The sequence below is a fragment of the Lygodium microphyllum genome, chromosome 2, assembly GCF_053477565.2.
Source record: "Lygodium microphyllum isolate KBCC chromosome 2, Lygodium_microphyllum_v1.1.10, whole genome shotgun sequence".
Taxonomy (NCBI): domain Eukaryota; kingdom Viridiplantae; phylum Streptophyta; class Polypodiopsida; order Schizaeales; family Lygodiaceae; genus Lygodium; species Lygodium microphyllum.
In genome coordinates, this window is record NC_141136.1 from 183,301,085 (window position 1) to 183,373,173 (window position 72,089).

Genomic DNA, 72,089 nt, shown 5'->3' on the forward strand with positions numbered 1-72,089 from the left:
AGAAGAATAAAATTTTTAAAAAAATTTAAAAAAAACTGTTATGGGAGAAAATGAAGAAATTCCTTGTCATAATAGGCCTTGTTCCAAGAACAGGTGGAAACACCCTTGGGTGGAAAGCTGACTATGGAAAAGGTGGTAACACCTCGCAGTTCAGGATAGCTGACTCACCAACAAAACCTTTCCAGCAAGTCATTTGAAGCCACCTCCCTTGGCACACCATCTCTGCAATATCAGTCTATCTGTCCTTAATAGACGACCTTTTTTACAAATCATTGAAGTACGAGACTTGTTGGCTGCCTCCTTGGGTACGTCTCGTATTCAAGATCCTGATGACAATATTTGACATAATCTTCATCACCATCAACCCCTTGAGTGATGTGAGCTTTCATCCTAACAGGATGGGGACGTGAGTATGGACTGCCCTCTGTATCTTTCAACAGAGCGTGAGACAGAGTGGGGTGAGTGACCAGTTTTTCCCTTCAAATCAAATGAGAGGTGAGATGTGTGAATGGAGTGTTGTACGCACGGGATGGGCCTCTCAATGCACAACGCATGATCTGTTCCTGTGCACTGCACCATAAGGCTCCCTGGCCTTCCTTCTTGCACTGTATGCCGGCACAGGGCAGGATGCACTATTGCACCATCAAAAGCATACAAGGCATACAACCTTTGCACAAGTGACAGTGAGGATTACATCAATGGGTTTTACGAATGGGCTGCCCTCTGTATCTTTCAACAAAGCGTGAGACAGAGGGTGGGCTAAGTGTGACTGGTGTTTCTTCAATCAATTATTGAGAGGTGGGGATTGAGAGACGTTACGACCAGTAGAGTCATGTATGTTTTTGTTTCCCTATGCACCCACGGGATGGGTCTTTGCCATCAGCACATGACACATCACTCTATTCTGTACACTGCACTGCAAGGCTCCCAGGCCTTCCTACTTGCACCTATGCCAGATGGGATTTGGACGCATTGATGCACCATCAACTGTGTCCCCTGGCATACTCCCCCTACGCCACCCCCTTGTCGATTCCTAAACCAAGTGTGAGATATGGGTTTCCATCAATATCACCTCGAGTGATGTAAGTTATGGGGCGAGTGACTATTCTCTCATTCCATCTGAGTACCAATGAGCTGAGTGACTATCCTTCGTCAACGACACCTCCCCCAATGTACTTCATCAATCAATTACCTCCTTGGGTGCTACTGCATGGTCCCTGCCATGCTGGCTAAATGCTGGAGCAAGTCGTGGTACCTCCTACAGCCGACTCCAACCCTTTTGTAGCAATGCCGGTTCCTGACCATACCGCAAAACGGGCCAAGTGTTCCTAATACTATTTTTGTGTTTGCAAGTGTATGTGATGTTTTAAGTGTGTGGGAATGCCTGCGTCCAATCGGTTGACGAGTCCTAGGTTATGTTGTTGCATCTACCTCTACTCAGTAAGGTCTTAAGTGTGGAGACGTGTCCCTACGCATCAGTTCTGCATATCATCATGGAAATACATCTATCCACCTCCAAATGCGGAAATTCATTTTTTATGCTCTGATGGGGTCCCTTCCCCACTCCTCCATTCTATTTCACCCTGTCCCCGGGGTTGTTCCTTGTCCGTTTGCCTTTATCCTTTGTTTTGCCATTTTTCTACGTGAACGCACCCTACGTTCATTATGACTCACATCCAACCTTACAGCCCTATTTGTCCCTTTGAACTGCCCATTTTTTCTTTTTACCAACCCCTGTTCCGACCGCTGGTTCTTGAGTTATTAATTTTTGAAGCAATTCCCGTAAATTGGACGGTTTTCCATGTGAACGCATCTTTATTGCTTCGGAACTATGATTCAACATGCCCGTCCTAACACCCCCCTTCCCCTTGATATTTTTTGTTTTTTCTCCATGTCCTTCCGATGCACGGTTAGTACGCTATTAATTTTTGCGGTTTTTCGAGACCTTTTCGTGCGTAATTTTCATATTTTTCCAATGTGCACATGCCCTATTTGCACCAGACGTCCCGTTCAATTTGACAGCCGTGTCTCGCCAGCCTTTCCCCCACTTTTTCCTTTTTCCTCCCCCCTCTTCCAACTGCCGGATTTTTAGTTATTAATTTTTCCATGTGTTTTCGGGTGTCTTTTTTGTGTTTTTTGCATGTGAACCCCTCCTCCCTCCACCAGCTGTGAGTTTTGACATGACCACCCTGTGCATTCCCTTCCTTCGGACATTTATCCTTTTTACTGTCCTCTATTCCAAAGTACGGATCATTCCATATTAATTTTTGAATCCCTTTTCGAGTCCACTTTTTGGGTTTTTCCCATGTGAACGTGTTCTCTCTCGGTCGAAACCATGTGTTGACATGATAGGTTTGTCAGGCATATTATTTGGCACATTTTTCCTTCTTTCCGCCCTGCGTTCTAGAGAGCGGATTTTTCCATATTAATCCTCGTATGTATTTTTAGAGCTGTTTTTTGCATTTTTCCCATGTGAACACCTAATTTTGCCCCAGAACCCATGTTGTATTTTTCTATCATTTTCCCCTCATCTCCCGGCACATTTTTCCTTTTTACGATTTTTCGATCCGATATATGGTTTGGGTTTTATTAATTTTTCTTCCTTTTAACATGTGGTTGCGTCTCTCATGTCGCGTGTAAATGTGCCTGTTTTTGGTTTTCCGTGCCTTGGGCCGGCCCCGTGGCCTCTGTGCCTTGCATGTCACCATCCCTGCCCCGTCTAATCCCGTCGATGCAAATTTTTTTTACTCCCGCCCCGCACATGCATGCGGGACGGGGGTGCACTCACTTTTCCCAAACAAAACAAATTTAAACAACCAAAAAAAAAACAAAAAAACAAAAAAACAACAACAACGACAAAACACCAACAATAACCCGCACAACACAACTAACCAAACACAAATAACAAAATAATATAAAATTAAAATAACAAAAGAGAGAAACACAAAAAAAGGAAAAACAAAGAAAGAAAAAAAAAACAAGGAAAAAACAACGAGATTTTTAAAAAAAAACAAACCAAAAAAAAACCATAAAACACACACATTAAAACCCATTTTTCAAAACAAACTATCATACTTAAAAAAACACAATTTTAAAAAAACTTTTTTTAAAAAACGACCTTACTTGTTGTTCACTGGCGTATTTCCCCACATCCCCTCCTTCCTCCTCACGGTCGATGCCTCCTCTCACGCCCCACGTCCACGACACCCTTACACTCCCTCGGCTTCTCTCGCCATCGTCTCCTCCACAACGCCCTCGAGCTCCCTCGGCTTCCCTCGCCGCCGTCTCCTCCACGACCGCCTCCCTTGGCTTCCCTCGCCACCACCTCCTCCACACCTCCGCTTCTCCTCCTCCGCCGCAGTCTCCTCCTCCCACCGCTCTTCTCCTCTCCTCCTCCCGCCAACGGTCCTCCCTCCTTGGCGCCTCCCAGTACTGCCTTCCTCTACTCCTCCGCTGCGGTCTACCCTCTGCCGCCGCCCGTCGCAACCTTTCTCTCCTCCTCCTCCGCGGTCCACCCTCCTCCCCGCCAATCTTCTCCTCCTTGCCTCCTCCTCCCAGCGCCACTCCGCCACCCTTCCTCCTCCCCTTCTTTTCCGACGCCCCACCACCTCCTCCACTTCCTCTTCCTTCCCCTTGGTAATTTCCCTAACTAACCTAACCTCCCTAACTTACATAACTTCCCTAACTTACGTAACTTATCTCACTTAACTTACCTAATTAACCTAACTAACTTAATTACCTTAACTAACTTACTTCACTTAACTAACCTAATTAACCTAACTCACTTAATTAACTTAATTCATTTAATTTACTTAATTCACTTATTTTCCTTAATTCACCTAATTTACCTCCCTCACCTACGTAACTTACCTAAATAAACTTAGTTTGCCTACCTGCTTAGCGCACTAACGTAACCCCCGTTTCCCCCATTCTAGCCCCCTTTCCTACTCCTCCCCCACTCTACCCCCACCCTCCACACGCAGTGTGGGCGTCCAGGTCTGCATGTGCATACGAGAGCTCCCCGCGGGTGTTCACGTGCAAGGACGCACGTTTGGTCTTCTCCATGTGGTGGTGCGTGCCGTCCCCGAGCATACATAGCTGTTCACACGCAGCCCGGGTATCTCTTTTGATTTTCCACAAACCCGAGAAAAATACCTTTCAAAATACCTAAAAACACTTATAAATATTTAAAAACTCATAAAAATTCAATTTAAAAATAAAAAATTTATTGAAAATTTCCTTACTAAATTGGGTAATTTTTTGGTTTATTTTTCTGATTATAATATAGATAATTAATTGTTAAAAAATTAATAATATTTAATATCCTTTTAAAATTCACTAAAAATTTAAAAAAATCATTAAAATCCCTAAAAATCAGAATTAAATTCAAAAAAATCACAAAAAATTCCGTCAATGCATTTGAATGCTTTTGTAATATTTTAAAATACAAAATATACCCCCAAAAAAATTTTAAAAATAAAAAACTAAAACTAAATAACATAAAATACAAAATACAAACACAGCTAAATTACTACAAATAATCATAATAATAATAATTTCACCCAAACATTAATCAGCATTATCTAAACCAAATGTGATCCCCCTAATATTGCTTTGATATTTATTTTGTGTCATTAAAAAAAACTAAGGTGTTTTATTTTTTCCAGTCAGTGGTTTTTACTTTTTTTATTTGATTCCTTGCATTTTGGACTACTCAATGCACCCTCAGTCTCTTGCATACACACCCCTATCAGGTATCTATTTTTTGTGCTTTATTTATTTTGGTCATCCCTTAACCACAGTTAATTGTTAAAATGAATTTTATTTATCCACTTTTTCACGCGCGCTCGCGTTAAACACACGTTTTTCTAATAACTTAAAATCAACCCGTCATTCACTTTGCACGCGCTACATGCACTTCAGAGACACTTTAATTTTTAATAAAAACGAACCAGCCGTTATAAAAATGCACGCGCTGAAAAAGAATAGCGCTTCAAACACATTAAATTTTCAATCAATGAATATGCATTTAGAGACCTGAGTATGGGGATTGCAGTCCGGGTTTCATTAAAAGCACTATTTCACATTAATAAACTGTAACTAACAATTTAAAAATGAACTGTCGTTTTCTTATTAAGGTTTACAACCTAATAAAATTTCAACCATTGTTAATAATTTCTTAAAATGAACCCTTCACTAAAATCATTCCCCTCACTGCACTTTTTCTCCCTTTTTAATAAATACGCTTCGTGGGATGGACACGTATAGTCCTCTAAGCTGACATTGTTTATCAAAGTTCTAGTTATGTCCTGTTTAGGTTTTTGAGGTATTATGGTTTGATTGTGTGATACGATTATGGATGCGGTTTGTAGTTTTCTTTTTTTTTCCTAATACAGGTTCTTGGGTGACTGCTTCTTGCATAGCATGAAGCTTTTAGTCACATATGTGTAGAAGTCATGCCGAATTTTTTCTAGGATGTGGGTTGTTTGGGGTGGTCAATTGGTTAGTTACGTGTGTGTGTGTGTGTGTGCTTATTTTGATCGATTTCTTTTTTATATCTATTTTGTTGTTTTGCAAGCATTCTCTGTTATTGTCTGTGTTTGTGGTGTGTGTATATTCCATCTGAATGGTGCCTCAAGCTCCTCCTCCTGTTCAATATGTTCCATTGATCAGTAGGGATTATTCTTCCCTACTGACTTTTGAGTCTATCGCAAAAGCTAGCCTTGCAACTTTTGTGGCTGCTTCACTCCCTTTGATTCCAGAACTCCCTTTGATTCCAGACGATCCCACCCTGTGTGATGAGTTTCTTGTGTCACATAGTAAGAAATTGAGCCGTTCGTGGTACTTCCATAGTTTTGACACCTAGAGGGTTAGGGAAGGCTTTGTCTCTTCCCTACAAAGGAGAACCCTTTGTTACAGCCAGACAGTTATTCTCAAATAACGAGATTCTCAAACTGTTACAGAAGTAGACTAAAGAGCTCCTCGATGTCAAGAAGGTAATTAACACTATTTGAGGATAGATGACATGTTCTAGTGCTATTTTTCTAAAGTGGCTACTTGCCCTGACACTTCATGGCATTCAATGATTGATTCTGTATTCCTAAACCAATGCTAGAATACAACTTCTACTTATGTGCAGAGCACTAACCAACTGAGGGTGGATCTCCTAGCTTATCTTTCCAAGAACCATCCATTTGATTCATCCTTCTTTGATGCCTACTATCAACAACCTATTTTAGGTCCCTTTGTTCCTAGCTTATTGTACTATCGATAAATGGCCCATCGCTATGATGCTTATTTTTCCCTTTATCAATCCAACTCAGCAGCTATCTTACATCTCCTTTTTCAACCTCAGGGTTTTCCTCAAATTCCAATCTTTACCTATTATTCTTTCATTGAAGATCGAGTCTTTTCCCCTTCTCCGCCATGTCCTTCTCCATTTATCCATATACCTTCTACTTTTCCTGCTTATCAATCGACACCTTTCCTAACTGATTCGCTTAAATTTTCAGCCACTCCTTCTTTAGCTTATTTCTCATTTTATGATTTTGCCTACCCATCTCTTCATCCTCTTTCCACTTCCATCTCCTGCCACTTCTATTTCTCAACCCCCTCAGTTGGTTAGTGGTGGGTACGAAGGATTTGATGAGCAGATTTCGAGAAGAAGAGGATGAAGCTCAACTGATTCTCTCACAGTACCACATATTAATTGGCCATTAATTCTAGGGGACTAGACAACTGCTAGACAAGCATACCAAAATTACCTCCATTTTTCTCAACAATATTCACAATATCTAGATCCTTTAGTGAGATTGACAACCCATTTTGTTTTTGGTACTTAGCATATATGCATAGGCATTTCCATAACAATCAAAAGGCCATTCCAAAGCTTTGTATGAATGTCAGTGTGAACATTGATTCCCAACAGTTGGATGTCCTATATTTTCATGCCCTTTGTCTACCTAGTAGATACCTTGTTTTTCTAGAATGGATGTGCTGCCTTCAGTTCTTTCACAATCCTCCAAAATCTTTTGTAGATGAGTCTTTATCCCTGTATCACTTTCGAAATAATCAAGCCTTCAAGAGGGATCATCTTCATTGATACCCCTGAATGTATCTTCTATGCTTCTTAATGAGACATCTTTTGGAGGTCCCATTCAAATGGTTGTGTTTGTGTGTGTGTTGTAATAATTTGTATGTGATGAGTTCGTGCTAGTTGAATAATTTATTCGAGAGCTCTCTTTTCAACTATTGATGGTGATGGTGGATGGCAAGCCTACGATGGAAAATTGAAGAACCTCTTATATCCTTTACAAATTTGTAATGACTTTTTATTGTTTATCAAATGTGTTAATGAATAACGAAGTTTTCCTTTAGTAGTATTCTTTTCTAGAGATACAGGTGATAAGTTGGGCTCGTGGTGGAGTGATTATTGAAGATACTGAAAAAGATCAAATTGAGCTCTTTAGTAAACTTATATTCTTCTTTTCCTTAGACTGATTTTTGTTGTTTTTGAGATCTGAATGGTTGATTTTTTATGGATTTAGAGTGATGTTTGGTTGTTAATGGAAGTGTTTGAGAGTGTTTTGGATGATATTGATTATGTTTTGGAATTTCATGATGATTCTTAGTGGAAATATGAAGCTCTGTGATGTTCTGATAGGTTTTGTTGAGGTTTTGATTGGTTCTGATACCTTCTGTATAGCTTCTATTTTGTTCTAATTTTCTTCTGTATGAAGAATGGATTGATGATTGATGAAGGTTGAGGTTTTTTGAAAGCTTATTGAATAGTTTGGAATGGTTTTAGTATGATTTATGAGGATTTGATGTTCTTTGATGACCTTGTGTAACCCTCTATAAACCTTTTGTAGAGCCTTTGTCTCTGTTTTGTCTCTGCTCTATTCCTGTTCTGTTCTGTTCTGTAGATCTTCTATAAGTATTCTGTAGAATGTATGTGTGACTTTGGAAAATTTTTCTAACTTTTGAAAAGGATTAATCTAAGTTAAAAAGAGCTAAAATAAATGGAAGAAGCAGCTGTTGAAGACTGAAGAGAAGACTGAAGTGACAGTGACAGTAGTGAGCTGTGAAGAGATACTGTAGTGGCTCTTGTGCCTCTTCACATCAAACATACCTCTTGGGAGGTGCATCCACGACCTAAGAAGGATTGTTGAGAGACATTATTGAGTATTGTAGTGAGGAGATGATGTACTATTAATAGAGAGAGAGAGAGAGGGAGAGCCAAAGATAGCCAATTATATCAAAACAATGTATCTGTATATGAGAGATTAAGAGAGAAAACTATGAAGACATTGAAGATGAATACTATGTGATTGATTTCCATTCAAAAATGGTGCATTCCTTTATGTTCCTTGTTTTATTGATGGGTTCTATGAAGAAGTTGAAGATTATGGTTGATTCTATCAAATCCGTGGGAGATATCTACTATGATGTTGCATGAAGAATTTATGTTTTCTTTGTTTTGGTCATCAAAAGAATGAAATAAAAGCTTTTTGATGTTACAAGATAGATTTTCTTGTAGTAGAATCCCCTTTTCCTTGGTGTTCCTCTTGGGGCTCCACAGCATGAGTTGAACTCATTTCTACCTCCTCATTATCATGGTTCACATGGTAAATAGCTTCTTAAGAAGCTTCATGCTCTCTTTCCTACTGGTAATCCCTTAAACCTTCATTGATAGTATCCATAATGGGATCTTTCTTCTTGTTTTTTGCCATAGGTGATGATCTATCCTAATATACATCAGCAGTAAAATTCACATATCTTGAGCTTCAATGATCCAAATGGTGAACTTATTGGCTCTATTAGAAACTAAGGATGTATCCTTTCCAATGAGCTATCAAATGTTGAAAATGGTTCAATTCAAAAAACAAAATTGTAAGTAATTTTCAATGGCTATCTGCGGTTCCCTGCACCCTACAAGTAGTACTGAGAATAATCTCTCCAAATACCCAAAACAAGTTGACTAATCCCACTGTGACTATAGGAAAGTAATCCAACAATGAATTTCTATTTGCATTCGTGCTCACATTATTCAATGTTGAACTGAATTACTTCAATGCATCAATAAGCATACATATTGCTCTACATATCTCTGCCCATATTTGACGCATCATCCAACTAATGGCAATGAGTGTAGACATCAAAGATAAGTGTTGTCCTATTTTATGATCACATGTGGACTCTTATAATGGTCCAGAAAAGGCACAACGTAAAAGTTGGTTTGACAAGCATATCAAGCAATGAGACTTGGACCAAGGCAACCTAGTATTTTTATACTCAGTGAAAGGCCATAAACAAAAGATGAAGTTTAGGGGCTTAGGGCCTTTCAAAGTCAACATCATCAACCAAACCAAAAATGTAGAGCTTGAGACCCTAGACGGAGAGAGCATAGGCTTCTTCAACAGTAGCCACGTAAAGAAGTAATATCCTCCCATGCATCCACTACACAAGCCTCCGATGCTAGAGTCCCTTGTGAACATACGAGTTGCTACAATTACAGAGATTGAGGACAAAGATGAGAAAGCAATAGCACCCACTTACCTATGCATAACGATCACCGCTCAACAAATTCATACTTTTGACACTTGGTCGATGAGGGGGCTGACTTTAATATCTTAACTCATGATCATTGGACTCTCATTGGTTGACCACAACTACAACCCACAAATGTTAAGCTCAACCCATTTGGGGATCAATCATATGCGCTTTTCGGAAAGTGCAAAGTTGTAGTCTCTATCAAGTGTGAGAGCATACCCATGGTCTTTTATGTGTTGCCAAACACAAAGGATGTTGGTAAGGAATTGTTGTTAGGATGCATATTTAAGAAGAAGGCACATTGCAATGTCGATTACGAGTTGCAGCACATTCAACTTGCCATCGGCAATGTACGCATAGTGATAGCTTTAAGCAAGGGCAGTGCGGCTCTATCAAAGCCCACAAAGCCACCAATAGATGAACCTACAACCAAATCTAAGGAGGGGGGTCGTGACTTGTCACAACCCACTAAGCCTCAATGCTAGCAAACTGTCAAGAGTGTAACCAAGGCCAGTGAACCCAAGTTCACATGGGTGCCTAAGCACCAAGGATCACCACCTAGAAATAAGTAGACATGACCTCACGTTGCTAGAAACTCATACTCGATACTTAGGAGGCAAAGAAGACATTATAGGCATAGACGAACAATCAAGCCACGATGGGTCCCCACAACCCTATTGCAAGCACAAGGCTATTATGAGGGCAATACCTAGATATGGGTACCTAAAGCCAAGATTGCCAAGGGTACCACTCAAGCACCACCCTCGAACTTGTCTACACAAGACCACACAACAATTGAGGAATCAAAACCACAGGAGACTCAAGTTACGAAGCCTATAGAGCCCAAAACCACTAAGCCTATAGAGTCTCAACAAGTCTAGTAGAGTCTCAACAAGTCTACCAATAGAAATCCCAGCAACTTGCTACTTCCAAACCACTCAGCCAAGGCTACTAGTGTCCCAAGGGCATCACAAGCATCTAACAACACGACATTAGCATTGCAAACCATGCCTATTACACAAGAGGCTAAACCGCGCCCTTAGGATCAACCAAAGTCATGGACAACAGTTGCTGAGTTGTCTAGTCTAGTAAAACCCCAACCTCTTGTGGGCCTTAAACCCTCTTATGTATGGCGATCCATCCTTACCTTGGTCTCTGACCCTTAGCTGAAAATACGGGGGATGACTTGGTCACTTGCATTCGACATTTGGATGCTATATTTACCATGCTTGCTAAAAGCTAAGAGTGATTAGACTTAGGTCTTTTAGAAGAGCCTTTAGCAACAAAAGTGCATACACTACCTTGCACCTGGGAGGAATCAAAATCCGTGATTGTTAAGGCCCCCACAGCAGCTGAAGAGTTAATTGCCAATGAAATTTCTCGCAAGCAAGCACACAAACAACGACTCATCACATCTTATAACAAGAGCACGGTCTCTGCCACAAACCAAGAAACTGAAGAGTTGAAAAACCTAGTCGACAACAACTCCTCTTTCTTGTGAAATGGGAGTAAGAGGGCTGCCAAATTATGGCCAACATTGAGTAGAGACGTGCAATCAAAACCTTCAAGTATGACCCAACTTAGGTAACTTCCACATCCCATAGGGTATTGGCCATTACTCGCAACTGACCTCTAGAAGAGCATGTCATGACCCACCCCTATTTAGATTGCATCCTTACTAAGGAAGAGCTACACATTACCAACAAAATCGACTCCGATAACTTCCTAACAGATGTCTTCACCTACGTTACTCACGTAGGCATCCGACCTTTTGACATGGACTGCTATGCTAGCTTGGAGTACAACCCTACATGAGAATGCACTAAATGCCACCCTTAACCCTTGAGGGGATAATGTGGAAATCAATTGAAAATCAAAACACCAAAAAGCAAACAAAACAAGTATGGAAAGGAAAAAGAAACAATAAGAGAATCTCAATACTGAAACCTAAAAGCGGAAAGAAAAGAAAAGTGATTTTATACTTAAAAAGAATGAGGAAATGCTTGCCTAGAATAAATGAATTCCTTGAAGTGAAAATTGTGTTGCAATCCCTTTGTCTTCTTGTGGAGAAAATGATCTTGCAAATGAACTAATGGAAGCTTGTTGTGCTGCGATAGGAGCTAGAAATGGCAGGACAACAAGAATGTGCACATCAACTTCCATTCATAGAAGAAGAGAGAAGATGATATGGCATCGCCCTTGAAAACCGAGCCTACAATTAGCTCAAGTTCAGGACTATCCATAATGTAGACAAGGTGGTGGCCAAGGAGGAAGCAATCACAAGAATCATAGAACAATGCAACCTAGCAAAGTACATTGAGAAGTTTGGGCAAGAGGCTAACTATAATCAATGTGTAGAGTTCTTGAGCACCTATGACTCTGATAGAGCATGTGGCACCATGACTGTGGGAAGAGGCGAAGAGGCCAAAACAAGTGCAAGTAGAGTTGAGCAAGGCCTTGGTGGAGAAGGCACCCGAGGTTAGCACACAAGGTGGAGAGGAGACCAAAAAGAGATATCTATGCCATGCTCAACATGAACAAGGACCAAGTCCTAACAAACGACGTAAATCAACATCCAGGATATCCCTGACCTTAAAGTGAGACTCCAGGCCAAGGTCATCCACACATTGTCTTCAAGCCGGAGGTACAACTTGCTCATGCATAGGATTGGAGTGCCTCTGTTGGAGAGTCTGGCAGCCCATTCACCCAATGAGATTGACTGGAATGGCTATGTGCGAAAGACAATTGATCAATCTACTGCCACAACACTAGCCTTAGGGAGCAGGCCAGCTCTTAGGAAGAGTCCCCAACATCAAAATCTTTAAAAAAAGAAAGAAACCTACCTCAAATTCATAGGGTTCGGTGGAGTACTAACTGCCCTCATCTAGGAGGCAATGGAAGAGGTGGTAGGTGAAGAGGAAGTAGGAGAGACACCTGAGAGGACACCACCTCATGAGCAGGAACAATCTAGTGAAAGAATAGTAAGCAATGGAGAAGAATAAGACACACAATCCAGCCAAAGAAGGAGGCTCCCCAGAAAGGCACGATAAGAAGCTGAGGAGAGAATGTCAAAAAAAGAGAAGGCCGGCTTGCAGAAGGCACAAAAAAAGAGTCAAAGAAGGCTGAAGAAGAGAGACGGAGGAAAGAAGAAGTTGAATTGCAAAGGCTACAAGAGGAGTCTAAGAGAGCTGAAGAGGAAAGAAAGAGGAGAGCAAAAGAAGAGACAAAAGAGCTACACAAAAAGGAAGATGAAGACATGGCTCAAGCATTACGCATGTCAGTAGAGCAGCCCTCCATGCAAGAGGAGTTGGCTACCATGAGTCCACAAGGAGAAGAAGGCCCAAGCACTAGCCCAAGTGCCAGAAACTCGCAGCACCACCAAACAGAAGGCAAGGGCAAGAACCGGTTACATCCAATTCCATCTATTCTCATGCCTACTACCCCAGCTACCATACCCACCCAAGGCACCTCAACCACAGTGGTGGATGCAAGCAATGTCATGGCTTGGGTGCAATTCCTAGTAAATAAAGTGCAAGAGGTAGCTTCAAATTTAAGTGGTTAAGAAGCCTCGACAACTAGAACAAAGAGACCGGCAACTACAAATGTTGAATCAAGACAAGACCCAAAGAAGCAAAAAATAGAGGCATCCACAACGTCCATCCCTATAGCAGTGCCACCATCCATGGGCTACAATGAGTACATCAAAGGGCTCCTTTCACAGCTAGAGAGGGCTAAGGAAGAAACGAAAACAATAGTGTCCGAGTTGGAAGCTGAAAGAGAAACATTGGCAACCTTTTAGTTAGAGAGAACTCATCAAGTGGTTGGTTATCAAAAAGAGATAAGTGAGCTCAAGGCAGAGCTCAAGGCCAAAGAAAGAGACGAAGATAGGTGGCAAGAAAGGCTCGCAGAAGAAACACAAGAGCTAATTGGCTTACAAAGACAGTACAAACTACTAATCATGCAATACAAAGACCTGACAGGGCAGATGAGAAGAGTTCTAGAAGCCATGGATCAACTCGTAGTAGGAGAAGCATAGAGATCTTAGGTAGGAGAAGAGCATCAAAGAGAGATGGAGGAAATGAGGTATAGAGGTATAGACCATTAATCGAGCACTTGGAGGAGAAGAAGGAAAAAGTGACCCAAAAGTGGAGAGACCAAGAGCCAATGATAGCAGCCTTAGCCCTAAGGTAGAGTGAAAGCCTAGAGGATGAAACAAAAGGCCAAAGGCATGGGTGACCTAGAGTGAAGGAAGAGTAAGAGACCTAATAAGCCATCTAGCCCATGCAGAAGGTGATAGAGTATTAGTGGAAAGTAGGGTGGCAGAGGCTAGCGAACACAAGATTGGAAGCCCAACAATGCACCTTCCCCAGTACCATCTTGGACATCACACAAGCAGAAGAGGAGAAGTCCATTGAAACTCTAAAGAGGAAGCTTGAGTTTGCTTGCATAGACATAAGGCATGAATTCTATGTCCAACCACAAGGAGTGGGAACCAACCTAGCCAACAGGAGAAACGAGAGTATTTGTAAAGGATAGGGCGGCTGACAATCCAAGAGACGAAGTTGTTAGGCTTTAAGGAGGGACAAGGACCATAAGAGCCCATGAGGGAAAGAGAGCAATAAGTGCCACTTCCAAAAGTGAGATGGGACATCAAGACGAGGAGCAGGTCCCACAACCTTCCTCTCCATGACCAGAAGCACACCAAGAGATGGACATAACTGCTAAAAGAAAAGCAAAGTTCAAGAAGAAGAGAATGAGGATGTTGGAGCAAGCACAGAGAAGGTTGAGAGCTCAACCAATAGTAGCCCCAGAAGTGCCCATTCCACAAATAGAAGTTTGTTTACCAATGAATTAGAATGTGGAGCTTGCAATGTGGGAGCAAAAAAAGAACAACCACCAACCTTTCGACTTTACTTTTTGATTCCCCTTTGCACTGAGTAGAGTGCTATCAACCAAAGTGGTGGAGGAGGTGATCAGCATGGGTAGGCGGCTCAGAGACATGTGGAACCAAGAGAAGAGAGAGATAGAGAATAATCCAATGCTGTGGAGGACGAAAGCGCAAGATTACTGGGAAAATAAAGTTATGGAGGTACTCAGGACTGTGAAGGGGTACGAGTCCCAGCCCAAGTGGAGGAGAAGAATCTAGGATGCAAACATGGATGCCTAGATGTCATTTTGTAACACCCTACCCTTTGAGAGAAACAACCCAACATACATGCCATACCTAAGAAGATTAGGAGTGGACTTCAAACCTAACATCCATGGCCGTTATGATTTCCCTAAAATATATAATGTAAATGCCACTAAGCCAAAGGAAGCCCTTACCTTTTCCAAGGATGACTTATGGATCTTGATTGCCCATTTTCTTAGTGATTTTTCTTCTTGCCCAGATCCCACCTTCATCACAACCTGTAACTATCTTAGGCTTCTTAGAGTACTACTTAAACATGACCCTACACCACAAGAATACCGCCTCCCACCCCTATTTTTTATCTAAATGTCGGCATAGATAGCTACACCATGGCTACGTTAATGATGAGAGACACCCTCCTTCCATCCTTTTGCATGGCCCTCTTAGAGGATATGAATAACAACCGCTGATGCAACCACGCATTCGTGTCCACTACCCCTCTCAACGTACGTATAAGCTTAAAAGAATACATGTAGAGGGAAGTACTTTTGTGGCAAGTCCCTTAAGCCCCTAGCCTCCTCTCCCATGACCATGATCATGAGGACTAGCTCTTTGCATACTTATTATTATTATTTTTAAGCAAAAAGAAAAGAGAAAGAAAAGACAAAAGAAAAAAGTAAACATTAGAAAAGAAAATAAAAAACGAAAGAAATAATACATGTCATATTTATTGAGGGTCACAATCACTGTACCTAGGGATCCTCAAGCTAGGCATGTCCGGTGGCCTCAGTCAACCGGCTCTGTATCTAACCCCCTAGCCCCTTTTATTCCCCACTTCACACTTAGGGTGCATCAAGAGCAGGACATACCTAGGGAGTTCACGCTCCTGTCTCCCTGTGAGCTACACCCACCACACATGTCTCCCTGTGAGCTACATCAAGGGCAGGACATACCTAGGGAGTTCACACTCGCCTATGGTTAGACCTGTCTCCCTATAGGCTACACCCGCCGCACCTCCCCTATGCACGAATTGGGTCCTCAAGTGTGGGACAACACCCCAGGGTTCAACCCAGCTCCCAATTCCACTAGCATGGACATAATGCACCACACAGTAAGGTAGACGCACCCCCTAGGTAGTGCACTTTTCTTTTCACTTTCATATAAATATGAATGCGACCAACCACCAACCACCTTAGAGGCCCTCGTCAACCACTCAATATACCCTCAATCTCCAAAGCCTCGATCGTTCTGACATGCTTCTTTTCCATGTTAAACCCCTGCGAGCCCCATCATCAACCATATGACAACTCTTCAATCACCGAGCCCTCACCAACAAAGACCCACAAGCCACGGGACTGGCACTTCACTAGGAGGGGGGTAATGTTGACCCCAATGCAAGATAAGGAAAAATAAAATAAAAATAAATCCAAGAAAATTCAAAAATGTGGACCTGACAGAGGAAACAAGAGAAGAAAAGGAAAAGGGCGCAAAGGAAACCTCAAAGAAGGCAAAGGGGAAAGGCACATTTTAAAATGCAAACATGCCCCCAAATTTTGTAAAAGAGCACCACGTTCCCTCCTATGCAAATTGTAAAGAGTAGATGGGCATAGGTGAAGGGATACTGTAAATAGAAGTGAATAGGAAAAGAGGACCTCGGTAAGATGCTTGGTCATGTAAAAAGGGGATGGGTGCCCAAAGGGATAAGGGCATGTATAAAAACCAAAAAGTGAATGGAAGAGCTCACTCTTGGTGTGTGGATAAAGTAGCTCTCTTCTTCTCTTCTCCTTGCTTGTGCTTGTGCTTGTGTTTGAGAGAGGGAGTGTGAGAGTGTGAGGGAGTGTGTGTGTGAGTGTTAGGGACCATCGTGGAGAAGCTCTCCATCTTCTCCTCTTTTCTTCTCTTCTCTTAGTCTCGTGTGCATGGCTAAGGTAGAGGATTGAGCTTGCTTGAGCTCGCATCTCGGATCGTGGAGCTACCGAAGTGCTTGAGGGAGGAGGCTACTCAATCGAGCATTAAGGTAAGCTCACTACACTCATAGGATCAAGAGCACGTATGGCTAGGTGAGAGATAGCCATTAGCTGCTAGCTTGAAACACTTGAAACAATAAGAGGTCCATAGGTCTTGGCGGTCGAGCATAAGCTCCCACTTCATTTAAGAAACATAAGACCATTCTATATCCTTTTTTATCATGTCATGTTTACTTTTTCAAGGTTTATCATGAAATAAATGTGAATGATTGTAAAACTAATTTTAAATTTTATAAAAAATGAGAGTTCAAAATTTTAGAAATATACGTTAATTATTGCACGTAACGTGATTATTTTTGTTCATCTATCCCATTGTTCTTGTGGGGTATGATCACAACCTTGGGTTGGCATGCAACTACCATATCTTTGGATTGCATAGGTTGTCCGATTCAATTTGTACTTCAGTCTCAAGTTGAGCCTTAGCTTTAGCAATCCCTTCGTTGTTGATGGGAGTGCTATAATCTCTCTACAATGCAATGGGGACATAGAAATAGTCTTTCAAGTACACTCTTTTACGAGCACACATGCACAAATCTTAAAATCAAAGTGTAATGCTCCCTAGGGGTAGATAGGGCTAGAGCAACCTCTATAATATTTTTTGGCTTGATTTGACACCATTTGGACCTTTCGAGGGCTTTAGCGGCTTGATGTACGAAAACATGGCTTTTAATAAGTGATTTTGGTGTAGGAGAGTGTAAATAGGCCTTAAATAATATAACATTTGATATTTGCAAGCATAAAAAAGAGAGATATTAGCATGAGGGCACCATATTCTTGAGATGCTTGGAAAATGCATGATCCTCCGAATGGTCTGTGGATCTCGAATCCTCATGTTGAGAAGGTTAATGTGCTCCAAGGGCTCGATATGATTCGAATGGAAGATAATCCATGGCTTTTTATCTAAAGGGGAAGGTTTATATAGAAGATTTACCTAAAGGGGAATGTTTATATAGAAGAGAATCCATGGATATTGACCTAAAGGCAAAGGTTTCTACAAAAGAGAATCTATGGCTTTTACCTAAAGGGGAAGGTTTATATAAAAGTAGGGAGAGAAAGAGCCCAATATGCTTTTAGGTTTCCCCTTTTTTTAATCAATATTCTTTTTTTAAAGGGCCTTAGTACAGCATGCTTTCCTAAAAGTATACCCCTTCTTTAGGCTTGTCTTTAGTCTTCTTTATTTTTTGTGGGAAAAAAAATCCAAATTCTCATATATGATCTAAAATTTATTTTCCCTTCTCCCTTATCTTTTATTTCAAAAGTGCTTTTACACTGTATCTTGCAAGACCCCTAGTGCGTGCATGATATCATATTTGCATGCAGTAAAATGGTAGAGAGACTAATTTTTTGAGACAAATGCATCCATGCTAATAAATTCTTCCATCTTCAATGTTTAATGGTTCAATTTCAAATGTATGGATTTCGCCCCATCTAAATGTTACAAGTTAAAATTCTCTAAGTACACTTCGCTTTAATAATTTGCAATTATGCAAATGTGACAAGTATTCACATTCCATCAATCAAATCACTTTTTCAATATTTTCTACACATTAATAATCTTGTTTTAGAAAATACACATTGTTACGTATTGTTTTATTTTAGTGGAATGTATATGCACATTGTTTATTATAGTGGACTGAGTAACGGGCACATTACCAGATGACAACAAAAAGGAAGAGCAAAGCAAAGATAAGGAGATTAATGTATGTGGTAGTAATGGCGGTGATATTTTGTATGTATCCTCTTTGGATGATGCATTCTTGGTTTCATGAATAATGCCATGGCTCAAAGTTAGCTTTTGGATTCTGGAGTATCATTTGATATTGCTCTGTATAAAGAGTGATTTGCTACCTATGATGTTGGAAAGAGAGGATGTGTCTATTTTAGAAATAACTACGCATGCATCATTATTGACATTGCACATATACACTTGTCACTATATCAAATGGTTCTTTTTTTCCTTGCTAAAATATATGGCATGTCTTAAACTTGACAAAAAGCTTGACTAGTATATGACAACTTGATGAGTATGGTTATAGAGTGATCTTTGGTGATCATGTGTGGAATATTTGCAAGGGATCTCTAATTGTGGCCAAAGGGCCAAAATGTTCCATATCCTTTGCATGTTTCTAGTATTAAAGACCATGTTATAGCTATCACTAAATAACCATATGTTTCTTTATGGCATCGCCTTTTGGGGCATATGTTAGACTAAAATGAAAGCTTTGTGCTACTTAAACTATCTTTCTTGTCTAAATTTTTTTAATCTTGGTTTTTGTAAGCATTTTTCTCTTGAAAGTAAACTAAAATGTCGCATAACAACAGAGGTAGTGGAGTAGAAGATTCGACTGTCTTAATTTGTGCGGGCCAATATCAACAATTTCATTGGGAGGAACATTGTACTTTATCACTTTTATAGATTATGCCACAAGGAGGGATTGGGCTTATCCTCTTTGCAAGAAGAGTGAGTTATTGGATGCATTTCAAAAGCTCTTGGCATTTGTAGAGAAATAGTCAAGTAAGAAGCTGAAGTGCTAGAGGATTGACAATGGTGGAGAGTACAACTCGTATGCCTCTACGAACTTTTATGCAAGTCTTGATATTACGAGAGAGTTTATAGCTCTTGAGAATCTTGCTCAAAATAGTGTGGTTGAGATTATGAACATGACCATTCAAAAAAGTATCCATGTCATACTCTCTAATACTAGTCTCACTAAAGGATTTTGGGTTGAAGCTGTAAAGACACTAGTGCATTTGATCAATAGATCTCCTAGCAAACCATTTGATGGCAAGATATCAAGAGACTTATAGTCTAACAAGAAACCTAGTTATAATCACTTGCATATTTTTGGATGTAAGGCATTTAAGCATATACCAAGGAACAAGTAGAGTAAACTTGATCCTAAGTCCAAGCAATATATTTTTCTTGGCTATGGAGAGTCATGTAAAATGGGCTATCACTTGTGGAATCTTGAATCAAATAAGATAGTATGTAACCATGACGTCATTTTCAATGAGGAAAAGATATTTAAACAGTCCATTAAAATGAAAATCCATAGAGTAGTGTTTCAAGAGGATGGGCAGCCAATACATAAGCATAATGTATGGCATGTTCCACATGATACAAGGCCTGGACAACTAATAAATGCTAAGGTGGAAGTGCCAAGGATGGTCAATAGCCTCATGTCTTATAGGAAAGACAAGTGGGACAACTAGAGGCTCTTCTTGAGCCAGTCTAAGTCTATGAGGATTTCTAGACCACTAGATGTACTCTGTCTCTAGATTATATTTGTTCGTGGATACAAATGGAACTTGTCCCTACTATTGGCTTTACCTAGTCCAATATTTTAGCATCCCACATAGCCAATTTGCAAATCCCTTTCAGATGTGGAACTCGGTGTATGCTTGCAACTTCTAGTTGGCTCAACTTGATTGCTTGTCCATGCACTCTTTTGATGGTGTAGCTTAAGCCCAAGCTTTCTTGGCTCATCTCAAATATTGCTTTCCATGGTTACTCTTGAAATGGTTATAAGAAATCACATGTTACTAAAAGGCTTACTCCCACTGTGAAGAGATTATATTGGTCTCTTTTACCTTTTGAAGAGGTATCAAGCATAAAATTGTTAATGAATCTACATGTAGTCTTCTTTTAAGGAAAACTTCAAGTGAGATGGCATACCTAGTATTGATTCTTCTTAGGATCTTCATTGGTGGTTAAAGCTCTTACAGGAACACTATCCTTGCTCATGTCCCACTTTTGAAGCTTCACTTTAAGAGTTGAGGTGTTTGTTTCTTGCAACAATAAGGAACTTTTGCTACAACAAATTGCTTTACCAATGTGCCAAATTTTACTGGAACTTATAATAAAATTAATGAGTTTAGTTAGCCTTACATATGCCCGAATTGTTGGAAGTTGCTCATAGAAGCCTTTTATTTTATTAGGAATGGTTTTGTTGCCACTCTAGGTTGGATGATGGCTTGTAGTTTGGAAACTAATGACATAGAAGATTGTCTTTCACAAAGCTATGTCCAAAATACCCTTACCATGTATGTTATATTGAGTGTCACTAGAGTGTAATAAGCTTTACTATCCTTTCAATTCCACTCTATAAGGGATTCCAAGAACTTGTCATTCTGGCTGTTTGTGGACTATCCTTGGCTTACTTGAAATGTAGTTAGGTACCAAACATGAATATGTTATTATTAAGTGTGTCTCAATGTTGACATAGTTTTGATCATGAAGAAGTTAAATTGCCCACAATGGTGATTCTTGGTCCAAGGAATGCTAAGCACATCAATTACTTTATAAACCTTTCAAACCAAAAGCATAAATTGCTCACACGAGAGCATGTGTACATGCATTCAAGCATCATGTTCCATAAGAAAAGGAGGAATGTAAATAAAAGATGCTCACTTTAGTGGTGAGAAATCACAATCTCAATGGCCTTTTGATGTACAACGATTAGCCTCCAACATAGTTGCTACTCATGGTTTTTGCATTTGAATGATGATCAATATGCGAGATACTAGGCTAACCAATTTCATAGGTATATAAGCTTAAAATGTTACTGTAGAGCCGCTCTATTGTAGTGGATGCTTTAATATTCAGCCACAACTCACTCATATGCATTAGCCCTTCCTTTATCCTGATTTACTTTGCATATTGCTGATCATGTTTGACTATTTAATGTGCATGTTTTGATGATGTTGCAACTTGCTTTCTCTAATCGTGAAAGAAGATCATCACTTGGCTGAAACAGAAAGCTCACAAGCAATTTACAGGACTCAAAAAGAAGAAAAAATTCACAGTAAATGTGTCCACTTAACAATTTGCTAATATAGTGCCTTCTGTGTGAAAACAACTCCATTAAATCTCAAGAATTGCCAGCAGCAGATTGGAAGTAATTAGATAATGATGCTTGACCATTTTTCAGTCTCCTGCGCTTTGAACTGTTTGTATCTTTATTACTGGAACCAAGTTTTTCTTGTGAAACACTAGTGGATGTTTGGTTAGCAGCTCTTGCACTGTATATCTGTTCCAGAATGCGGCGCTGCTCTTCCACACTGATCATTTTCAGATCAATCTCCTCGGAAACCATCAAGCCCATGTCCAAATTATCTGCACCTTGTGGTGCTGCCAAGGTGCATAGAGCTGCTTTGGTTTCATCAACCAATACACCAACTCCTATGTGGGACATATCCAGAGCTCCCTGTTGAATAGCTAGTTCACTGCAACTAGATTCAGATACTTCGAACTCATGAAGAGGTGTTGTTTCTGAACAAGGGCTTACTATTGAGCAGTCAGGTGCTTCTGCAAATTGGCACTTAGCACTTCCTGTTCGTTGAGATTCACTGTCATTCATCTTTGAAAACAGGTGCTGCCTGGCATCACTGCAGGGTAGACCTTGTTGTGTACTCATTTTGTTGTTGACGTATCTCAGGATTCCGCTCGGCATGTGCACCAACTTGTCAGAATCAAGTGGCATAGGCACTGACAATGGCTTACAAGATGTTGGCTTTTTGACTTCTCCTGAGAAAAAATGGCGTATGGAGTGTGATCCCTGGCAAAGACCAGAGTTCTCAGTTGCAAATGTCATAACAACGTCACAAACAGTCAGAAAGCTGTAATTTGTTTCTGTCGCCAAAACATTTGACTGACAAAACTCATCAGTTTTCGAGGGCACAGCTTTTATACCTGCATAGGTGCATCATGAAAACCACTAGCCGAAATAGCCAATCGGGTGAATGATGCCACTCCTCCAATGCTTTGAAGTAACCTGAAGGATGCTTCTTGCAACAATCTTGCCAATTCCTTTGCTACATCATCTGTCACTTTGTCCTGCTGAAGTGTGGACCCAATATTTTGGCTATCTCTATCACGTGCTTGCAGGTCAGATAAAATTCTGGAATCTGACCCTGTCAATTCCTGCCTTTTTATATCCAGAAGTTCGATTTTGGTTTCTGTTCTATTAACTTCACGGTTCTGCCTCAGGGGTTCTAAGAGTTTTGAGCCATTATCTTCAGTGGGTGTGTTCATTCTGTGAAAATGGATATCATGCTCTTTTTGGAGATCCTGAAGAGATGCAAAGCTGGGACTTGCTAGATGAAGGTTACTGGAGCTTAGAGACGAAAGGAGATGTAGGACTGCAGGTGGCATAGCACATGACTTAGAGTGATCCCCAGTCTGTTGAGAGAACCCAGATCGATAATACAGGTGCAAACTGTGAGGCTGGCGATGGTTTTCTTTGGCATCACGTAGCATCCTGACAGATAATTCCTCAGCTAAAACTCCAAGCCATCTCCTGTTACATGACAGGTGAATTTTGGGAAAACAGTTGCCATGTGCACAGAGCTATCTCTACATTGAGTAAAAGATGACTAACTGTTTAAAATCCTTGGTTAATTTCCTCCCAAATCAAGTACTGAGAAAATGAAAAACACCCAGCGCCAGATAGCAGCAAGAAACAACAGCACTCATGATCGAATTAAAGGACCTGATGACGGTGATATCTTGAGTAGCCTGAAATGACTTGGCAGCTAGCATGGACTTGGGTACCTCTTTTTCTTGAACTGCAAGAATCAACATATTTCAGCAACTAGGACACTCAAATGTTCCAGTCTGGAAGGCCATGAAAACATTTAACCAGTACAAAGAGAAACATCCTTAAGATACCAACGGCTATGCTCCTGTATATCCTCACACCTTTGTCTTCATGAAGCCCTCGTACAGCTTTGTACACATAGTGCCCCAAACGATCACCAAGCAAGGCAAGCAAATGCTTCAAAGGAACTTTTTGAACCTCCCCTGCTGTTTTACAACCATACTTCTCTGAAAGGTGCTGCATATTTCAAGATAAGAAAAACGAAGCTAAATGGTGCTCAGGCATAATATAGGAAATCACTGCAATGCTTACCTCACCAATCTTCCCACCCAAGAGCTTAACCTTCTTCAAAGGAAGCTCATTCATCAAGTTTGGGACTGCTTCTGGAAAGATCTGAGGAAAAAAATACAAACCGATTTGCTAGAACAATCTTGCAGCAAAAGACCAATTACCACCAAGACATTCTCACTACTGTATAAGATTTGTACTCTGTCACTCCTAGAAACTTCAAGAACTTAGTTAAGCTACTTACAATGGTTTGTTGGTCTGGCTTATGCCTGGCTGATGCTATCTTGGCAAGAAGTTTATTTGTTGCTATTCCCTGATATGTACAATATCATTTTAGAATACCTGTAAACCTCTCAGTCTCATTGAAGTTTTGGGCCTTGCAAACCACATTTCAGCAGACAGAAAAATACTGAAGGTTTTGACTCCGCCTCTTCTTTAACTTTGTTTTGAGCAATCAGGTATATAACGATTTTTTCTTTTCTTCAAAAAGACTCGTGATTGTGCTCCTGCTTACAGCTGATATGATATTCACAATTGCATGCACATACATCTGTCCTACTTTGTATGCATTTACATAAAAACAAACAAATGTTCACATCTTGTTCCTAAAGTTGATTTTCATATACTACCACACCTCTCAACAAAGCTGAGAAGGGTAGAAGACTGTAGGACAAGAAACACCCCCTCTCAAATCACTTCCAGAGTGGGGGTCTGATTAAGGCTGCTCAAAGGTAAAACCGTGGTGAAGACATCAACCACATGTCCCATGCAGGGGAATAGTCTAGAAGAATTACTTGCTGACTTCACCTACCATCCCAGACCTGCCCCATGCATCTTACCAAAAGCTTGCCTGTGACGTTGGGAGCAATGGATTGACTAAATTCTCATAATGAGACTGACCAACTGAAATATATTCTCAAAGTTTCTATTATTTGAATGCCGCTGCTAGTTAGTAGTCTAATACTTTTGCCCTAACAATTCCTACTTGCACATGTTGTATCGAGTCAGCTAACATATTATATAGATAAGAAAAAGAAATTTTGAAACACTACATAAAATTAGTATTGCAAATCCAGCAAATAATGCTCCATGAATGTGTATACCAAGTCACGAGACTTACCACAGAGCATGTATAACCAAGCTTGGTCCTAACATCTGTTCGTATCTGCTCAGCAATTATTGCACCCGCCAAAAGTCTGCCCAATGTAGGACAGAACTAAGACATCACAAACAACCATAAACTACCTTATAATCTTGGTCATGTTTTCCTTTTGTATACACAGCCTCTTTATTGAAGCCTACTTACAAACACACGAAGTTCCTCAGCCTCCAGTGGGGGAGCTAAACAGAAAACAAGCCATCTGAACAGGCACTTCATGTTTTCTTCGGAGAACAAATACCAAAAAGGTAAATGAGTACCTTCGATCAGTAGTATCTTGAACCTCAATGATATCATTCTCAGCAATCATGCCAACCTTGTCCTTGATGGACACCATATTATCAATCACTTGATGGCTGCCAACTAACTGTTGCAATTCATGATGCCGATCGCACCCTTTTTCAACTATCACTTCTACCTGACAAGACCATCAACAAGTAGCCATCACTCTTTCAGGTATGAAACAGTTTTATTTTGTCAAAAACATTTGCTTACGTGAAAGGTTACATGATAATTCACTGGTAGAAACTTAATCAAGGCCAAGACACAAAAAAATGAAATTATGGCATACCTTGTTCGTGACATCTAAATATGCTTCGTCAATGCTTGCTCTCTCACATATATCAGCATATTGATGAAATATTTCAAATATATACTTTGAAGCCTGCACCCATAAACCACAATATTATTGCCTTATTTAACATAAATGCATTGAGATTTTGTCTCATGTACATCCAAGCATAGATTTTGATCAAGTCATTCAAAATTTGCACACCACATATCTTGTCGGTTCAACTAACACATTGTTGTTATGAAAATGCCGTGTTTTAGGCTTCACAAAGATCCATGCCAATAACATTCAAGTAATTTCTCTCGAGGAAAGAGAGATACATTAATGTCTGCCAGAGGCCAAATTGACAGGTGAGACAAACAAATTTTTAAGCCCGTGTCTCCACTATCATGTAAAGCTGAAAAGAAACTAAATCAAGTCAATTAATGCATCCCATGGCTAGTCCCCATCTAGCATACTAAAAGAGTACAATCATGATAAGTAATCGATGGAAACAAAGGCACGAAGAAAGGTGAACAACATGAGAGAGAATGGCAAAGAATAAGATGCAAAAGTACAGCTAAGCCTATGGTAGTTGAAAGAAGCCTAAAGATCTACTAGACTACTTAAGTAAAGACTAGCGTAGCATAGCCTTAAGGATAGGTAGCTTGACTAACCTAAGGATTCTTAAGGCTAACCTAGGAATCCTCAAAATCTAGTTTGGGGGGGGAAGTGACTAAACTAGTCAGACAGACCAAAACGCACTGACTCGAGGGAAGATCCAAAAATCACTACATCAATGGCCAGCCATTGATGAACAATGATATCAGAGGGTGGAGAAATTGTGATACCTCCCTGGCAAAGACCCTCTCTCAACCTCCAAGGAATGGCACTACCATCACCGAAGGGAGCTAAAGTTGGTTTTGGGATGGGTAATGGGTTCAGCTTTAATGTATATAGAATACCCTTCAATGTGGTGTGTGTAATTATGGATGTGGATCTAATACTCTTGGCCTTTGAGGGAAATTTTTCGTCTGTCAGGATTTCTAGTAAAGTGTATAGCACTATTATTTTTAACAAGTGAGGCCAAAAGGGTCTTTGTGATGTTTTCACTTTACCACTCTCTTTTTTATTCAATAAAGGAGACTATTCATTGGCATTAGATTGTGGTCTGTATTTAGGATCAATCGGGAAGGGTGCAACTAGGTCTAAATGTGCAGGTGATTCCTTTCTACTCCCTATTTCCTTCAAAGGAGGTAACTCTTTAGCACAAGGAGGGAGTTATTGCCTTTGAGCAACCAACTTCCAAGGAGGGTGGTATAGTGTGTTGGAGGGTGATGCCCCACACAACGGAACCAGAGGACAATGTGACTCGCTTGTAGGTTTATGGGAGGTGCATTAGTGTACAAATGGCATTCCCAGCACAAAGCACCTGGATACAAAGTGGTACACCTCTAAGTATCTAATAATGACCTAAATCCTAAATATTCATCAAAAACAATGTGTGCTAAAATTGGATAACCTATTGAAGGTCTAAAGTAAGGGCCTTAAGTAAATGAGTACAATCAAGAGATTGACTTAAAGTAGGTCTAAAGTAAGGGCCTGAAGTAAATGAATACAATCAAGAGATGGACTTAAAGCAAGAGGGTAGGGCACAAATTGTGAATATGACAAAGGGAAAAGCGCACAATGGGAGTGCGAGACAAAGGTGTGAACAGCAATGTTGAGAGTGAGAGAGAGTGAACATAGAGATGGGTGTACCAGATTGTGATGGTACACAGAATAAAGAACGTATTTATATGTTAGGGTACAAATAAGGGTGTGTTCACACCCATATAAGTTTACATGGAGACGAAGGGACTTTACACCCAACAACCTCCCACTTAAAGGCCTAAAGTGGTACCTTTAAGCTAATCAACTCCCACTAATCAAATGAAATGCTCATGCTGAGAGCCTCTGCAAGGCTCTTAGTGAGAACACCTACAAGGTTATCTTGGGTTTTGATCTTAGTCAGTGTGACAAAACCATCATCCAAAACCTGTTGAATGAAGTGGTACCGAACACCTATGTATTTAGTACGTGCATGGAACATGGCATTCTTAGCCACACATACTGTACTTTGGCTATCACATCCAAGCACTGGAGTATGTGAAGAAAGACCAAAATCTTTGACCAAATGGCTGAGCCAAATAGCTTCCTTAGAAGCTTCTGTGGTTGAAATATATTCAACCTCTATAGTACTTAGTGCCACAATTTTCTACAACCTTGAACACCATGAGATAGCCCCACCAGCCAAAGTAAAGACATACCCACTGGTAGATTTCCTAGTGTCAAGATCTCTTGCCATGTCCGAATCACAGAATCCCTTCAACTCTAGTGCACCCTTTTCATAGCATATACACTTCACTTGTGTACCTTCTAAGTATCTAAAAATACATTTCACCGCTTCCCAATGTGGCTTGCTAGGGTTAGACATGAATCTAGTAACAACTCCCACTGCATGAGCAATCTCATGGCAAGTTGCAACCATTGCATACATCAAAGATCCACAAGCTGATGCATAAGGTATGCCCTTCATAGCACTAGCAGCTACATCATCCTTTGGGCAATTAGCTTTGCTAAGCTTTGTATGTGGTGGTAAAGGCACACCAAGAGGCTTAGCATCAACCATATTAAACCTATCAAGTACTTTGCTAACATACTTGTATTGTAAGAGAAACAACAAGTGCTGCCCTCTATCTCTTTTAATGCACATGCCCAAAATGTCTTCAATTGCCCCTAAATCTTTCATTAAGAAGACTGAACTCAATTGCCGTTTAAGAGCATTCAAAGTACTCTTATGCTTTCCTGCAATCAGCATGTCATCCACATATAAGATCATCACAATGAGACTTCCATCATCAACCTTTTTAGTGTATAAGCAGTAATATATAGGATTGTGTTTAAATCCATGGATGAGCATAAAAATATCAAACCTTCTGTACCATTGTCTAGGAACTTGTTTCAGCCCATATAAGCTATGTTTCAACTTATAAACCAAATACTCTATCCCTAGAATAGCAAAGCCTTCTGGTTGTTTCATGTACAACTCTTCATCCAAGTCACCATGAAGAAAAGTAAATCCAACTCTAAATCCAAGGATACAGTGAGGACAAACAAAATATGGAGCGTAGTCAACTTTACCATTGGTGAAAAGATCTCCTGGAAGCCTATGCCTTCCTTCTATGTATAGCCCTTAGCAACCAACCATGCCTTGTACTTGGGCTTCCCATCAATATATTTCACTTTGTAAACCCATTTATTAGAGATAGCTTCCCTATCCTTGGGCAAAGGTACAAGCTCCCATGTGTTATTTGCATACACAGACTTCATCTCTTCCTGCATAGCAAGCTTCCACTTTCTCTTGTTTTCACATGACTGTGCCTCTCTAAATGTCAGAGGCTCACTCTCATCAATCAACAAAATGCAATCCAAAGATAGCTGAAACCTCTATGGTTGCCTTCTGACACATGCACACCTTCTTACCCAATGATATGTATTGTCACGCAGCGGGCCTACAGCCTCAAGTATGTGCACATCATCACCAGATTGCTAATTTTCAGCATTTTCTTGCTGCTGTAACCTGTTTTCAGCATGTTCTTCTTGCTGTCCTATTCCATCCTGTGCATCTATTTGCTATCCATTATTTTTTCGCCATAGCACAATGGGTTGCTACTCATTTTCAGTATCAAAAGGATGCAAAACCTTCAGCTAAAGGCTGTTGAATGGTTGATTGTTCATGCTGAAATTTGACCTTCTTTTTGTCAAGGTCACCTTTTATAGCATGTTTCAACAACTTTGCCTCATTAAATACTACATCTCGGCTACGTACTATCTTCCTATCCTGAGAAAGCCAAACTCTATAACCCATCTCTCCCTCATCTCCATATCCCATGAAGATGCCCTTAATGGATTTCATATCTAGTTTGGTCCTCTGATCTACAAGTACATGCATGAAGGCATCGCAACCAAAGGTACGCAAATGGTCGTATGAAGCAAGTTTGCCAAACCAAACCTCTTTAGGAATGCCATTTTCCAATACATGATTTGGAGAGCAATTGCATACATGAACTGCAATTTTAATAGCCTCTCCCCAAAACTACTACAGAAGATTAGTTGTGGACAACATGCATCCGACTCTCTCACAAAGTGTGTGATTATATCTTTTAGCCATGCCATTTGATGTAGGATTATAAGGGGCTGTCAACTCTCTTTTAATGCCATGCATCTCACAAAACTTTTTGAACTCATTAGAAACATACTCGCCCCTATTATCCATTCTTATAGCTTTTAACTTAAGCCCTTTCTATGTGGTAACAAAAGCATGAAACCTTTTAAAAGCATCTAACACTTCCTTTTTGCACATGTTTTCCATATATACAATCATTACAAAACTTGAGACCAAAGCCTTTTACATCAAATCTCCCTAAAAAGGAGAATCTAAAGGCCAAGGTCATCCACTCATGGAAGACTCGTAACACCTCCGCTATTGTTTACTTATGCAGGCTTATTGTTGTTTCACTCTCAACTTCAATATTTTTACTTAGCATCCGAGTGTTGGGCACACTTGACTAACCACTATGCAACTCCGAATAGGACCCGTCGTATCAATTTGGATCATGAGCTCCAAAACTTTAAAATCACAAACAAGGATGACTCAAAAGTCAAGTTGGCTGAGTATCGACATCTCCTCACTGAGTTCTCAACCATTGGGGCCTCTTAAGTCCTCTAACGATCAAGTTACCCTATTCCTTAACAAACTGCCAAGAATATATTACCATTTTGTGCAACAAGTGATTTCACAACCTCAGATGCCCACATTTAATGAGTTTGAGTGTCAATTGTTGCATTGCGCACCATTGTTCGATCAATTTCATAACATGTCCTCGAAAGAGAGGGCTCCCGTTGCACCTTCTCAAAAGGGACGGCAAGGCAAGGGCTAACAAAATTCAAACCAAAATCAAAATCAAAACAAGGCCAGTCAATCCTAAGGAACCACACAATCCACTCTCAAATCTGGGTGGCAAAATATACCTAAGAAGAATAGGTATTGTTAACATTGTCAAAAGGCTAGTCATTATGACGACAAGTGTTGATCTAAGGCAAGAGGCACACAGCCAAAATCTAAGAATCAAAAACCCGCACCCCAATTGGATAACCCCCAACAGGGAAAGTAGGATGGTGGCAACCCCCAGCAAGGTCAGAGGCGAGACTTGCCACCGGTTAGCCATCACAATCGGCGAACTACTCAACTCCAAAGAGCTTGTCTGATTGGTTTGTAGAGACCCACATTGTCTCCTTAGAGACATCAAATGTGAGTCTCATTTACATCTACAAGTTGCCTCCTGACGAGGTAACTACAGAGGCCCAATCATTAGAGCCAAGCACATCAACACCTATTTGGCTTGTGGATAATGGAGCTACCCATCACATGACTTCTATAGATGACATTTTCATTTCCTGAGCCCTTGTAGCCGAGAGAGTCGATTAGGAAACAACTCCTCGGTCAAGATTCAAGCCCAAGGTCACATTAGTTTTTCAATTGACCAAAGTTTGGATCTAGCTTTGTTGGATGATGTCTATCATGTCCCCCAGCTTAGGGTAAACTTGTTATTCATTCAGCAGCTTTGCCAATTAGGGCGAGCAGTTTTCTTCATGGTGACCAAAGTTGAGGTCCTAGACTCAAACTGGTTTAGTGATTGCTTGCGGCAAGGTACAACCTAATGGCCTTTACCACATGAACCATCTTCTTACCGAGCCCACTGCCGATGATTCCAAGTTCCATCACTTCCAAGCCTTGGCCACTACACGAGAGCCCGAAGGGCTCTGAGCATCTTTGGCATTTTCTCTTAGAATATCTTGGCTATGATTCTCTTTATGAGTTGTCACATCAGGGGATGGTGGAGGACCTTCCATGCCTAAAGCTATCTCAAGAGGTCTATAAAGCATATCAACTAGATAAGCAACATCGTACACCCTTCCCTCGGCAATCTATCACACATGCTAAGAATCCCCTTGGGCTCATTCATGTAGATCTTTGTGGTCCCACATCCACTGCCTCCTTGAATGGGATAGTGGATGATTTCTCTAGATACATATAGGTGTACTTCCTCAAGCACAAGTCAAATGTCTTCACTTATTTCAATGCTTGGGTGTTGCTAGTTCATAACCAGAAGGATCATCGTGTGGATACTATGAAGAGTCATTTTGGTGGAAAGTTTACCGCCCACAAGTTCTCTGAGATTCTACAAGAGCAGGGCATTGCATGCCAGTTGACCTCTACCAACTCCCCACATAGAATGGAGTCAAAGAGTGTAGGAACCAAATAGTTATGAATGTGGTACACTCTATGCTGCTCATAGTAAAACTCCCCAAGGATCTTTGGGTTGAGCCTATTAACACTTCAACGTACATCCTTAAGCAATGTCCAACCACAACGATCTCTAAAAAGACTCCGTATGAGGTATAATTTGGCTCTCGGCCTGTTGTTTCTCACTTTAGAGTCTTTGGTCATCATGTTTATATGCACACTTTGGATAACAAGATAGGAAAGCTCACTCCTCCAACAAATCTCTTGATCTTTATGGGCTATTCTTCCGAAGTGAAAGCCTACCGATTATTCGATCCTCAAACGAGCAAGGTGATCATTAGAAGGAACGTTGTATTTGATGAGAGGGACATCGTGCAATCTTCATCAGCAAACTCTGTGTCCTCACCTCTGATCACATCATATGAGATTATATCTTCTAAGCCAGGTCTACTACCCACTCTGACCTTTTTGCAGACACTTCCCCAAGCCTCCTCCATGAGGCTTGTTACCTCACTGGTACCAGCAAACCATCTGAATTCAAGGACCTTTCCACTGGATTCCACTCATATACATCGCTCTTTACAACATTTACACTGCACATTCTAAGCCAGACAATTGGTAAGAGGCTCTCCAGGACCCTCTATGGCATGAAACCATGGAGAAGAAACTAGATGGTATCGCTCGAAATGAGACTTGGACATTGGTGGATCATCCTTGTCACAAGCTGGTCATCAAGATGAAGTGGATCTTTAGGACCAAGCTAAAGGCTGATGGTACTTTAGACGAATACAAGGTTCGCCTTGTAGTGCAAGGTTTCAAGCAAAAGCACAATATTGCCTATGATGAAACTTTCACGCTTATCGCTCCTTTGATATCATTTTGTCTATTGGTTGCGCTCACCACTCACCATAGTTGGCTGATTTATCAGATGATGTCAAGTGTCGTTTTTGAAAGATTATTTGGAGAAAAAAGTCTATGTGGAGCAACCTCCCAGCTTTTCTTCCGTTGATCAACATGACAAGGTATTTCGCTTGTGGAAAGCTCTTTCTGGGTTGAAGCAAGTGCCGAGGTCTTGGTAACACAAGATGAACAAGTTCTCACGAACTCATGGATACCATTCTACCCCCTATGATCTAAATCTATATTGAGGCCATCTATCTAAGGAACTTACTGACCACACTTCAATTTCCTTGTGAGACACCTACCATTATCTACTGTGACAACCAAAGTGTCATTGCCCTTGCAGGCAATCCGATCATCACGCCTCAAACAGCACACAGTGGTTTACTTCCATTTCACCAAAAAACAAGTTGAGCTAGGCATTGTTCGCCTCGAGTTTGAGCCGTCCAATGACAATTCTGCGAATATTTTGACCAAGGCGATCAACAAGTCATTTCTACAGTATCTTCTACCCCGGATCGGCTTGGGTACACCCTTCTCTACTTCTTCAGATTGACAAGGAGAGAGAGCTTCCCTCCACTTCTTATTCCAGTTTGAGAGAAAGTGATTTCCTTCTCTTGATAATGACAATGATGATACTTACAGTTTTTCACACTCCGACATTTACTTACTATATATTCTACATTATGGATATTTGTAATTTCATCCACACTATCAGCATGACATGATTATTAAAGGGCGCTTTGACAAGTGAACAATTCCCCTATGAGGACACTGTCTAGGTGACACCATTGCATTACACTCCGCATGAACATGAAAACTTGCATCTTCCTTTGCATTATCCCATGCATTGGCATCCTATTCAAGTAAGCATGCATTTGTGTGTATTTATCCCTTTTCGGTCACCCTTGGATTGGTCATCTCTGGATCCACTATACTTTGTGGCATTACACATGGCAATCTCCAAGGGTCGTTTTTCCCTATGCTTGCATGTTGACCTTGCTTGTCTTGCTTGCTCACCTATCGTATTGCTTGTCACTCCTCATATTCTCCATATGACTAGCACACATACATTCTTAAGTAATCCCTAGGCACTCATCCTAGTAGTATATCGGATTGTTTTGTCTGTTTTGTGAAGATAGTGAGGCTATCCATCCTTATTTTATGTACTTCAAGACACAATGACTCAATGGGGTAAACATTATTTTGAAGCACGCACTCAATGCTAAATCTTGTGACAAACTTAAATATAGCCCTCCAAAAAAACAAAACAAAACAAAAAAAACAAGCAAAAAAAGTCAATTATTGGTTCCATCTGCCTTTACAAGACTTGCTAGACCCTTGGGCAGCCAACGTGCACCCTTAGTCCGATGCCCTAGCCTCTCTGGGGTGATCACTTGGCCTCCCTTAGTAAGATAAAAATTATCTTTGTAGTCTTGGTAGGTCACTAGATAGCCAACGCACAACCTTTGCCTCATGCCCTGGCTACTTTGGGATGGAACGCCTCCGAGAAAAAAGAAAATAAACAAAATGGCTTATTTCTCATGGCTCAGTTTTGAGCCTAAGCAAGGGTGTTGAGCTAAAAATGCATTAGCCTGACTTAAACAACCCCAAAGCATGCTTAATTAATGAAGAAACCTTATTATTTTTTAAAAAAACACGATCCTAGAGAGTTAATGTGTCCCACATGCCAAACCCTAATTTAGGTATCCCAAACTTTCTACAAATAGGCATGCAACCCACCACTCTCCCTAAATCTCGTTTTTACAGGTTTCAAGGGCTGTATCTCTACTATCCACACCCTATTCACAAAGGACATCATGGTCACAGCTTCCCATCTTAATCTGCATCTATCTGGTGCCTAATTCCAACCTCTTCCACTTTTTTCCTGCCTCAAGGGGTTGTCACCATCATCAAGAAGCTTGTGTTTGCTATTGTCAAGGCCTTCACACATTGTTGCCATCATATACATCTAGTCACCATCAGTAGGAGCTGTCGCCATCATCATCCTGCTTGCATTTGCAATCAATCGCTCTCCTCTAGCAATCATCAACATCTACATTGTCGCCATCAATTTCCAACATCAGTCAACTTGTGTTTGCCTATATTGCACAATTACTAAGTTTTCTCTCATTTGCTATTTGCATTTGCTGAATATTCTCACTCCTATTGCCTATCTATATCAGATCCAGGCTCTCTAGTTGTGTTCACTGTGTTGTTCGACACATGGAGACTACCTTGCTACGTTTTGGGATCCATTCGAAGTATGACACTATCTCAAGCTCATAACCTCTGCCTTGATCCCACAGATATGAGAGTTCGAGGTTAAGTATTCATCACTACATAGTGTCCATTGTGTGAGCACTGTATATTTAGTAGTCATTCACTTCATTATTCATTGTATTCATTTTCTCTGGGTTACCCTAACCCTAACTATGTTCTATGTTTATCAATTGGTGCTTTGTCATATGATTGGTTTTGTATTTTCTGCGTTTAGAGAATTTCTTCACACGTCCCACCCCAAAGCAACCAAGATATAGGTGCAAGGGTGCTCGTTGACTACCCATGAACCTACCAAGACTACAAAGACATGGACATTCTCTTTCAAATAGACCTATTTAAAGGGTCTTAAGATTTTATTTTCTTCTTTGTCTTTTTTGATTTAACGGCTTTTAAAGAGACATTAAGGGGAAAAATAAGTACATCCTCCATAAACAAAGGCCATGCAAGGCAAGGTATGAATAAAGAAGTAATTGATAAGGTAAATGATGTGGGTGAGTGGTGGAAAGTCATAAGGATAAATGGTGAGGGTATATGTGCATGTTACCATAGCAAACTACCATATGAGATGTTGCACATATGGTGGACCCAAGGTTGACCACTCTATGACAAGATAAAAGGGGGACATACTACACGAAAGCAAGGAGTTTTGATCCTTGGATGGGTGCCTGCAAATACATGTTTTTTTCTAGCCAAAGCACCCCATTTGTAAAAAAAACCCAATGCCAATGCACGATTTATGCAAGGGATAATGCAAGGAGATGTGATCAAGCAAAATGATAGTGCCACTTGGACAATGCCCTCACATGGGAATTGTTCACTTGCCCAAGTGATGATCAAGGCACATATAGATAATAATACAAATACACGTGAAAATAAGGTACTTGAGACCAAAATCCTAAAAGCACCAAGAGAAGTAGTTTGCCCACTCTCACCATTGGACAATGGGGACTGTGAAATTCAACCCGTTAAAACGAGTCTTATCCATAAAGGCATTCTTGGTCGTAGCAACTGGAGTGTTAGTGCTAAGTGAGGAGCAAGGTGGGTGGGGTGGGTGAATGGAGTACACTTGGGGATTAGCCCCAGAAGTTCACCATGCAAAAAGTATGTGTGCACAGTGGATCCGAAGGTAGCATAGTTACCAGGAACGGGGAACGAGAACGGGAACGGGACCCCCTGGAACGGGGGGAACGTCCAAAGTGAGGGAACAGGAACAGAGGGAACGGTATATATATATATATATATATATATATATATATATATATATATATATATATATATATATATATATATATATATAGAGAGAGAGAGAGAGAGAGAGTCAACACTTGTCTTAGAATCTAGAGAGAGAGATCATATCAACCATAATTCATGAAATTAGACTCTAGAGACATAATAATCAAGTTTCAACAATAATAAAGATTCAAAACATTGTAACTAGCAATGGATTGTCGCATTCATAATTCAACATTCTAATCAACAATGTTGCATAAGTCCAACTGGCAACAAGTGTGCATTGCAAAAACACAAAATATGCACTAAACTTTAAAGCCTAAATAGTAAAGATCCAAGTTACAAGAGCTCCAATTTCCAAGTCAATACTCTAAAGTTCCAAAAGGCTAGCTACTAAGTGCTCTGATTCATGGAAGATGGCTCCACTGGGAGCAGGAGCAGGGGCAGGAGCACGAGCACGAGCACGAGCACGAGCACGAGCACGCGGGCGCGTGGAATGGCAAGCGACAAGCGAGCGAAGCGGTAGGCCGCAGGCGACAGGCGACAGGCGACAGGCGGGGGCGTGTGGAGCAACAGGCCGCAGGCGCAAGGAACAGAGCGTGACAGGGGACAAGCGACAGGTGAGCGCGACAGGGGACAGGCGGGAGCAAGCAACATGCGAAACGTCAAACAGGAGTTTTTTTTTTTTAATTAAAAATTTACATGGCTGGGCTGGAACGGCCGTTCCAAACAGGGAACGCCCAGGGAACGGGATGGAACGGGCTGGAACAGGCCAGGGAACGGGCTGGAACGTTTCCTGGGCTCGTACCTCCCGGAACGCGTTAATCCGTTCCTATGCGCCGGAACGGGCATTCCCTGTTTCTATGAAAGGTAGGTATACGCTGACTAGGCATTGGCATGGTAGCTACATGAGTAGCCTGAGGGTGGATAGGCACACTATAGGTAGAGGATGCAAATCCTTGCATGGGAGTGGCCCATGGGGTGTGTGACAGTACACCATAATCATGTTGATCTAAAAATTGCATTAGGTGTTGATTAGCTCATTATTACCAAACTTTCCTATAGAGGGTTTGTGTCCCATAAGAAAAACCCTAATTTGGGAGGATTCACTCATCTATAAATAGGAGGCAGCCTGTCCACTCTTGCCTCAATCTCGTTTTTCAGGTCCTCCATTTGTTGTCCCCCACTCCTCCACTGCTGTCTACACCCCTCCTTGGTGGATACCTCAGTTTGTGGTGGTGATCACCTCTAATCAACTTCTGGTGGCAGATTGCAGCCCTCTAGATCTGTGTTTGCTGACTGATGACAGTTTGCAGCTTGTATACATTATCTTCCAGCCATCAGCTATTATGTGGGAGCCTCTTTTTGCTTGTGTTTGCTGCATCTAGCCCTTTTGACACTTGTGTAATGCAGCATCCTGCAATCGTTTCTAGCCTCTCCAAGGGCAGCATACTGCTGCATTTTGAAGTTTCCAGCTGACACATGCACTTTCCTGACACTTCTCAGCCTGCTGCCCACTGTTTGAGCTGCTTTAGTCGTTTTTAGTCTGATCCAGACTCTTTAGATCTGTGTTTGCAACTGCTGATCATGTATGGAGGCTGCCTGCTGCATTTCAAGAATCTATACAGAGTATGAAACATAGAGCGGGTGGACCTAGGCGCCATTTGCTGAGAGTTTGTGCCTTCATTTGACAACTTCATTGACATCCTGACTGAATCGTCCAATGGCCGGATCCTCCAATACCTTCCTCCTCGGATCAGCATTTTTACTCTCCCCTTAGACATTGACATGATGGGGAAAGCATCTCAAAGGAGGCAAGCACTTTAGAGATGTAGACCAGTGCACTCTAATAATTTTTTTCCAAGTTGCAGCTGCCTTATTTAGTGCAATGCACACTTCAAACAGATCTTTAGATCCACCACAGGGACTCACCTTGGCTAGATCCAGAAAGACATGCAAAGCACGTCATCCAAAGCCTGATGATCCATGCGTGTGCTCAAGGTATCACCAAAGGATACAAATGACACTAGCATGCCATTGAGCAGCCCAGCCCCAACATTTTAGCCTACCTATGCTAGATAGGCCCATGAAGGACATCATGAGATTGGAGTGATCTTATTTCCTCCACATCTGTCGTAATGGTTCCACACTCATCAACTTTGCCATATCTGGCAGTTGTATCACAAACAAACAAAATTTGCTCTGCTTACAAACAATGAATAATAACTGAAGTAGCAATAACATTCAAACCTAGCAATGTATGACATTATATACAATTAATGAAATGGCAGATTTAGCAACCTTCTTGTGCTTGACTATAACATTGGCAGCAGTTCATGAAAAACAGATTTCTGTCAGCTTTACTCCCATTATAAGCCTGTGGCTGCAGAACCAAAACTTTGAGCAAAGCATTTTCATGTTGAATGTGCACCTGTCGGTAGCGCTCCAAAGACACTTTCATTGTCTCACGTCTATAAGCTCCACCAATTTCTCGGTCACTTCCAACTGTCTCCACATGGACCAGGTGCAAGTCTGGACACTAGACAAAGCATATCACCCAAGTTTCTCTGTTAACTACAAGCAGCAGTGCAGAAGTGATAAACTTCTGCTAGTAAAACATGTTGAAACATGTATGGAAAATATATTAGTGCAAGGAAACTTCTATAAAAGGATTTCACAACATTAAAAAGAAAACAGTGGCAGAAAGATGATACAATCTATGTTCCAGCAACCAATTTAACCAAGTACATGCACTCCACTAAGACATGACACCGTGAAGTTTTGGATACACTCAATTAATTATGGTGAATAGGGACCACTCTATTTGATGATCTGAAAACTCAACCACTATGAATCAACTAGGTGAGAGACCTCTGAAATCTCATGCTAGATATTCGAAAACATAGAAACCATCCACAAAGAAGCCCAAAGGATTTGCTGATGCTTCTACTGACAGACCTTTGTGAAACTTGCCTCCTGACCTCCTGTAAGCCTGCTTTATGGCCTCCTATGAATCTTGCTCATGACTGCCACAGTGACATGCTCAATCTCAAAAAAAGTCAGGAACATGATATTCTACTGAATTCCATTGGGGTATCCCTACCAACCGTGGTCTTGTCTGTTATAACCCTTGTATCTGTGGTTGTTGCTGGGAGGCGTCCAACAAAATCCATGACACCATGGGAGTGACGAAAGTTTCAATGAAACACACCTGGCTAAATGTTTCTGGGCCGACCATTAGTTATGGCTGCAGGGATCTACAGAAAGACTGTGCATTCCCTAGTCACACCTTCCATCAAAGTCGCTCTTTCTGCCACCACATTTCCGAGCGATTTTTGGCCTGCAGCTCTCATGTAGCTTGGATTTTAGCTCTGATGTTAGGGTGCTGTACTGTTTTGTGCAACTTTGTGTGTGGCGAAGAGCCACATTGTTGTCATGCCATGCCCCGGCTATTGATGTAGACTGTGGGTTGTAGAATTATACATGACTCTCAGTCTGCTGTAAGGCTCTCATGACTGCAACTGGCGTCCGAACAACAGTGGTGTACTTCTCTGGTGTCAGGATCAGCGAATTATGCAAGGATTACTTCAGGTTGGCAGTGCAAGCAGTTCTAGTTTTCTTTCCGATTGTTTCGAGTGTCTGTCTGTGACTCATGAGAAAAAATCTTTGAAACTACACCAGCATCCATCGTTGCACTGACAAATGATCTTATGCAAATGAAGAACCATGGTTAAACCCTTTGACCCTCACCTTTCTAAGAGCTTCCGACACTCTATCATGGCGCACCACACCGGAAGCACGGGCTGCATAATTGACCGCAATGAGGCCCTCCCACTGCTGCACTGCCAGGGGCCTCTCGCGAGGTATGCCCAGCCTCACGTGCTCAACCTGAGAGTACGATCAGGAGTAAGCGACACGTCTCTCTCTCTCTCTCTCTCTCTCTCTCTCTCTCTCTCTCTCTCTCTCTCTCTGTGTCTGAGTACCGCTGCATAGAAGCAGTCCAAATCGACGTGCAGAATGACAGAAGTCCCGTCCATTGCTGTGAACTTCAAACACGTTCAAGGTCTTAACATGAACACAAAGCTCTCTTAGCATCTCTCTCTCTCTCTCTCTCTCTCTCTCTCTCTCTCTCTCTCTCTCTCTCCACATCCCCTACTAAGTCTATCTCAAAAATTTGAAACTTGCTTCTTCTACTACATAGATAGTGTAGGTAGAAGGTGTCAAGGTGCTTGTGTTGCAAATACAATGCATATTTGTGAAACAATAAGCGAAGCATTAAAATATCATTTTAGGTCGTCCACATACACGAATAAAAAACACAAATGACTGATTTATCATTCAAATTTTGAAATTATGGAAGAACGTAAGTAACTAAATATATACTTTGGTTATGCATATGTATATGATAATACATATGAGATCCTTTTGGAACAAACATGCAACTCTCTAGAAATGTTTGAGAGGTAGTACAAAAAGCTTTAGTGCAAGTGGATATGTATGGTATGAAACTTCCAATGCAACCATGTATATACTCATGCAATTAGACCATTAGAAGTACATCCTTTATCATAATCATTAGCAATCCCTCCCACTATGTGTGTGTGTGTGTGTGTGTGTGTGTGTGTGTGTGTGTGTGTGTGTGTGTGTGTGTGTGTGTGTGGTATAGTCACCCCTAGCACATACTTTAAGGTCCAAAGACTACATCATAGCTTACTAAACCTATTTTGGTCATAACTTTCTTGCCATGCCTAGCAGCTTACTCACAAATATTTGGGATATCTCTCTTGCACATGCAAAATGGATGGATAATGCATGGGATTGAAAAGCTTTACGCTTGCAAGTTTGTATAATTTTGCACTATTTCTTTGTCCATAGTTCAATAGGTTTAAGTAAGTTTTATTGTCTATCTTTCTTCTCTCTCGTTCTCTATCTCTTTGATACATTGATTATGTCCACATTATTTTATGGAATATAGGTATGGGGCCCTAATCTTAATCACCACTATTGATCAAATCAAACATATGATGGATGGAGGTCAATAAAGAGGCCACTTGTATCCATGATTTCTAGGATGATCAAATGTAAGGCCTCAATACCACATGAGATCATCAGAGCTAAGCTAGTGGCCACACTAGTTATAGTAGAGGCCCTCACTTGATTAGTCATGTATGTACATAGCCTATGGGATTTGCCTAAACATAGATATGCATGGCTAGTGCTTCAGCCCTTTCAACGACTTCCTTGGTGACACTTCATATTGGTATACACACATGTTAGCTCAATTTGAGTTACATAGCTTTAACATGGATAGTCTACCCCCCTTATAGTACTCCCTTGATGCACCATCACTTACCTTGAGCTTCTTAGAGCTTGGATGGGTTATCAAAGTAGATCTCACCTAGCTAGATATATAAGAGGACATGGTTGGCACTAGTACAAGCTAGGGATGAAGATGACTTTTTATAGAGAGTATCTTCTCCATAGTACCAATGATGAATTTATTGTCTACTCAAGATACATGGACACCCATCTCTCACATGGAATTAGATATGCTACAGGTCAATTGCATACCTCTTAGATTGAGAGTAGTAGATACAAATTCATACCACTAAAAGAGCACATATGCCAAATATATCAATTAGAGCCAGAGACAAAGAAGTGGTATGTCTGCCAATGCCTAGTATACTATGATATATGAAACCATTTCCATTGTCTATTCAAATACATGTTGGACCATTATCTAAAGTCATAGATTTCACTGACCGATAGTACCTTGGTCTCTTTGTTCTAAAGATATGATAGCTTCAAGACTCACTTCTTAAGAGTACAACAATCCTAAGACACCAAGGCCCCACTCAAAGGTAGCTTACAGATTTCTTCACAAGAGAGACCCACGAGGTTTCAACACAGTCAAGCCTCAATCATCTACACGTACACAAGGGATGTTAATTGATCAAGCCATCCAGCTTGGCTAATCCAAACATCCCATATAAAAGGAGTAGGACTAAGAGAGAAGAGCACAAGGGTAAGTAAGAGCAAGAGCTATGGAGGTTTGAACAAGAGAGAGCAAAAATGGTGTGTGGAAGATTTTAACAATCACAATGTGTAACATACCTTCCCTTTATTATTCTATCACAGTAAAGAATAAGAAATAAAGATGAGAATGATGGGCAGCCACCACCTACATTGTATATGTGTGTAGGCACTGAGTACAAGGCAAATATAGATAGCTAGGCACATGCAGCCTTTAACTCCCAACAACCTCATAGTTTAAGACAAATGTGCATGGAGTGAGGAGAAAAGTGCAATATGTATATATACAACTAGATGAGGGAATACATCATCTTATCCTACACCCATCAACTTCCTAAGGAAGGCATAACATTCCACTATGAGACTTTTAGTGTACATATCAACCAAATTCTCATCTATAGAGATCTTATGATAATATTTATGTGCTTGTTCTCAATCACCTCTCTGATGAAGTGATAATGCACCTTAATGTGCTCGATCTAAAAGACTTGATTATGTACCAAGTGGACTACGTAATGCAAGAGTCATAAATGTAATATCAAGGTTTATAACCAGACGGCCTCACCATATAACCTCCTTGCAAGCCTTAATGGCTGCAATGTACTTAGCCTTAGTAGCAGACAAGGCAATGCATTTCTGCACCCTAGACATCTAAGAAGCAACACCTCTACCAAAGGTAAAGATATAGCTAGAGGTGGACTTCCTATTGTCTATATGGCTTGCATAATCGGATTCAATGTAACCCACGATTCCAGTATCCTTACTGCCATAGGAAAGGCACAAGTCTGTAGTGCCCTTAAGGTATCTCATGATACCCTTCACAGCATTCCAATGTTGTCGACCAAGTGTCACCATGTAATCAACCATAACCCCCACTACAAATGCAATGTCGCTAGCCACGTATCGCCATGTAATCAACCACAACTCCCACTGCAAATGCAGTATTGCCACCCAGATGTCGCTGTGTAAACAGCCACAACTCCCACTACAAATGTTATGTCAAGTCTAATGGCTATCATGGCATACATAAAGCTGCCCATTGTGATGCATATGGAATATTGGCCATCTTGGCCTTCTCATCATTTGATTGAGGACAATCTACCTAACTGACCTTCACATGAGAAGGTAAAGGGATACCAATGGGTTTACCACCCTACATATGAAATTACTTAAGTATCATGTGTTCTTTATCTCAAAGCTCCTCTTGAGCTAAGTCTTTAAACCATCTGGCTCATCGTATCATCAACATAGAGTACCAGAATAATAGGACTACCATCACCAACCTTCTTTAGAGACATGGATCCATAGCACTATGGGAATAAGACTGTGGCTGCATGAAAGCGTCAAACTTATGATACTATTCCCTAAGTGCCTACTTAAGTCCATATAGACTCTTTCTCAACTTAGTATGCTAGGTGTTCCTTACCCTTTTCAATAAAGCCCCTAGGTTGCTATGTATAAATTTAATCATGCAAGTCCCCCATGTAAAAAAGTTGTCTTAATATCCATCTGTTACAAGTCTAGATCTGACTATGCAACCAAGGCTAAAACCAAGCAAACGGTAGTTGTGTTGATCATGGGGGAGAAGATCTCATCAAAGTCAACTTACTTTTCATGTTTAAAACCCTTTGCAACCAAATGGGCCTTATAGGTTGGCTTAGGACAACCAAGGTCATCTTCAGTTTATGCATCCACTTGCATGGCAATGCATAATTTCAACTAGGGAGGGAAACCAAATCCCTTGTATGACTTTGTTTGCAATGAGTCAAACTCAGACTACATAGCCCTCTTCAAGAAGAAATGTTAACTATGCGGATAACCTTCTCAAAAGTAAGGGGCTCAATAGAATCAGTAACTATGACATAATTCATAAAGGGCTCATGGCATCATGTCCTCTCTATCCAATATCAATATGATCTTACACATAATAAACAGATCCTACGCCCCTAGAGCATCAACAGCAACTACACAGTATCTAATGGGGGTAGTTATATAGTAATAAGAGGTTCTCGCTAAAAGATAACCCTATGCACCTCAATCACATGCTTAGGTTTCTTATGCATCTTATCCTCATGCAACACAACATCAGGCTATGGATAACTTTCCTAGTTTGTGGATCCCAAATAATGATAGCCTATCTCACTTGCATCATTATATCCAAGAAAGATACATTTGATAGACTTTGTATCCAATTTGTCATGCTTGTCTTTGGGAATATGGTAGAATGCCTCACATCTAAAAACTCTCGAGTGTTTTAAGAAGGAGATTTTCCACATCATATCTCTTTTGCAACTCTATAGCCAAGAACCATGCATAGGGATTTGTTAATCAAATAAATTACAATAGTAAGTATCTTAGCCCAAATTGTATGGGTAAGCTTGGACGACTGAGCATACTATGGACCCTCTCTTGCATAATCCTATTCATATGCTCAGCAACACCATTTTGGAGTGGGTTATAAGGAGTGGTTAGTTGACACTTAATGCCTCGTTTATCACACAAAACTGCCCAAAAGCACGGGATACATAATCACCCCCATTATCTAATCTTAGGCATTTTAGCCTATGCCTAGAGTGGTTCTCAATCAAAGTAACAAAGCATTGTAAAGAGCTAAAACATTTGATTTTAGGAGCACATACATTAGAATGAACAAGAGCTAACGACTCATCCATGTGTGTAGAGCCCAATGAGCATTACAAGTGTGCTTGCCATATAAGAAATGATCACAAGAGTTTAAAAAAGAATAGTTTGGGGGCAAGAGAAACTATAAACAAGATACTGCAAATGAGTCAAATTTTCATTCCTTTAAGTGACATATGCCCAAGATGATGATGCCATAGAGATACATGAGGAAGAATAGTGTGATTGCCACTACATGATTCATAGATATGAAAACAAGCAAGAGATAAAGACTTCCACTAGAAAAGTAAAGCTTTTTGTCAAAGCTTGGACATGATGTACATCATGCAAAACGAAAGAAACATCACCCATGCCAATAATATCATATAAGTGATCATCTCCTAGTTGTACAACACCTAAAATGGTACGATAGGTTTAAAACCAACTACAATACAGGGTCACATGAAAGGAAGCCTACAGATCAAATAACCAAGACTGAGAGAATGAGGACTTACCATCAGTCAATCATGTGGTAGCAAGTGAAGAAGTAGCCAATATGTAGTCATATGAACTATGCTCCAATTATTAATCTCTTCAATATTAGTAGTGGATGTAGTGATGTGCTAATCATCTAATGATTTGCCATTATCCTACATTTTTCCATTGCCTTTATTATGCTTATCCTAGTGTATCTTATGTCACTGCAGCCACATGTGTCCTTCCTGCTCGTAATAATAGCATGTACGTGAATAATTAGGACGTCATGATTCATTAATCCTACCCACAAGATCTAGAATGAGACCTATCCTACTACATGTCTCTACTATGATGATCATTACTGCCTCTCCCTTCTTAACTATTAATATTTAGGATCCTTTGTAGCTTTTAATCATTTGGATGATGGAGTTACTTGGCATTAACACTATAGTAGCTAGTGGTTTTGCCCATGAGGGTTTTTTCACAAAATGAGAGTATTGAGGAGCACCTTGTGGCTTATAGCCTTTGCAAGTACATTCTCCTTGTTTGGCTTGTATTTAATCTCAAAGTTGTCTCTTGTAAGACAAATCCACATTCATTGTCTTATGTTTAAATTGGATCCATTTGAGACTTTTGTGATTTGTTATCAAGGTGAATTTCTTTCCAAGCAAGTGATGTCTCCACAACTTGGGGGCATGGGTTGTAGCCAATAACTCTATGTTGTGAGTAGTATAGTTTCTTTCGTGTGTCTTCAGCTTCCTTAAGAAATAAGCAATTGGATGTCCCTCTTGCATAAGTACACAACCCACGTGAAAAAGCTTGCATTTGTTGCAATCTCAAACCATTAGTTTAGGTTGCAAAGCTTCAGAATGGGGGTTTTTAGTAAACTTTGCTTGAGTCGTTCAAAACTAGATTGCTCAATCGGGGTCTACACAATATGAGTATTAACAACAAATGTGAAAGGTTAAGTCAAAGATAGTCAAAGTACACGTGCTAGATTTCCTTAACGGTGGATTATTATTATTGGAGTGATACATTGATTATCTTTGGGAATTTTGTATTATTTTTACACTTCATGAATATGAAATTATCATGGTTGTTATATTTTGTGAGAGCTAGGCTCATTACTCCTATGCACATTGCTATAATCTCGCGCAGTTGTATTTATCACACCCACAATTGTTGTTTGGGTTGCACATGTGGAAATGTAATTAGAATAGCATAGGCTAGGTCTGATTAGGTTAAGGAAAAGGCATAAATCAAGGATGGATTGGCATAGAGCCCACAAAGTGTATTGGATGCCCAAAAGAAGGTGCAAACCTAAATTCATAGTTGTAGAAACCCGAAAACACAAAAGGGGTGCAAATCCTAAAATTCAAAAGGGATGCCACCCTAGACAAGCAACCTAACCTTAACTCTAATTTTGGTTTATATAAGTGTGGGAGGTCTCAATTGTATTTACCCTTTTGATGCATCCATGCTGTGAAAGCTCTATCAATGCAACTTATTGAAGCTTTCTATTCAGTTCTTCTATTCTATCATCTTGCTTGCATTTTTGAGAGTAAGAGAGTGTGTGAGTGAGAGGTGTGTTTGAGCGAGGGACTGAGAAAAGGTGAAACTCCAAATCATCTTATTATTATTATTATTCTCTATTAGTTCTCCATTCATTGGCATGCTTGTTGGTGATGGATGTGGAGGAGTGATGACATTGGATTGTGTTTGGGTCATGGAATCGTCTTTAAGCATCTAAGCTTTGAAACTACAAAGGGAGAATATAAGATAGGTATCTTCACTACATGTTGAAGCTAGTCTTGTGTTCTTACTTTCTCAGGGTAGAGATAAAGATGCATGGTTAGTTAGAGCAGAGTGTTGAGAAGACAAAGTGAGAGTTTGTCGTTGAAATGAGTTGCAATTTCTAAAACAATAGAAGCATGTCCAATATCTTGACTATTGTGTGCTTAGTATAACATTTCGGTTTTGTTGATGGTACCTAAGATGGTGCAACCTCTAAGGTTCTCACACTCCTACTGTGTGGTGGAATAGGAGTCTTGTCCACTTGAGTCTGGATGGGATCCATGGTATATTGACCACTTGCACTTGTAGCTTGCATACATTGAAATGCATACGGTTGGCCTAGGAAGGCCAAATTAGAAGGATCTAGTTCGTTGGATTGAGATTGCAATGATTGAATTCAATAGAGTTAGAGAAAACATAAAACTCAAACACAAAAAAAAAAAAAAACTCAAAACATGAAACACAAAAAAACAAAACACAAAATGCAAAACTCAAACTCTGAGTCTTCTTATTGAATATCTTGTGCAGTAACATTGTGGATTGAATATGTATCTCACTGCAGTAACATTGTGGATTGAATATGTATCTCACTAGTCACCTTTGCTTGAAGTAACTCCATTGGAGAAAAGACATTGGAAAAAAAACATGTATGGTGTATGCATGAAACGAAGAACAGAGGTTGCAAACCATCAATATGATGCTTAGACACACAAAATACCAAAACACAAAACTCATATGCATGGTCATTGTCACATTGTCACATTGTCACATTGTCAAATTGACAATTGCTAATGCAAAGCTATGAACCTTGGATATTCTTCAATCCAAAACCCTTATCTTCTCATGAATGCACCTACAAATGACTATTACACTTTCTAAATTAGCAATCATGGTGCTTGTGAGATTGAGTCGCAGTTAGGTTTGCAATTGATTTCATGAGCTCATTCTCATGTTGCATTAGGTTTGTGTGCCACCATCACGATGGAGAGGTGATGATAGAATGTGGTGGGAGTTGTCTTCATTGATTGTTTGGGGGAGGTGAAGTTGACCTAATCAACTTGATGATGGCTAATTTTGTTGCAAATTGGGTGATAGTATAGGCTATTGCCTTGTTTTGTGGTTCATAATAAGAAGCTTAATATTAAAGTGAACCTAGCTAATTTTCAAGAAGAGCAAACACATTCAGCTTGTTGTTGGTGGTTGAACATACTCATAATCTTAGCACAAGCTGTGTATTGTAAGCTTTGTGTTGATTGTAATGATTGGCCTACACAAACTTTGAGTCAAGGCCTACTATGATGTGATCCAACCAACAACTCTGATTCAACACAAACATAAAAACACAAATAAGCTTTGTCTCAAGCCATGTTGCCTACTATTAGCCATTGTTAGCAGTGGTAGTCATCACACTAGGTGCTCTCCTCGAGTGGTGTATCATATTCCTTGGGCTCCTACATTTCTGAGCAAACGGTCTCCTTGGTTGCATTTCTAGCCTAACGATGCCTTCTATCTACTGATAGGGGCATGTGAAAATTTCATTTGGCTATGATAGGGCAAGTGGCTACAACTGTCTTGGGCTCTTACACCAATGGGTAATTGGGCACTTGCACATTGTCCTAGTGTCTCATCGAGTAGAGCTTCAGTGGCACTTTTGAATGATGAGGGGGGTTCTAGCACCTTGGGGGTTCACTTATAAGAAATCATCTATCTAATGTGTGTTCAAAGGATATTAAGAAACACCCTTTCTTTACATGCTATATAAGGCTGTAAAACGACCCCTCTTACTTTACTAAACTTATAGATTTTTCTTAAATGGTAATTAAAAAACCCTTTTTATAAATATAATTCTATATATTTTTCTAAATATAATGCCCTTTCTTTTGAACTCACATGGTATCTTACATGTTCTATAAGGTGGACTCCTTGGGGCTAGCATGCTTATCTCCACTTATATATACACACACTTACATGCCAAATGTACCTCAAGCATATATACTTACTCGCCCACAAACACATACTAACACAGGTACCATGCACAAAACCCCCCCAACACATAGCCTACACACTAAACACCATGTGTACACACACCCACACAAACCAAACACACACAACCACACCCATTCACACACAGATACACTAACATATACACACACCCTCTCACACACTAACCCAAACACACACACAAGCACACAAGAACCCTTTCTCTCACACAGGTGTTAAAATTCACACACCTATTCTTAAAGTATTTGTAAGATGAGGTTATGCTATTAGAGGAACAAACTTGCGTACAATAATATAAATGCAAATGGAATGGTATACTTCCAACACTATCTAAATCAAGTGCAAAACATGAGTACTGCCTATCATTAGCAATCATGAGTCCTTAACAATACAAATGCCAACTTGTGTAGGAATCCCTTGCTATTGGAGCCCATGAATGTTGGAGTGCTAGCTTCTTTGCTTTGTGTTCAAGATTGGTAGTAGCACTTCTAACACTTCCTCCAGCTAGTCATGACTATCTCCATTTCTCTTACAATAAATAATAAAAAATCCACCTAGTTGGTGCTTACTCATATAATTCTAAGCAATTAGACTAGTTGTCCATTTATTTATGGTCATGTATTAAATGCATCTTTGTACCAATATATTAATTGAACTTGCGATGTAAACAAAAATTTCCTCGGAGCTACGTGGTTGTAATGAATGACCTTTTTGTTGCTATTATGTTGTAGGTTTGGATTAGTCATTTATGACCTATAGGCACTACTTTTCCCAACTATTCATCCTTATCTAAATCTCTAATTATGGCTATTTGAGTTGGATAATAAAAAAATCACGTTACTACTACTATGGAGCTGCATTTATGGTTGTATACTAATGCGAAATTATGATGGATAGTTTTGACTAGCATATCAACTTATTCTAGATTCATGTCCTCATCTGAGGCTTGGGACGACGACTGGGACTAACTTTGCCTAACTCTACAGGTCTACCTAATTGTCTAACTTCCCTTTTTCTTACATTATTAGAGTTTCAACGTTTTAAAGCATACATAAAATATCAACCATGTCTGGGCTTCATTATGGCATCCTCTCTTTCTCTCAAAATGATACCCATGCTCCATCTATGGTCATGGTTGGCCACATGGTCATGCTAGCCAAGCTTTATGGATTGATACTAGATCATGAACCAAGAAAATGGGCAGAATAGCACCGACATCATACATGTGGACATGTAGGGTTTAAGAGGGGATACTCCACTCCTAATCATATCCTCACACTTGGAGCCATCATCAAGGAGAGTAGGGCATAGGGGAGGCAAGTACATTGTTGCATAGTGGATTTCCATAAAGCCTTTGCCATAGTGCCATGTGGCAAGCTCATGCAGAGACTATAGGAGCTAGAGGCCCTAATGGAGATGAGATGGGGGGTACTAGCAATGTATGAGTCTATTATAGGATGAGTACGAGCACCAAGAGGGCTATCAAAGGAGATCACCAGCACCATTGAAGAGAAACATGGATGCCTACTCTCATCTACCCTATTTGGTCTTTATATTGATGAGATGTCAGATTACATTGATAGACTTGGAGGGGAGGGAATTGGTATAAGGGGGGCATTGATACCCATATTATTGTATGCAGATAACATAGTCCTCATCTCTAGCACATTGGAGGGATTGCAGCACCACTTAGATGCACTACAGGCCTTCTAAAGGGATCTCACAATGAACCTTGGGAAAACTAAGGTTATGCTATTTAATACTTTCCCCCAACAAATTTGGCAATCAATATCCCATTTCATGTATGGAGAGGAGACAATGGAGGTGGTCGACAAATATGTTTACTAGGGGATTCCATTTTCAAGGCCAAGATTCACTTTGAGGAGGGCAGAAGAGGATAAACTGACACAAGGGTATGCAGCTCTAGGATCGATGAAGAGCCGATGTGCATGCATACACTTTCAAGAGCCTTGAATGAAGCTCTAGCTCTTCAAAACTTTGGTCACACTAGCACTTTTGTATGGGATCCCCATACGAGGATCAAGCCTTTACCACATGAGAGAGCCACACAGGATTAGTTGCTACATAGGGGGGATGAGATTTATGAGGAGTGGGAGTGGATGAAGAGACCCCTGGTATTGATGATTTCATGGATGATTTGGAGTAAGCCCTTTGTACCACCACATGATATTATCATAGTAGAGCTGGGAGCATCGCCCATAGTGGTAGAGGTCCTCTCCTAGATAGTGACTTCTTGCATAGGCTCAAGACCTTGCCAAGACAGAGATACTCATGGCTCTCACTAGAGTCATCTAAACAGCTAGCATCACAGGGGGATACTACTAAGTGTCAGTATGCTCAAACAAGGCATGGCTATGGCTACATGGATTACACATGGATCACCTACCACCACTATAGTATGCTTGGATTTGTCTTACTTGGACCTCAGCGGGTCACTTATATTGCATCAGAAGGATGGACATCACTTAGATACACATAGATAAGACATGGGTGACCACCACCTATACTGAGGATTTGGGGATGAAGATGGCTTTCTATCGAAAGCATCTTTTGCACATATCCCCTAATGGATTTGATATCCACCCGAGATACATGGATGTACACCTATCTTATGGGGTATGATGTGCCATTGGATAACTCCATACATCCTCGCACTAGCTATGGATCAAGAAAAGTATATATGGTATAGACTCCCTCCCTTGAAGGACATGATTTGGTAGCTCTATCAGATCAAAGCCAAAGACAAAGGAGCACTAGTTATGCAAATGTCCATTGTATTATGAGATAAGAGTGCCCTTCCATTGCGATTTGTGTAAAAATCCAAGGTGATGGATTTTCCAAATTAGAGATGTCTTGGCCTCTTCTTACTAGAGCTACATAGTCATAGAGAGCACCTCTTATGGACCTAGGAGTAGAGACATGGAGCCACACACCAAAGTACACTCATAGAGCTCTATAGAGAATCAACTACTCCATCCACTACAAAGCCCTCGTTGGAAATATTGATGGCCCCTCTATAAGGGACCACCCTAGACACAACCATAGAGAGATGCAAAGCACACCCAATCAATTGATGCCCCCATAAGACGCATCTTTTGTAGATATAGAGGTAGCTACACTGTCATTGCGGACCCCACCACTTCAACTTCTCTACATTAGATAGATTCATGATGAGGAATATGTTGAGATGATAGTGCCTCCTATTCCATGTCTTGGGATGAGAATGCCCTTTGAGCAGTTCCACATTGTAGCTAGCTCAGACATCATTTTGTACTCATAAGCTATGCACTGTTTGTTGTTTATTTTTCATTTAGTTAGTCATAGCATTATATGATAGCTATTTTGGGACTTGGGAAAATTCCCTAGCTTTTCAGATGTAACATTTTGGTCTCATAGGCCAATTTGGCCTTTTGTAGATGTTAATATAACTTTCTTTCTTTATTTATTTCTCTCTCTCTATTCCTTTTTTTCATTGCTTCAAGTCTTCAGCTCTACAATTGTGGCAAGAGACCTCAAATTCTCACCATACATTTTGGTCTCATAGGCCAATTTGGCCTTTTCTAGATGTTAATATAACTTTATTTCTTTATTTCTTTCCCTCTCTTTTTTCCTTTTTTTCATTGCTTCAAGTCTTTGGCTCTACAATTGTGGCAAGAGACCTCGAATTCTCACCATACATGACTACATTGAGCACTCATGTGTATGGTTAGGAAGACACCCTTACTCTCTCACTAACATTGCAAAAATGAAACTATTATGCTAGCATGATTTATCTTTCAAACAACACAAACAAGTTATTTGGTATTGGATTAAATATGGTGAAGGGGATGGCGACCATGTTGCTTCATTAACACCTGCAACACAAGATATCTTGCATTAGTTCTCACTAATCCTCTAATCGGTCAATTTTGTAGGTAACAAGAACAACATCTCCATATCTTGTTGATTACAAGGCAAGTAAGGGGGAAGTTGTAGCATTAGTAGAGAAAGGAGATGGACACAATGCGTTTGAAAAAAAATGGTATTTTAGTTGGGGTCTAGCTGCAAGATATGGTAGCCATCTCATAACTATTTTTGAGCAAAGAAAGACTCGCTAGACTTCAATGCATGACCCAATATATGTAGCACCTACATTCTTGAAAGTGCTCATGACTATTCACTATGTCAACATTTCTAAACTTGCCCAAAGATATCCATTGTTTGACAATGTCCTTTTACAAGAAGAGCTACATGTTGTGAATTGATTGGGACAAGGTAGAATGATGCTTGATGTTAGTAGATATATCTTCTGCCTCATCTTGATAAGTATGCTTCTCTTCATTGCAATCTCAGTTTTTATGAATGGTTTATTCCAAGGTTGAGTGACATAGAACCTCATCTTTCCTTTGCTTTTACTACCCCATGGGATGAATCTTTATCAAATGATGTGACCTAGAGTGATATACATAAAACTTCAACTAACAAAGACATAGCAACAAAAACTAGTACACTTGAGACTCTAGACCCTAAGCCTAAAGCTAGTGATATCCCTACTAACTCAATCCACTAGTTAGACCAAGTTGAGCTAACTAAATCACAAAATACCTCAAAGGAAGTTACTTAGATTCAACTATAGATCAGTGTCCTAAAATCTAATCTACTTGTTCATATGAAATCTTTGCTAGTCTGTTGATCTTTGAGCAGCATGTTGCTAATTTGGCTAAAGAAGACAATTCATTTGAAGAAGAATGGCCACTCTAATTTGACTCTATATTCAATACTTATGCCAAGCTATATGGAATGGTTGATTTAGGCCTTGTTGATAATGAGGGGATTCAAGTTGCTTCTAATTGAAATTCCATTTGGGAAGAGAGTGAACACCTCTTCTGAAAAAGCCTCTTGGTTCATGCTAAATATGCTAAGACCCTTCTTTAGAAGCAATTGTAGTCATGTTAACTTATCCCTTCTTATGCTTCTATGACTAAAATCAAAGACTAGTAGTACTTGGTCAACTTGAGTAGATTTGCCATTTCTTAAGCTCATTTTTACAGAACTAGTTTTCTCATCAACTTGAACTAGCTTGCAATGGAAGTCATTTCATGACAACAAGTAAGTAGCGATGTGTAACACCCTCAAAAGACCAAGACAGCAAAGCCAAAAAATCAGAAATGGAAAATAGTCCCAAGGTGAGAGGAAAATAGAGGAGAAAGGCACACTCAGAAAAAATCTGAAGATATGAAGTGCAGGAAAAAGTTTCGAATGTAAAAGGAAGCACATGATAATAAGCACACCATAATATGCTAGCAAGAAAAGCGTCGTGCGCATTGCAATTCATTTTCTAAAAGAGTACTGAGTTCTCTCCCATGTAATTCATTTTGTCAAAAGGTTGTATCCACCGGGGATCAAAGGTAGAAGGAAGTAGAGATAGGAGATGGAAGAGAAGATAAAGAATACACAAGAGGTAAACACAATAATGACAAAGCACAATGAATCAAATCAATATGTATTGACAGAACCTGAAATCCTTTGTTTGGCGCTACTCAGAAGCACTCTCCAGGCATTAGATCTCCTGGAGCTTCTTTGTAGAACAAAAATGTGGATTAAAAAAATATCTCCTTCTCTGCTACTTGGAACCCAAATCTGATGGCTTCGTTGGCTTCGGAAGGGGGGTAAATAGTAGGACACCTGCTCACAAATCTCCCAGATCACTCCTTCTTCTAATTCAAAGTCCAGTTTTCAACTTATCAATAGCAATTGCGAGTGCGTGATTTTGTCAATCTATTTTTTAAATGAAAAATCCCATAATTGATTGAAAAAGCAACTTGATTTTTACATGCCATCCTAATCTAGAAGCTTTTCTAACTTTTTTAGATTTTTACAACAAATAATATAAAAAATAGGGTAAAATTATCCAAAAATCTAGTATTTTTGAACCATTCATGCCACTCACACTAGTACTAATGACTCAGATCACATTGACTCTCTTGATCAATAAGAAAGTCGGATGATGATGCACTCCAAAGTTTTTCACACTGTGTCCGCGCAGTGGCATGACAACATGGGTTGAGGCTTACACTAATAGAAAAGAGAAAAAAAGAGAGTAGAGGAATGGACAGATTGACCAAAAAGGGGATGGCTGTCCAAGGAGGGGATAAGGGTATGTATAAAAGTCAAGAAATGAATAAAGAAGCTCATTCTTGTGTGTGGCCAAGTTGGCTCTCTTCTTGCTTCTTGCTCTTGCTTCCTTCTTGTGCATGAAAGAGGGAGAGAGTATGTGTGACGGAGTGAGGAACCATGGAGAAGCTCTTCATCTCCTCTCTTCATCTTCATCTTCATCTCTTTTCCCTTCTTGTGTGCATGGTTGTGGAGGTTGAAGCTCAAAGCTTGGGGATGGACCTTGCTTGAGGACACATCTTGAACCGTGGAGCCATCGATAGATTCGTGGAAGGAGGTACTTGATCGGATTCAAGGTAAGTTTACTACATTGGTATATGGAAGAGTGTGCATGGCTATGTGAGAGGTAGCCATAGCTCTTGACTTGAAATGCTTGAAGCAATAAGCAGTCCATGGGTCTTGATGGTTTGCTCACGAGGGTGATGACATTTTGGTTCCATTGCCGCGACCAACGGATTCAAGCTTGAGTGCTTACGTGCTCCAAATCAAGTGATGAAGTAAGAGTCCATCTTTGAAAAACAACACGTGGTTTTAGGTAGGAAGCAAGGGAGTCAGAGATATCTTTTGTAGGTTAGTTTAGGTTTAGGAAGCTTTCTGTGCATTGGTTAGAGTAGAAGGTGTATTTTGATTAGATTTGAGACATTAAGGTTTGGGAAATAAGAAAAAAGAAGAAAAGGATAACTCTTTAGATAACCAGGAAACAAGGAAACAGGGAAAGAAAGAAAATAGTTTTTTTAGGCCCAAGAAGGAAAACAGAGTGTGACGAGATGAGAGCATATATCTGGAGCCCGATGTAATGAGCAATAAGACCCCAAGAGGCATAAAAGAGCAATTTTTTTGTGGAAAATGAAATGGTTGTAGATCGATGAGTTGGATTTTTCCAAGATAGATTTCGGCGCCAAGAATCCAATGCAAGTCTCCGTTCATTGAATTAAGTCCGTTTGACCCTCCATTTAATCTCGCCGCAAGATTTTGGGTTTTAGAGAGGCTATAGGATTCAAGAGCCGAAAAAAGTGTAACGGAGGCTAGATTGATAGATTTCAATGCTTCAAAGCTAGTTGTCTAGTCAGATCATGATTTCGATGCTGTTTGTACCTTCAACATAGACAAAACCACTTGCCGAGCATTGTGAACATTTAGCTATGAACTAGATATTTTGAAGGTGATGTGTAAAGCTTGGTTAAAAGAGGGCTTCAAGCCTAAATTTGAAATGACATGGGGGGCATAGTTTTTCAGTGCATGCATTTTTTGCATTAAAAAATGATTGTATAAAAATCAAAGGGCAATACGGGGGTTGAGACCTCTCTATTCCACACTTCAGAATGCTCCAATTTGATCAAGAAATGATACAGTAAATGAAAACTTCAAAATATAGTCTTTCTCTCTCCTCTCTCCTCTTGATGCACATTTCTATGGTTTGATCTATGAGAAGGGGGTGGGATGATTTGAGAGATTTTGATTGGGAGATGATGCTGAGACATGATGGAGTATAGATCGATGTTTGGAGGAGCGTTAGCGGCCGTTAGCGATTGTCAATGGCCTTCCAAATGCGAGATACGTGTGAGATAAAGCATGGTTTTATGAGTAAGTGATGAAAATTATTGCTATTGATGGTCAATGATTTGTTTTATGAGAAATATTAAGGAAATCAACAAGAATCAGTTGTCTATTGATTTTTCCATAAATACGCAAAGCCTGTAAAATTGCAATTTTAGGGTAAATCATGGATTTTGGGGGTTTTGATGTGTCAATGAAGTTCTCATAGGATGAAATGAGGATGAAAATAATTCTTAGAAAGTCCAATCAAGTCACATCAAAAAAGGAAAAAATATGAGTATTTATTGATAAATACATAGAAAAAATAGAGAAAACTAAAGAAAATAAAATTTTCATGTTTAACAAATAGAAAAAAAATTATATGTCCATAGATATATGGTAGGGTTGAAACATGAGGTTCAACCTTATTTTAGCCCTATCATTATGTTAAAGTGAGTATTTAGCTCTCTTTATGAATAAAAATACATCGAAACACTTTCTAAACCTATCACTAAATGCACAACCCTAAATGATAGGGGGAAGACGAGTAATAATTGTTGATTACATGCTGATGATTTTTTTTAATGCACTTTGCATATAGAATACATGTGTTTTGAGAATTAAAGGATTCAATAGTACGAGCATGCTAGTGTGTTGACTAACCCTATGCAATGCAACAATTATGCTTAGAATGAAGGCATGAAAAGAAATGGTTTTGCACTGTCACAATACTATTTTAAATGAATAAAAATGGTTGAGCACTATGAATCATTCAAAGTTGCATTGCATTCAACACATGATATCATCCTAGATGCATAGCAATTGTCTTCATAAACATTGACCCACACCAAGGGTGAGGTATCCCACAAGCAGTAGGGCTAGTGATCAATTTCTTTGGGGAGTGTGTAGTGAGGATAATATTCTATATCCTAGAATGATTGATTAAAAGATGGGACTATGTATTGTACATGCTTTATATGCTCGCGGCGCATCTCGTGGCCAATCCTTAAGGTGTAGGAGAGTTGTAGAGAGGGGCCATGACAATTGGCCAAGGGGTGCTCTATGTGTCTATTTTACGTGGTATATTACACCAATATGTGTAGGGGCTCCCTATGAGAAGTTTGGGAAGGGTTATCCATTAGACTAGAATCCATACAAATGCAAATATCTAAACTAGAAGTTAGATTAGTGTATCTCTTGTTGACACTCTTGGCCAGTACAAGGTTGTAGGGTGTTTTGGTTGAGCATAGAGGCCCAATTAGATCCTTAGAACCAATGTTGTCCCAAAAGGTGATGCATTTGCTAGGAACCGCTAATAAGTGGTAGTGTCCAAATCTTGGTCGATAGGGACTAGTTTATTAGTGCATGCCAAAAGGGAGTGAAGTAGATCTAAAAGCCCATCAAGCTAAGCTTCAAAAGCAAGAAAGAGTTGAACAGGCTAGATGGCAGGCCGAAATTATTATGAGATATTCTCCTTAGCAGAGTAGTCTGATATCCCTATAAGGGAGGGGTCCTAGCAACCCTAGTTCCATGAATAGTCTATTAGGAGGAGAAGGAAGTTTTGATACTTCTCCTCTCCCAGTCGGTCAGCCCACTTTGGGTGGGGTCATGGTTCCCATAGTTAAGGAACTTTAGTGAATCCATATGTAATGGTGCAACCCATCGCAATCCAAGCATGAACGTCGAACTACTAGCCTTAGGATTTTCTCTATCCATTTCTAATGGGTTAGCAAAGGAAGATGCGAAACTTCATCTTAATGAGTTCTATAAGTTAATTTTCAACTCTTGAATCCAAGATGAAGGACACTTGATGATGTTCTTTAATATGACTCTAAAAGGATGAGCTATACTATGGTATCACAGCCTAGAGGCTAGAACCATAACTATGATTGATCTATTTTTTGTGACCTTTCAAAGAGAGTTTGCCCCTAAAAGGGGAGGTCAGTATTGGCTATGTGTTCTTAATGTAACACATTAAGAACCTCACAAGAATGTTTGAGGATATGCCAAGAAACTGAAGGAAGTATTTTGTAAGTTGTAGACTTGTATTCCCATTCCAACTGCTTCTTAACTTCAATACTTTTTGCATGGGTTGGACTTTAACATCTAGGTGCAATTGAGCAATGTTGCTCTTGTTGACATTGATATGCGAGTAGAGGAGGTAGAGTCGAGATTACAATCGGCCTATACCTCTAGGGCACCAAGTCTAGGTGGTGTGTGAGGTGTCCACTAGTCTCAATCCACGGCACACCTTTTAGTAGTCCATCAATAGGTTTTTCGAAAATGATGCCGCCCGATGCTCCCTTGGAATATCACGGGGTTTGTCACTTAGGCCCTACTGAGTCTACTTCACAACGGGAGAGTTCCGGCCGAACCCATTAGGATCGGCTTGAAGTTTTGGGTTCCTAAAATCGGACGGGTCTCCTAGCAGCTAGCTAGCATTAGTAATTTCGAGTCTCACTTTTAGAGGATTACTCGATCTGAAGCGGACTTGCCATTGTACTTGGTTCAAAGAGAATGGGAGATGGAGGGGAGTGCGGTACGTCAACCCTCTTGCCCATAAGGCAAAATCCCATTTCGGCCCCCTAAAACAATGCAAGTCAGTTCTACCTAACAACTAGTTGGTCAATTTACTGTTTTCCTATTTCTTGCCGATTTAGAAAAGCTCCCAACTAACCGAGACCACCCTACCATTGGGACCCATCGGGGATTACGCCCACCCACTTTCCTTTGATGATGGGTCATCTTTAGTTTTTTAATTACCTACAACACATTTATTGGAACATATACAACCGGCTTCCTTAATTAGTCCATTAAGTCCAAGGTTCCTTCACATAATATATCTCACCGACATGCATATCATTCGAACAGTAAAGCAACTTCTTTATTATATTGGAATCTTATTACAATTTCCATCTTTCCGTCCCAGCAAAAGATACACAGAATTTCATAAGGATATTCTGTCCACCAAGATTCCACCCTCATAACTAGTATTTAGGGTTCCGAGATCCCATCCTGGGTCACAAAGGGGCTCGTCAGATTCTTGGAACAATGCAGGATTTACAACCAGAGCCCCCTCTGGCACCTACAATTCCTACTGTCCGAGACTATCCCTACTGACAGACCTTTCACCTATGGAGCCGGTCCAAGCCTCTCGTAGCGATAATCATGACCCCCTTGGAGTAGGGTCTCGCCGCTAGCTTGGGGGTAGCCTAGAGTGATCCTTCCTTTTGTTCTGTTTGACAATAATTTCAATCAGAGATCTAGATTCTAGCAAACACAAACAGTCATTTCAAATGTATATCAAATGATGCAATGACAATCACCCTATCATGCAATTCACAGCTTCACATAGCCAAGGTAGACCTTATCCTAAGGTAACCTTACATTCTAATGAGGATTCTCCTCCCCATAAAGAAGTGTTGAGTACATCTCTTATAACATGTTAAGCAAGGCATGAATTTCCTGTTTGGGCTCACTTATCCAACATAAGCGAAATTCCTTAAGGAAATATATTGTGTCAATAACTCAACAAGATGACTTATAAGACTCTTAAATAGACAATCGGTTTCTATAACTGTCTCTAGTCAACTCTTAACCTTGTCGCATTTGACCATAACTATATCGAATACGCATAAAGACATATGTACAATAACCTTTGGCAATTAATTCTAGCATGATTCTATGACTTAGAATCTCAATTAATATAGATACAAATCATAGTGATTAATTGTTTATGCTTGTACAAATATATTTTCTAGATGAGTTATCAATTTGTGTAAGTGAAGAATATGGAAGCTAATATCTTATGTAATTATCTTATATAGAAAAATACTAATCTAGTAATGAATAACCTGGTTTGACAACATGATGACATTAGGAACTTTGTCTTTACTTGTGCTTGCATTAGCCACACCCGATGTTCTGTTGGTAGTGGCAACTCCCACAACCTCGGGCACGCTCATATCATTGGCAATACTCGTTGCGTTGGTCCCCATGGTTTTTCCACTTCGTCGCTTTGGTGCCATCATCCACGAGTGGTTAGAGAGATAGGGAAGGTGGAATAGATTTGAGATGAGAGAGCGTAAGAGAATATGGCTTAGTTAAAGATCGAGATAAGGGATTTGAGCTAACTCTCCTCCTCCTCCTCTCTCTCTCTCTCTCTCTCTAGCTTCTTCTCGCAGCCTCTTGAAGGAGTATCCCTCTTCCTCTCTTTCTCTACCTCTCTCTCATAGTCTCTCGAGGTCTCCTTATGTCTCCCTAAGTGCCCCCCCATGCCTCTTATTTATAGTGAATTGGAGAAGAAGGGTTGTGCTAAGAAGAGGAGCTCTTTATGGAGGGGGATCTTGGAAAGATCATTGATTTGATGCTCAGATCATAAATCTGATGGTTCCATTGGCTCTGAAAGGAGGGCAAAACCCTAAGACACTTGATTAGAAAGCTCTTAATTCACTCCTTCTTTTCTCTGTTCGAAGTGACGTCTACTGCTTGTAGACTGCGATCTCAACACGCGCGATTTCGTCGGTCACTTTTCTTTATTTTTCTTTTTATAAAATCTTCAAACTAACTAAAGCATCACTTGTCTTTTCTTTTAAATGACATCTAGTTCTAGAAATCTCCATATCTCTTTTTTTAATGACAAGGATAATATCTAAAATATTCTAGTCTTATCCAAAAATCTAATATTTTTAGACCATCCTTACTATACACATTGACATTAGTGATTAATATAGCTCATCTCTCTTGTTCACGTTGTAACTTCCATGAAGGGTGACTACGGTGTCGTGATGTTATGAGGACACAGTGTGAAAAAGTATGGAATGCATCAATTCCAATTCTTTATTGATCTAGAGAGTCAATGTGATCTGAGCCATTAGTGCTAGTGTGAGTTGCATGGATTATCTTAAAATACTAGATTTTTGGATAATTTTAACTTAATTTTTATATTATTTATTTTAAAAATCTAAAAAATTTAGAAAAAAACTTCTAGATTAGGATGGCATGCAAAAAGCTAGTTGCTTTTTCAGCCAATTATGGGATTTTCACAAGAGGGATAGATGGACAAAATTGCGCGCGTCGCGATCGCTGTAAACAGGCTGAAAACTATAGATTAAACGAAAAGAAGAAGAAGGAGTGATCTGGGAGATTTGTGAGCAGGTGTCCTGAAGTTTTACCCCCCTTCCAGAGCCAACGGAGCTATCAGATTGAGCATCAGAGAAGAAGCTGTAATTTTTATGTACGTTTTGTTCTACGAAGAAGCTCTAGGAGATCTAATGCCTGGAGACTGCTTCTGAGTAGTGCGAAGATTCCAGGTTCTTTCAATACATATTGATTCAATTCATTGTGATTTGTCTTTGTCGTGTATACCACTTGGCTATTCTCTATCTTCTCTTCCATCTCCTATCTCTACTTCCTTCTACTTCTGATCTCCGGTGGATTCGATCTTTTGACAAAAACCCCTCCGACAATGGTCCTTGTTAATTCACAAAAAATATCGAGTTATGACTCTTGGTTTTATTTAGTTATTCATTTTTAATGTTAGTTAGTTATTAATGTTAGTTAATTTTTTTAATTTAGCTAGTAACCTTACTAACTTATTAATTGACTAACTAACTTTTGAACTAATCAACTAGCTTTTATTGCTTGGAAATATTACATGGTGGAAATACTTTGGAATTGAAAAATGGAGATCAAGGGATACCCATGAGTACTTCCGATGGGAGAGGAAACATGATTTAGAATGTGTCCACGTTGCTAGCTCCTCCCAATGTGACCATGCCTATGGTCATTCAGATGTCTCCGCCAAATGTTGGAAGCCAAACGACAAATTCTAATGTTGTTCCAAGGAATCAACAACCAATTCCCAATCAAGTGGTTAGGCTAATGGAACGACAGGTAGACGATCATGGCTATGAGTCAAGTGCCTAGAACGTCCTTAATGAAGTTAAGGATATAATGAAGCACTATACTGACATGATCACCGAACAATACTAGCAAATAGCTGTTGATGTCAATTTCCTTAAGAAGTAGTAGAATTTCATAGGGAGTCAACTCCCTAAAGAGGGTGCCCCCTCAATATTTAGTTATAAGTGGTGTGGTGGTCAACATTTCCCTAGGTATTGCCAAATGTTAAATGTGACATATGCGGCAATTCCAACCACTTAGCTAGTACTTCCTTAAGATTAGCTATCTCCCCAACAAGGAAGTAAATAGCTAAGTTTAGTCAACCATCGAGCAGAAGGGAATAATCTTCAACAAGATGAGAGATCGAAACAAATACTGCAAAGAGGGAAGGCTATTATAGAGGAGTTGCCTAGTGGCAGTGGAGTTAGCCTTATTGAAGCTATATGTGTCAATGGCAGTGAAGCTTCTAATCTATTGGTCATTTATAAGAGGTCAAAAAGGGTAAAGACAATGACAAAAACAAGGCAAAACTTGTCGAGGGAAATCCTAAGAAAGATGATAAGGGATGCGAGTTTTTAACCCTTATGTGGAAGATGGACCTCTAAAAGCCATTGATAGTAAAGCTGGCCCCAAGAAGGATAAGGAATTTCCAAAAAAGAAGGAAAAAGCCAAGAAAGAGGCACCAAAGCCAAACCAAAGGAGAGAATGGTCTGGCGGGAGAAGAGAGCTATTACTAACTATCATGAATTTTATTTAGCAAGTTATTTTTACATGGATGATGTAAATCTCCTGCAATTGATTAACGTGTCTCCAGGAGTACACAAGGAATTCAAGAAGATTCTATGCACTGGGTATATCATGGAGCCCTTGGGCATAGCACGGGTAGGAGATGATTGGTTTGAGCATGTTGAAAAGCATTACCCAAAGGTAGCAGCATACCTTGATGGCATATTAGTAGAACATGCTATCATGGACATGAGATCCTTTATCAACATCATGAGTTCAAAATTGATGGAAAGATTAGGGTTGGAAATCCAAAAAGATGCCTCCACGATTCTCCGAATGGCTGATGACACTTTAAGACATGCTGAAGGTTGTATCACTAAAGTCCACATGACTATCGCTAGTATATAGAATGCATTTTGGACTTTAGGGTTATCAGGTTTGCAGGGTGATCTAGCTATCAAGTATTGCTAGGTAGGTCATGGATCTTACAAGTAGATTGTCAGATTGATATACCTGCTGATCAGTTGATCTTTGGTAGAGGTGCCAGACATGCAGTAGTAAATGCCTATCCTGAATCTCCTCAAAGTGAGAGAGTCCTTTTATCCTCTATAAGGTTAGATATATTAGATGATCCATCTTCTAGTAAGACGTCATCAAGTGACAAATCTAGAGAGGGGTCCACTACAGAGGATATCTATCAGGTAACTTTGAATGAACTGATAGAGACTCAGGATAGAATAAGAGACGCGGATGTGATTGAGCTGGTGGACTTTGGTATGCTAGATGATTCACAACCAATTAAATTAGGGTCCATGCTCAGTTTGAAAGAAAGGGAGGACTATGTGTTCTTGATTCAGGAATTCCACGACATCTTTGCTTGGAGTTATGATGAGCTAAGAGGCATTGGCTATTCATACCATTCCCCTAAAGAAAGATAGCCGCCATGTGCGTCAAAAAATAAGGCGTATGCCTTTCGAACTAAGGGACGAACTATTCGAGGAATTGACAAAATTACGAAAAACTCGCCTAATATTTTCAGTACAACACATAGAGTGGTGTTCAGTTGTTATCAGTAAGAAGAATAATAATTAAATTTAACTTTGCATAGATTTTAGATAGCTTAATAAGTAGATGGTTAAGGCTTACTATTAGTTAGCATTCATTGAGTAGATTCTAGATCAATTAGTGCATAGGAAAATCTATTCATTTATAGATTGCTTTGCTAGAAAAGTTGAAAATGACGTTTATCATTGTCGTCAGTACCTTTGTATATCATGTGATGGCCTTTGGTTTATGCAATGTGCCTAGTTCTTGGCCAATGAATAGCTAATAAGACTTTTGGTGACATCTCCCCATAGGGTTACAAGTTTTCATTGATGATCTGGGGGCAAACACCATAAGGGATATATAATTGACCATTTTAAGGATATGTTTAAAGCATTGCAGACAGTTTTGCATTACTCGTAATCCACGAAAGTGCATCTTTGGGGTGTCCTATAGGTTGTTATTGGGCCATGTGGTTAGCTCAGGCGGGCATCATGATTGACCCTAAAAAGATAAAGATGATAGTCACTATGAGCCTGCAATGCACTCCAAAAGAGGCACATAACTTTTTGTCATCAATGGCATATTATCGAAGATTTATCAATGCATTGGTAGAAAGAACATTGCCATTGATAAACGTGTTATTTTTTAAATATATGTATAATTGGAGTAAAAATCATGTAAGGTATCTTTTGAGGATGTGAAGTAGGAACTAGTGGAAGCACTAGTCCTAAAAGCACCCAAAAGAGGTGAGGTCTTCTATATATTTTTAGTAGTAACAACGCATAGTATTAGCTACTATTCAACCTAGATTAGGAAAGAGAAATGGTATCATCCAATTACCTTTGCTCGCCACTGTAAATTGGGGACATATGAAATTAATGATACGTATATGGAAAAATTATGCCTAGTTTTCGTGACAAAGAAATTTAGACATTATATTCTCTATGAGAAGGTGGTATTTTTTACGAAGCCAGAAGGATTTAGATTGTTGATGAGCAAGTTGTAGCCCTTGATCATTTTAGCAAAGTGGTTAATCACTTTGTAGGAGCTCAATTATGAGATTAGGAGTAAGCCACTGAAGCTGCAAGCCATTGTGAAATGTCTTGTGGATTTCGGGGAGCCAAAGGAAATTCTGGTTGAAGGAAGTGATATCGAAGGTTTATTCAAAATTGATATTGCTTCCATCCCTTCATGGTATGCATTTATAACACATTATCTATCTACAGGAGAGATTGGGGCTACTCTATCAAAGTCCAAGAAAAGGAAGATTAAGAAGCAAGCACTATGCTTTTCAATTATAGCATGTGTCATGTATCGGAAAGGTGTGGATGAGATTTATCATCGACATGTAGTACTTGATGAGGTACCATTTATTCTTGAGGAATGCCATGATTCAACATGTGGGGGACATTGTGCTGAATGATGTATTGCCCAGAAACCTCTACGTGTTGGATATTGGTGGCCATTGATTTTTTAGGATGCTTTCAATTATATTAAGCATTGTGATGTCTGTCAAAAGACATGATGCCAAGGGGATTGGAAGCGGCCATTGAATACTATTTTAGCTATGCTACACTTCAAAAAATGGGGTATCGATTTTGTTGGACCAATACACCCTTCATCGACTATGCGAAAGCTTATATCATTGTAGCGACGGACTACTTTTCAAAGTGGTCTAAAGCTTGAGCAACGATGAAGGATAACATTAAGGAGATGGCCAGTTTTATTATGGAGCAAATTGTTTGCTGTTTTGGTCCACCTAAGGAGTTAGTGTATGACTAAGGAACACACTTTCTGAATAAGGTCACAGTAACCTTAATGGAAGCTTTGAAGATTAAACACAGTAAAACCACCCCATTTAAGAGAGCTATAGGCCACACCCCATTCAAGCTGGTATATGGGAAAGAGTGTGTCTTACCATTGGAAATAGAGTTGCCCACTATGCGATTTGCTTTCAATCATTCGTTGGGTGAGGCAGAAGCATTGTAGGAAATATTTATTCCACTTGTGCATCTTGATGAAATTTGATTGTAGGCTCTATTACATCAACAGCTAGGGAAGAATGAAAGCACTTCATGACTTTCAGGCTAAAAAATATAAATTTGTGAAGGGTTAGTTTGATTCTGTATTATGATGCTCGTCATGAGCTAATTCCTAGTAAACTAGAACCCAAATGGGATGGGCCATATAAAATTGTATGTATAGAAAAGAATGGCTCTACAACCCTTTTAGTAGACTTACAGGGGGTAGAGTTTAAAAGTAAGGTAAACTTTAATAAGTTGAAGCCTTAATACATGTAAGGGTTGATGTTGGGCTTGGTACCTATATAGGTCCTTTAGGATTCAACTTTAACTTGTAATAGGTACCAAGACAATCAAATGGGATGAATCATTCCTTATATTGACCATCCGTATTTAGAGCAGGGTTACCACCAAGGTTGAGTGAGCTAGTGGAGTAAAGGTTTTCAGGTTATTGAGTGGCAAGATGGATCTTTCACATGGGATATAATGGTCTACTACCACCATTGTCAAAGGATTCTTATGAGTGTCCCTATTGAGTTTAGTAAGGAAGGAGAGATTGTACCTGGTATACATTCTCTCTCTCGGTTGACTTTGATTATCATAAGTATGAGTGAGCTGATCAATATTGCATGGCCTATCAATGAAGAATGGGTCTATACTTTGTATTTTGATGGAGCTTTTAAAGGGCCTGCTAAGCATGCGAGTGTTGGTATAGTCATTAGAGATTTCTAGCATAGAGTTGTTTTATGAAAATGGGAGTATATCTTGGAATTGCTGTTACAAATAACATGGTAGAATACAAGGCCTTAATAATGGGATTGAATGCAGCTTGACATGGTGGTATTTGTCGGTTATTGGTAAAAGGTGACTCACAACAGCTAGTGATCAATCAATTGAATGGGACCTATAGTGTGAGGGATCCTATTTTGCAGATATGCCACTGTGTAGACTTGGATACGGTACATATTTTTGAGATAGTGATTTGCTAGCTTATTCTACGACAATGGAATCACTTTGCAGATTCCCTGGCCAATTATGCTTTTGTTGAGGATGTCTTTTTCAATTGTGGTCCTAGGGTGCTCTTATGACTATCTCCTAATATTAGCTCATGGCTACTTTGGGGATCTCTTGCTGACACATCCTATTTTGGCTGTTGTTGGTTAGTATGGAGTATGAGTTAGGTGGTGGTTGATCACCTTCCTATTCTGTCATGGACGCATAGGATTGTTTATCATTATTTTCGCTAGATATCCCTTACTACTTATGCAGGGTGGTTATAACTAATAACATGATGCACTTAGTATAGGGTTGGAGGAGCCCTCAACCTTGGTCGGGGTCTTATGCTTTAGTAGAGTTACGTCGGGACCAGGGGTTTGTTTCAACAATACGCTGTTGAATGGTCATTTCATGAATTATTTCATTAGGCTAAGAGGGCTAGTTATTCTGCAGACAGTGAAGTGCTATATTTCATTAGGCCAAGAGGGCCATGTGTCTATCTAGTGCAGGTACAGTTAATGGTTTTGTTTTAGTGCTATGCTATACAAATTCAACGTGTAATGTCTCCGATATTAAACATTAATTGTCACCCCCACTATAGTTTTGCACGTCTTTACTAGTTTTGTCACCCTCGCTATGGTTTCACACGTCTTTACTAGTTTGCAATTGGACTCAAACAAACATAAAGGTATATTATCTCTGCACTTAAGATCAATTGTGTCTTCATCTCCCCCCACCCCCCCCCCCCCCCCCCCCCCCCCCCAACCCCCAATGTATGCACCCCAAAATCAAGAGGAAAGTACTTTTTTTTCTTCCTACGCATGAACCCACTCTATAGGCCATTTAACATTTTATGCTAAGGTGGGGATTTTTTAATGTTAATAAGTTCAAAAAAAATTTCTCTCTCTCTCCTTGTCGTGACACAGAGAGAGAGTAGATGAAAAATGATAAGTGGATGGGGAGGAGAAGCCTTGAAAGCATCGATTCCCCCCCCCCCCCCCCCCCCCACCCCCCATCCATCTCCCCACCATGATTGTCAGGTGGTTTGCTAGCATGGATACCATGAAAAAACATGGTAGAGAGAGAGAGAGAGAGAGAGAGAGAGAGAGAGAGAGAGAGAGAGAGAGAGAGAGAGAGAGAGAGAGAGAGAGAGAGAGAGAGGGGGGGGGGGGGGGAGGGGAGCTAGTCCAACTCCAAGATGTGGAGGGGAGAAATCTCATGCTTCCCATACCACCCCCATCACCCCCCCCAACACCTATAAACCCCCCTGCTAGGGCTGCAATTCATCATCCCCCCCCGCCAATTTGTTGTGACGCTCATCAGAGAAGAGAAGGAAGCCAATAAAATTCTAAAAAGTGTTCTTCCTTTTTCACAAAATTGCATTTACACCCCATGATTGCAATGTGCATGAATTAGGTTACTTACGTTCACTGAAGCCAAAAAATTGTATCTACAATAATGAATACTTGAAAGGCATACAAGCTCCTATTTGCTTGTGATAATGATGCATATAATTAGACTATTTAAAATTGTCCAAGTAAGAAGGCCAACTCACTTAGGTTATCCTAAGGATTCTCGATCAATAGGTAAACCTTAGAGCGATAGCTGTGACCCAACTATCAAGACGATGGAAACACCATCTAACCCATAAGACCACTGATTTCTCTTTCCACACTCATTGGCGAGAGCATAGTTGCCCACAAACATGCGACTACTCATAGCAAACAAGGGTTTGCTATCATGGAAAAATAAAACCCCACAATAGTGGTGGTCATCCAAACTGCAATAGAGTTATCCTTATCATACATGAGGTATTTGATAGTGATTTCTGCAAAGAAATCAAAGGAGTGGGATAATGAGAATAGGGGAGACCATAAATAGAGCCTAGAGTGATCCAGGATGACTTAATTCGACTTACGCGAAAACCCTAGCCCTAGAGGAATGGGTAGGGTTTTGTGGGGATAATAATGGGGATGGTAACACCTACTAAAGGCAAATTGCAATTTCTATTTCAAGGATAATCAAGGGATGAAGTGTAGATTACTTATCCAGGAGAAAGTGGATTTGTACCTAGGATACCACTGTCACACGAGTGATATGGATGATAATATCGAAGATTTGATGCAAACGCATCATGACTAATCTCACCTTGGCAGGAAAACAAGAAAACTGTCTAGTACAAACTGTGCACTTCTGTTTGTGCTTGTAAATAGGATACTTGTTTGGAAAATTATGTTTGATTAAAAAGGTTGATAAAGATCTCCTTAAAAATGGATCAGGTTAAAAACCTATAAAAGGCGTTATCAAGTGTTTTTTTGAAAACTGAAAAGCCCTAGTCAAATTGTAGTTAGTTTGATTTTTGCTAGCTTACTTATTTGTGTGACAGTTTGTCTTGTTATTTCGTAGTTGGATTTCTTGTGTTTGTCTAGCTAAGGATTTCCTTCTGTCATTTTGTTCGATTTGTTGAGTGTGAAACTTGATAGCCTTGGTCGAGCTTGGTATTTTTTTGGACAGGATGAAGCTTGTGTTTGTCAATAACTATAGAACATTGAGGAGCTAGGTATGTTTTATTGTCGAGACTTTTGCACATCACGAGGATAATGGGTTCATGAGCACTTCACGTTGCACTTGTTGATGCACTGCACTTGGGGGTCGTCTCTTGTTCTTATCAAATACTTCCATGCCATGGGTTGGGATTATGCACATTTTGCACCATCATTGAGCACAAGCACTACATGAGGTCCGCTGCAACTATATGCAGTAAATTTTAGATGCACGCGCACATGAGAGAGCACCTATCATTGAGCACGCACATTTCTTGCACGCACCATTTGGAATGCTTATCACAAAGTTAGGAACCTCTGGTTGAGTGTGTAAGGTGGTTGGGTGAGTTCGAGAGTCGTGAAGGACACCGCCAATTGTGAGATGGGTTGTTCATATTTAGTCAACATCTTGAGGACCATCATTATCTAGAGTGATTGTGAGATTTTGGATGGATGGAGCGGAGTATATCATATCTTTTTTATGAGAGTTGAGAGGTGAGGATAAGGAATTTTAAATTAATAAGGAATTTTGTTTGCATTTTGCATGACGCATGATCACATCTAGATAGGCTAGGCACAATTCTTCAATGCATACATTATTTTGTGTGTGGCATGGATTGATTGATTGCATATCATAGATCAATTGCATGTTTTCTCAAATCATGTATGGTTGTGCACGGAGTTCTATTCCAAAGCATATTTCTGTTAGGGCACATTGCATAAAAGAAACATGTTCATATCCAATGAATATTTATTTTGAAGACTCAATGATCAAAGGAAAAAGGTCATACGCTTTACATTGTCAACGAGTATTTCTTGAAGAAAAAGAGGACATGTGTGCTGAAAGTGTATGCAATGACAAGAACAATAGGCCAAGGAAGGGAATAAGTCGTCCAAGATAAAAGATGGATAAAAAATGATGCAATTTACAAAAATCAATATTTTTGCCCGATTTTGATGGATTTTTGTAATTCTTCCCGCGTTGGCTTGTCGACCAGATGTGTTCCGATCGTTTTGAGTACCGAACAACTATATTCAGAGTTCAAATGACGAAGTTATGATCCAAACAAGTTGCAAACATGCATAGAGCAAAAAAAAGGAAAATAGTGAAAAGCAATAGAAAAGCAAAAGCTGAAAGCTAAAAGCAAAAAGCCTAATGTGTGTGAGTGTGGATAGAAAACTATATAAGGAGATGAGAGTGGAGAGTTAAGGGTCTTCCCCGCTTGATTACAATTGTATTTTGTGAGAGAGGAGAGTGGAGGGTCGCATGCTAGAGTGAGCTCTTGTCATGCCAATTTGGAAGTTGGAGCTTTTGGGTGTCAAAGCGCCGAGCATCAGCTCAAGGTTGTTAAGGTACGAAAATATATCTCACTTGGTTTGTTTTTGAATTGTTGGTATTTTCATTGTGTTGTGGTTGTGTGATGCTCTACCCACATTCAGGTTTTTACTTGTTTTGAGCTTCAAGAGACATTGTGTTTTGTCTTGTTTTTATATGTGGCTTGTGGTGTATTATTGAATATTTGAAATTTTCAAGTTGTGTTGTGCATTCGACAAAGTCAATTACCCCAACCGGCGCTCCTTAACGTCTCATTATCGGGTTGTGAGTGAGGCTTGCTCTCGATCACCGCTCGTGTAACATCTCTTTTTTGGTGCCCGCTAAGGAGTGCCCAAATTGACATTGTTGTTATTTTGAATGTGAGTTTGTTTTGATTTCTTGTGATTGTTGAAAACGGTTGATAATTTTTTTGAGTTCCATGGTAATCATACTGAAGATCTTGAAATATTTTTTGAAAAAATAGAGATGTGTTGTTTGATAGAGAGAGTGACTAATCTTGAGGATAAACTCCAAATTTTTAGATATCAACTGTAGGGAGAAGCACGAAATTGGTTGCTTGACTTTGAGAGAAGACTGAAATTGGACTATGAGACTATTAAAAATGTTTTTTTAGCTAGGTTTAAAAAAAGAGAAAGTCAGTGTGAGATATGGGCAAAAATAGAAACTTGTGTTCAAAAAGATGATCAATGTGTTGAGGATTTTGCTAGGGAGTTTGAAAGATTGTGGAATTGATGGAGTTTAACATTGTTAGAAGGTGAGATAGCCCTAGTTATGTTGAAGATAATGTATTTTGTAAATGGGTTAAAATTAGAAG

General features: G+C 39.9%; 1 protein-coding gene across 6 annotated transcripts; it reads right to left on the reverse strand.

Moving 5' to 3' along the window:
• Positions 1 to 21,455: 21,455 nt before the first annotated feature.
• On the reverse strand, positions 21,456 to 40,204 carry LOC148040685 (N-acetyltransferase eso1-like). 6 transcript variants are annotated; one of them, XM_087661062.1, is made up of 12 exons: positions 40,052 to 40,204; positions 39,819 to 39,956; positions 38,500 to 38,607; positions 25,328 to 25,420; positions 25,017 to 25,174; positions 24,718 to 24,793; positions 23,842 to 23,910; positions 23,622 to 23,702; positions 23,411 to 23,546; positions 23,202 to 23,277; positions 22,403 to 23,009; positions 21,457 to 22,268 (listed from the first exon to the last, which is right to left on the reverse strand). In XM_087661062.1, the coding sequence occupies exons 1-12, from the start codon at positions 40,103 to 40,105 to the stop codon at positions 21,582 to 21,584; spliced, it is 2,283 nt and encodes a 760-aa protein (XP_087517188.1). In that variant the 5' UTR covers positions 40,106 to 40,204; the 3' UTR covers positions 21,457 to 21,581. The 6 variants fall into 6 exon arrangements, with proteins under 6 accessions (XP_087517195.1, XP_087517188.1, XP_087517178.1 ...); XM_087661052.1 differs by having other exon boundaries at positions 23,381 to 23,546; XM_087661069.1 differs by lacking the exon at positions 23,842 to 23,910 and having other exon boundaries at positions 21,456 to 22,268; positions 23,381 to 23,546.
• Between the last annotated feature and the right edge of the window lie 31,885 nt (positions 40,205 to 72,089).

Bases quoted from the DNA above. Each gene is read 5' to 3' on its own strand.
- LOC148040685 (XM_087661052.1), bottom strand. From the start codon at position 40,105: ATGGACGGGACTTCTGTCATTCTGCACGTCGATTTGGACTGCTTCTAT. The intron at 25,175-25,327 runs GTATGCCATAAT...TGGTCTTGTCAG, and splicing joins ATTTAGATGTCACGAACAAG to GTAGAAGTGATAGTTGAAAA. The intron at 23,010-23,201 runs GTCCTTTAATTC...GTCATGTAACAG, and splicing joins CAAGATATCACCGTCATCAG to GAGATGGCTTGGAGTTTTAG.